At 41.0% G+C, this 66,688-nt stretch overlaps 1 protein-coding gene across 3 annotated transcripts; it reads right to left on the bottom strand.

Annotated features, from left to right (window-relative positions):
• Positions 1 to 7,456: 7,456 nt before the first annotated feature.
• Positions 7,457 to 66,045, bottom strand: RASGRP3 (RAS guanyl releasing protein 3). 3 transcript variants are annotated; one of them, XM_030946417.1, is made up of 17 exons: positions 65,877 to 66,045; positions 35,965 to 36,157; positions 34,325 to 34,427; positions 33,618 to 33,680; positions 32,323 to 32,454; positions 31,341 to 31,488; positions 29,622 to 29,795; positions 29,120 to 29,236; positions 28,539 to 28,814; positions 22,941 to 23,018; positions 18,910 to 19,026; positions 16,555 to 16,670; positions 15,635 to 15,782; positions 12,158 to 12,194; positions 9,556 to 9,681; positions 8,681 to 9,045; positions 7,457 to 8,170 (listed from the first exon to the last, which is right to left on the bottom strand). In XM_030946417.1, the coding sequence occupies exons 2-17, from the start codon at positions 36,032 to 36,034 to the stop codon at positions 8,162 to 8,164; spliced, it is 2,079 nt and encodes a 692-aa protein (XP_030802277.1). In that variant the 5' UTR covers positions 36,035 to 36,157; positions 65,877 to 66,045; the 3' UTR covers positions 7,457 to 8,161. The 3 variants fall into 3 exon arrangements, with proteins under 3 accessions (XP_030802277.1, XP_030802279.1, XP_030802278.1); XM_030946419.1 differs by having other exon boundaries at positions 18,910 to 19,023; XM_030946418.1 differs by lacking the exon at positions 65,877 to 66,045 and adding an exon at positions 53,110 to 53,167.
• Between the last annotated feature and the right edge of the window lie 643 nt (positions 66,046 to 66,688).

Here is a 66,688-nt window from a genome sequence, read left to right as displayed (position 1 = left end):
CTGACTTTTGTTCTGTTCCTCCCTCTGACCTGGTGTAGCAGCTCGTAGTACTCTCTTACTGTGTAAAGTTATTCTTAGGCTCTGTGAGCACGTGTCTTATGCTTCTGCATGCCATGTGAACTTGGTATGCTGCTTCCTGATGCTCTCCAGCCTTGTGGAAATGCAGGTTCTTGCTACCATGCTCAGATCACAGTAGCAGAGGCTGTGATGATGGCAGAGTCTACCTGTTTTGTCCTCGGGGGTAAATCCAGATTGATGCAGGCAGGAGGAGTTCCTTGGCTAACAGTAATACATGAGTATCTGAGAGAATCTCTCTAACACTGGTGTTGCTGTAATTCAAGGTAGTCATGTAACTAAGCTAAAAAAACACCATTTAGAACTGATTTGCCTGTATTTCATGCCACAGTCAACCTGAAAATGTTTGGTTTATTGCAGCCACTAGATGCTGCTAGTGATTCACGGGTTTGGAAGCAAAGGTCCTTGAGAAAGGCACTTGGGAATCTGACTTCATGCTTTTCTCCTTTAGTGTTTCAAACAAATCGAACAAGCCTGATAAGGGAAAAGCTTTCTGTATTGAATCCAGGTCTTTGAGAATCACTGATACAGATCTATCTGTGCCCAGCACCGTTCAAATTATCAGCATCTAAAACTGAATGTTGCTGCTTCACAAAGGTTTATTGATGATTTCTTACAGCAGCAGTCTCCAGAGAAGGTGTCTCCCATGTAATACTTTGTCGTGAGCATTAGCTGCATTCCTGCAAAAATAAGTAGTGGGTTTTTTTTAAGAATTAGGGTTCCTACATAGGGGTCAGTCCTGGACGAGCAAATGCAAAGAGATTGACAAATTAAAAGAGCCTTTTGCTGGGAATGTAATCTCTTCAAGCTGACAGCTTCTGCTCTTCTTCACACTCCTCAGTGTAAAGAGGATGGTGCTTTCTGTCAGTGCAGTGAGAGTGCTGTAAACTTGTTCCTAGCAAGAGGGAACTCAGGAGGCTCTGCTGGAGTTACATCAGTGCCTTCAGAGCTTGCTTTCTGTGCCAGAACTGCCAGTTCCTCTGCAAGACTAGAGCTGTTGCTGCAGTGCAGAGTCTCACCTTTGCACACTGTGACATGGTGAATTGATGCTGGGGTGGGATAGGAGCTTCACCTTCCTCCTCCCAGATAGCTTTTTCTCATCAAAATATGTTGCTTCTCCTCCTTCCTCTTCCAGGACTTAGGGTAAAGCCAAGTCCCAGTTTATTCCTGTTTGAGGGGGAAAGTTAAAAAAAATCAGAAGTCAAAACCAGGAGGCTTTACTCTTCCAACAGGAAAGAAAACACTTTGCTTCTGCCAGCTGTTGTTGTTGTTCCTTACTCTATTGTTTCCTCCTAGTGTGCTGTGACTTCTTTGTTCCCCAGAGAAAACAAGCTTTGTGTATGTGGAGAGAGCAGCTTTGATTAATGAAAGCAAACAGCCACTGCTTTGTTATTCTCTGTATGATGCTCTGATATTTACAGTTTTCCAAACATGAGTTCTACACTGCTGCACTGGGAGGGATCTCTTAAATAGAAGCTGGGAGAAGTGAGATGGGTTGTGGATGTTATTAGACTGTGGTGGATTGGATATACATGTTTGATTTCATTGTGCATCATGATCAAAAGCAGAACTCCAGCAGATTAAAAAGGCAAATAAGCAAGCCAGAGGAACAGTGTTCTTCCTCTTGGCATTCCTGTTCCTTGCCACTCTTCTCCCACAAGCTGTAGGCATCTTGTTCTGTTTTTTCCATCTGCCTTTTTTTTTCTCTAGCAGCTTTTGTTTCCTAAAGGCTTCACTTGCATTGCCTTTCCATCCCGTGTGTTAGGATCACTGTCTCTCAAGCATTGTCACTGTGCAGTAACATAACTGGGAGAGAGGCACACTTGCTTCCCACATCAGGTGCATTGCTACCTGACTTGGAATACTGTGATCCATATGCACTGTAGTCATAGTTGAGTTTTCCTTGCAGGTCTGAGGAAGAGATAAAAATTTATTTCTTACTGTGAGTAAAGGAGTACCACAACCAGGGAAAGTGGGTCAAACTGAGCTTGCATTGTACATAACTCACCCCAGAGAGCCTTTTGGCTTGTAGCTGTTCCCTGAGAAGTTTTCTCTTTAGCTGGCTGGTAATCGCTCTCTTGATGAGATTCCTCTACTTCAGCAGCCAAAATCCTGAAATGTGTAGCTCTGTGGTGATGTGCTGTGATGGCTGATGGTCCCAGAGGGGCTCCTCAAGCTATGGATTAGACTTCTCAGCTAAACCCTGTGGGTGACCTGCCTTAAGACTGTCTGTCTCCAGGAAACTGTTACTTGCATCTGAATTTAGGAAAGTGGCAAGTGCCTCAACCAACCTCAGGCTCAATTGGAACCTGGAGGCTTACCCGTCAACTAAGATAGAACTGCGGAGAAGGGAAGCAAGATCCATGGTAGTAGATAGTTACGAGAAGTGGTTGGACCTTGAAAAGTCCTGTGGTGGAGGAATATTCCCTGTGACAGATTATGCACCTAGAAAATGAAAACTAAACTGCTGAAGTGGAAAGAATGCAGTGGGGAATAAGGATTATCACTGGGATCTGATGGCTTTTGAGTGTCCAAAAGGCTTGTGTCAATTCTTGTGGTACTGGAAGTAAATTCAGCTCCCTGTGAGGTTAATGAAGACCTGCAAACAAAAGCTGTCAAATACCTTTTTATTGCACATAATTTAGTCTTAGTTCTGCCACATTTAGACTGCAGTAGAGAGTCCAAGTGTTGTTGACTGTTAGGCTTGTAATTCTGCTCTCTCTGAACTTCTGATTTCCCTGGACAAGAGGAATGGTATGGATGTAGCAATGCATTTTTAAGGTGTTGAGCATGATTTAGCAGTCGCAAATAAGCCAGCTTATGCTGAACTCTGAGTTTGCTTTATCAAACCCCAAGTTTGCTTTTCTAGCAAACCCTTAAGTTGAAGTCACAGCAGTGTTGGATTGGAGAGCAGTATGCCAAGGTGTTTCCCCTGTGTAGGCTCTCGGCATACTCATGTCCTTGCTTGGTTCAGGTTATGACTTTTCAAGAGGACACAGTCTGAAAAGCAAGTGCTGTTACCAGCTGTAAACATTGCCTTCTCCCCTCCTTGGCTGAAAATAAGTCACAGCTCTAATGGCTTGACAAACAAGGGTAGAAGGGAAAAAATATTTTTCCTTTGTGTTTACTTGGTGCTTTTTATAGCTCTGACTGCTGTCAGTGTCATTGTTTCCCCTTTATTGTCCAGTAATTTCCTCTCTTGTCCACGTGGGTCTTTCCCACAACAGAGGAGAGAAAAACAAGTACAAAAAGTAGGAAAACACTATTGTAAAACCAAAGAAAGAGGGAGTCTGCCTATGCTGTGGGCAGGTGGAAGGTCATAACTCGTTTTCACACATGGAGCAGAGATGAAGATGATAAGGCCTCTTTAAACTTTCCGGCATTAGCTCCACTCATGGAAAAAGCAGACTTTTTGGCTAAATTTCATACTGCTCCAGCAGTAGCCTTTTGCTGATGGCTTTTCTCTCTCCCAGGACCAGATTGTCCACAGCTGTAAACAGCACTTTAAAGTGCAGTGCACAGATTTTCCAATGAGTTTACCCTGTTGGCTGCAATGCTTATTTTGAAAATCACTGCTGATAACTCAAAAACTTTTTCCAAAGTTGCATCCATTTCTGCAATGACCCTGCCAGCTCTTTTGTCAAGGCTTTCTTGAGAAGTACTTGGAACTATTTTTTGTGCTGTATGGATATTTTCATCAGTTAGTAGGCTGATGTTGAATGAAGCAAACCTTGATTAGATTTTCTTTGCGCTATAATAGTCACAAAACAAACAAACCCTTGTTTCTCCTGCCTCTACAAAACCAACCTTCCTTCCTTCCTTCCTTCCTTCCTTCCTTCCTTCCTTCCTTCCTTCCTTCCTTCCTTCCTTCCTTCCTTCCTTCCTTCCTTCCTTCCTTCCTTCCTTCCTTCCTTCCTTCCTTCCTTCCTTCCTTCCTTCCTTCCTTCCTTCCTTCCTTCCTTCCTTCCTTCCTTCCTTCCTTCCTTCCTTCCTTCCTTCCTTCCTTCCTTCCTTCCTTCCTTCCTTCCTTCCTTCCTTCCCTCCCTCCCTCCCTCCCTCCCTCCCTCCCTCCCTCTCTCCTTCCTTCTCTCCCTCCCTCCCTCCATTGGGATCCCCTTCCCTTCTTGGTGTCACCAAGAGATAGAGGTCTCTTAGTGTGCTTCTTCCTGCATTTATTTTTTTTCTGTCTTGTTATTTGTTCTCAGTTTTTGGTGGGGTTTGTTTTGTTTGGGGGTTTTTGGGTTGGTTGTTTTTGTGGGGTTTGTTTTGTTTTGTTGTTTATTTCCAGCCTCTGTCCAGTATACTTCTCATGTAGCTTTCTTTCATGTGAAATCTGTATTTCCCATACAGCTGCCTAAAGCTTCTAGAACTAGTGTCCAAGGCTGCAAGGATCCTCCTGTGGCTGCTCAGCCAAAGGCTTCAAGGCTTCTGGGCTTCCCATGAGGAATACCTTGGGGGGGGAGGGGGGGAAGCACGTAGGGCATGCTTTCACTTTAACTTCTGTAGAGGAGTCCTTGAGCAACAGTTCACAGAGCTGACAGGCTGTTTAATTTTGGAAAAATGTAAAATTTTAGGCAATGGCTGCCCCTAAACTTGCTCTGCAGGTCAGCTCATCTGCTGTACTGAAATGAAAATGGCTCACCTTTCCCAACTGGGGAAAATCCATGTTTCAGATTAGTTCTGGTCAGCAAGCATATCCTCCCTGCCCCTGCCCTCCCTTCACCTGCCTGAGGAAGGTGCCTCTGAGAAGATGACTTCTGGCTAGGAAGAGGTTTCTTTGTAAAGCTGGGTTTATTATTTTAAAGCCTAAAAGCTGAGTAGGACTGGGGGTGGGGGGCAGAAGAAGGGAAGACTCTGGGGAGGTTTAGAGCAGAGGAGAGAGCTGGGGTTCAAACCTGACCTTGCATTTCTCTCTGAGAGAGCCAGATGTACCCCTGACTCCTTGAGAAGCACTCAAGCACTTTACTCCATCAAGTTGGAAGCAAAGCTGAAGCTCCTTTATGTGCAACATGAGGCTTTGCAGAGGTTTTAAACAAGCACAGAGAGTCCTAGTGGGTTTGGCTCAAACAGCCAAATAATCTCTTACAGGGTCTATCCAAGCACTTGCATTTTTCACCTACTCTTATTGCTTGTATTCTTTGGCATTTGCAGACCATGCTGTAAATAAGGTTTGACATAATCGTCCTTCTTTCCACTGTGTGGTGTTTTGCAGAGTTTGTTTTTTAAACAATCCCTCAGTCTGCCCCCATGTTTTTTAAAAGATCCTGAGACAGGAGGGAATGAATGGGGTAGAAGTATCCAGCATTATTTGGGATTGTATCTGCCTTTAGCTACTTCATTAATCCAGTGTTCTTGTCATTATGACACACTTTCTCCTGGACACTCTCCTGGAATTGCTGTACTTCTAGCAGGCAGAATTTCACCAAGAGCAGTAAAGACACATAGATCAGGCAGGAACTCTGATGGCTGATGCTTTCTGCATTTTGTTAAGTTAGAGAGAGCAAACAAGAAACTCTTTGTTCCTTTGCCTAGATTGGGTAACTAAAATTGTTTTTGTGAAGAAAAGTCTTTCCCCTGTTCAGAAAAATATGTCCACTTGAGATAAGAAAAGAAAAAGATTTTCTAAATTTCCTATATTCAGGCCTCCCCACAGGGAAAAAAAAAGCTCATAGCAACTTCTTAAAATGTTTGTTCAAGGCCTGTGAGCTCTCCCTACTCAGATTCTTGTTATGGAACTAGGAGATCCACATTCTGTAAACAGCCTGTGAATGCTTTTTTAATAAATAATTACATTGTCTATGATAAATCTATTCCTTTTTGGGCAGTGAGAGGTTTGTGTGTGAGAAAAATGGCTGCATTTCTACCCAGTGTCTTGTTTTCAATGGCCATGATCACTTACTGCCAACAACAAACTCTCTGTTCCCCTTCCTTAAATGCCTGAAGCAAAGGGCTTCCAGCTGTAGCAGGTACTTGAAATTTTCACCTATTCCTTCTCAATTTTATGAAGAATTTCAGGAAGAACTTCTTCATGGTTGAGGTTGTTAAGCATTGGAATGGACTGCCCAGGGAGGTGGTGGAGTCACCATCCTTGGATGTGTTCAAGAAACAGCTGGATGTGGCATTTAGTGGAATGGTTTAGTTGACAAGGTGACTGCTCAAAGGCTGGACTTGCTGATCTTAGCAGTCTTTTCCAACCTTAATGATTTTGAGATTCTCCTCGGAGGCTGCAATATTTTGCTTAGCAGGATCAGTTGTGTGAGCCTGCAGACTATCCTTGATCTGCAACAGCTGCTGAGGTAAGCATATAATTGAGCGAAGCTTCCAGGCTTGCAAGAGATTTATTGATGAGTAAGTCAAGAGCTACAAATAACTTTTAAAAGCCTGCAAGAAATGAGCTTAGGTCTACAGACTAAATGCTGGTCAAAACTACGTGATGTTAAGAATGAAGTTGCTCTGAACATTTCATTTATAGAGCATTAAGAGGCTTATCTCAACTGCTCCATCAACAGCCTGGATGGTAACCAAATTTCTCTATTCAAATTCTGCAGCAGAGCATTTTCACTGTGAGCAAGCTGGGCACTGTAACGGCAGCAGTGGCTGTGACCCGTCAGATGACCCACCACAGGAAATCAACACCATGGGTTTGCTAATGCTTGCTCTTTGCCCACAGCAGTATAAGAATGAAGTGTGCTTCTGGCCCTCATCCTAGTTTGGAAACCAGTGCTTATTTCTGTTGAGTTTACAACAGTAAAGAGAATGGTTTTTAAAATTTTTTTTATCTCCACATATTTACTATTTACCGTTGCTACTGGTTTTGCTGGAAAACAAACCTGCAGGATGCAAACCTGGGCAGGTATCATGTAGTCCCAGTGCACTTTACAGTCAAATTACCACAGAGGAGTGCAGCTGTCAGCTTTGTGTTAGGGAAGTCTATGAAAATACTCTCGTCAAGGCTTATAACATGTTGAAGGGTGCAATAACTTGGATTTTGTAGGACATCTTATAACTGGGTTTTAAATCAGAGTGTGTGCTACATATGCACGCTCCCCACCCCTGTTGTTGTGGGGAGATGGGATAAGAAGACTAACACGTGTGCCAGTTTTTCAGGTTTGAGCTTTGTGGTGTTTTGTTTTTCTCTCTTTTTCCAGATGAGCGCTGTCCTCTTTCAACAACTTAATGGTTTTGGGAAATGCAACTTCAAACCAGACCATTATAATTCAGGTGCTAGATCCTACTTTAGCAATCTGTTGATTTGGAAATTGCTCTTCAGAACATTTAGTCTTAACATGTACAGCTTTCTAACCAGAGAAAAGTACCAAACCCACATACATACACAGACACAAATACACACACACATAAAACTAAAGTGTTTATTGCATGCTAATGTTACCATAATCAGCGCTGGCAAAAATGACCCTTCTCTATTGTGGTGTAACCAGAAAAACACATAGTGTCTTGGAATTCCTTCAGTCTCAGCCAGCTGCTGCCTCTTTGAAGGATCCCCAGTCTGGGAACCGATACCACTGTGCTGAACACCAATATCTTCACTGCAGCAATGTAAACATGGCCAAAATTCAAAACCCCAGGTGCGTGAAGAATTTCAGTATAGAGTATTTTGTGAGAGATTTTTGTTTGAGATTTAATCAACACACACACCCCTACTTCTTTCCTTAAATGATTATGACAAGCCTCGGGAAAGGAGTGTTATTGAGCAAACTTGGATGCTTGGCTTCTGTCCTCACCCTTGCTGTTGCTGGCAGACATACTGAAATGATGCAGTGCCTTTAAAGAAGGCTGAATATATCCTCACTGGCACAGAGAGGAAGTTTCCACAGAAGTCACACAAGAGAAAACACTGAGCACAGAGATCCATTCTGCTGTGGCTCTGCAATGTTCATCGAAATGGCTTACTCGTGAGGAAATAAATAGTGCCTTATAACACCTTTCAGCTAAGAAAACAGGGCAATGGTTGGCTTTAAAAGGATGAGGTACGGGAACACTCCTTATGGCCAAATGTGGTCTGTGACAGTCCATCAACACTTGCTGTAGTTGTCATCTTTAGCTTTCTGTGCTTCAGGATGAGGAATCAGCTATCCTGCAAGCAGAAGAAAATAAGCATTTACATGCTGGCAGAGATGGTCAATAAAAGCATGAGGCTTTGGAAGCATAAACTTTATGGATGATAGCAACAGATACCAGATCAATTCCCTGCCCTGGCCTGGATTCCTGTATTTGTCAGAATGGTAATTGTTGTGAGTGTTGCCCTCTCATGGAGCCCTGAATTGTGCAATGCAAGGATACAACAGGACAGAAGGTGGCCAAATATCCACCAGGCTACTTTAATGGTTTTCAAAATGAGAAGTACCAACTACTAAAAAGACACACTGACACCAGGACCCAAACTGCCAGTTACAGTGTCATAGCACATGTGTAGTGCAGTGTAGAAACAGGAATCTATGGATGATTTACCATTCTTCTGAAAGTGACTCTTGTGCAAGAAGCAATGACAAATTTGAATGAAAAAGCACCCTGAAATCCATCAAATAACCTTATGAGACTTCAGACTAGAAGATTTTAAACTGTCTTGGCTTTTTCTGGAACTCACCTCGGATTCTTGTGTTTCTGGGAGAGTTTCTATTCCATTGTGATCCTGTATATCTTGTGGGGCCTCGGCTTCTAGCTCTACATCAGCCTCCATGCTGGGCTTTTCATTCTCCCACTTTGCAAAGCCTTTGTTCTTCCCAGCTTTTCCATAGAATTTGGACTTCATTTTGGGGAAAGTGTGGGAACCTGAATCATTCCAACCTGGCTCATGCCAGAGTGGTTCTGTCTGTGTTGCTTGGCTGGTGGTCACCCGCTGCAGCCGCACAGAAATTTTCCGTGAAGAGCCAGTGACAAGGGTGATAGCTCTGCCATCAAGGTCCTGGTGCTCTGCAGCAACACTGGGAAATTCAAATACTTCATCTTGGACTGAAAGAGAGGGTGGAATTGTTTTGTTTAAGTCTTCAAGGTCTTTACAAAAAGTTAACAAGCATGGGGGAGGGTGGGGAGGCAACCCCTTGTATGAAGCAGTGCTATAATTATCAATATCCATATGCTGTTTGGAAACTGTTTCTGACACTGTGTGCACAGATTTTATTGTCTTACTATCTGCATGCTCAGGGCATAAGGCAATTCTAGAATTGTGCCCTACGTCTCCTTGCTCCTAAGTGATAAAACAGGAGAAACACCATTTCATTTCTTTTCAGCTGGGATGGGGTGCCAGTAAGGAGGATAGTAAGCCTTAGACAGGACAGTAAAGCCATCACTGGAGAAAAGGATGTTGTAATCTGAGGACTGAACACAAGCCATAGTGCAGCAAAAAGGACAGCTGCTGCTTTGTGTGTTGATATAAAGGAAAAATTAAAAATGGCAACAAGGACACTGGCCATTAGAGAGGATTCCAGAAATGGTTTAAAACAGGAGGAAAACTGTTCTCACCTGGAGGCAGAGATGGACTGTTAGGAAGAGACCCATGGTTGCTGCCTACTGAAGTTCCTCTGGAAAATTTCCTGCATGCCAGCACAAGCAGGTCTCTGCATTGCTTGTGACAGTTGGCACCGCAATCTGTAAAAAAATTAATTGTCAAGTCATCAAATGGAAAGCCGCAACTATCTGGTAAACCCTCAGGGCTGTTAGCAGGCAGATACCAAGAAAGGACTTTGAAGGAACAAAAGTTTGACAGAAGTTGTGAAGGGTGTTACAGAAATGGATCATTTGGTGTGAAAGGCATCACAAAAAAAAAAAAAAGGATAATTTCCATGACAGCCATTAGTAGAAAAATGGCAGCAGAAGAGAAGAGGGAAGATGATATTTTAATCATAAAATAGTCTCAAAGAAGAGATGTGGAATGATATGGTCCTGTGTATGCCCTACATAAAACTTCTGCTCTACTGCATGAGTCCCCCCATGAGGGGGGTGGGTTATTATTTGGCTGGCTTTTATTTGTCCCAGCAGGGCCCATTATAGTAAACAGGTTTGGTTAGAAGACACCAGAACATCCATACCCTGAGCATCTGGAAGGACTGCTGGAGGTCAGTGCAGACTACTGTAGGTTAAAACTAGTCTAAGTAGTTCAGTAAGCAACATTAGCACATGAATGAGCCCTGTGGAAGTGTATCATCCACTCAGAAAAGACTTTTTGAGTCTTTTCTGCACTTCAAGCCTCTGCTGGGATTTAAATCACTGGATTCATCATGACTAGGTACATTTATCTGAAGTGCGGCTGGAGTATGGATCTTATATGCAAGAGAGGGCTGAAGGGTGGAGGATGTGCCCCAAACACAATCTCGCTCTCCTCTGTATCCTTTTCCATTGTTTAAAAATTCCCATCTCCCTTATTTCTCTTCTGCTGCTCCGCAGCCCAACATTTTGTTCTAGGTGAGCATTGTCAAGGTTTATTTAATTTATTTAAATATCAACCATTTATAGCTGTGCTGTAGGAACCACTCTGCTCAGGGCAGCAGCACTGGCATGATGGGTGAGAGTTCTGCTTTCTGCCAACACCTTGTTCATATGACTAATGCAACAGCCCATGCCCAGCTCTGGCCTTCTCTGCCTCAAATGTAACACACTACCTCAGATACACTAAAGATCTCTCTTGAAGTGCAAGATCTCCTTCTATCACTGGCAGACCATGCAGTCTAGCCCTTATCTCATTACTCACAGTGCTGGGGTAAGCAGCAGACCTGGGAGAAGGAACTCCCTCCCCAGCCTGCTGTGTTCAAACAGAGGATGGCAGCTCTGTGCTGAAGGCAGAGTTCATCCCTAATGGGTGTCACACTGCAGTGATGCTGGAACACAGAGCAGATGTGCAACAAAAGGCACCCTCACATTTGTTGACCACTGCAGGATCTGAGCAAGCAGCTCTGCTCTCCTACTTTCACGCTTCATTGCCTGTAACTTTGACTTTACAGAACCTCTTTTGCTCAGTCTCCTCTGGGCCATTGCTACAGGCAGTGATGCAGGACAGAAGCTCAACTTTCAGATCTCAGATTGAGTTTACAGGTTGGTGTGACAAAATTTTACCTTCCTTTCCTCATCCTACCAATAAAACTATAGACTGCAACCAGCCCTTTCAAAGCTTCGAAGATGATAGATAAGTAATCAGGAATATCTGAATTACATATGTTGATTTAGCCATGGACATTTTTCCCATCCACTCTGAGGAAGAGAGGTTTGTGGCTGGAGAGAGAGAGACAGGAGTATGGTGTATCCTAAAAAAAATCACTGTGGATTCTTTATCCTTCTCCTTGGAGTCTGTATAAGACTAAGTGAAAAGAGTACAAATGTGAATCTTCCCCTTTGAATAACTGAGAGGCAGCTACAGCTATGAAAATCAACAGTGCCCTTCAGCCAGAGTTGGGCTGCTTAAGAAATAAACAGGTCCAGGATTTAAAAGCCAATGAGGACCACTATAATGCCCTTTTTGGTCTGGCCTGATTAATATGGTACAAGTACTACATAAGAAATTAAATATTTTATGAAGGCAAAGGAGAGGGATGTAAGAGCTCTAGCATTTTTTATGAGTTGAATGTCTGAAGAAGATCTTGCAATGAGACCTGCTGGGCAGTCTAGGAATTAAATATTTCTCTATTTCTTGCTCAGCCACTATTGAATTGCATGTAGGCTTCGCTACAGGCACATGGATGTACATGGTTGTACATGGATGTACATACAAACTGTTGCCAGCAGACTTTTTCCTGACCCGAGTCTCAGGGGATATATTTCAGGATCTCTCCGTGTTAGGATAAGAACAATTCGTTTTCCAATTTACAAGGTCTTTACTGGTAGAAAGTTACAGCTCATGGAGTCAGGGGCTGCTTTGGACCTTTATCTCACAGAATCTGTGCATTCCTACTGCATTCCAATGTAATAATGTGCGTTCTAATGCAGTGAAACTTCGTAGTGCTCATGGACAATACCAAATGTAGATGCAAGGTGTGTTTGAGCACATGCCATTTCAGTTAAAGGTATGGTTGACTAACTTGTACTACAACCCACCACCCATAGCTTGAAAAAAATCCTTGTAGTATTTATTTACCTTTACATTTGTAGCCTTGTTTGATTATACCCCAGAGCTGCAAAGAAAGACAAAAGACCGTCAAGGAATCAGAAAAGAAATCTGGAAGGAAAACAAGGTCACAATGAGGAAGTACCAATGGCTACAAAAGCACAAACAGGATACAACTGCTCTTAACACCCTTCCTGTCAGGCAGACCTCCCCCTTAGTTGTGATAAGACTGTGTGGCTTCTCCCTCCTGCTACTTGTAGTAATGGGACTACCAGAGAAGGAGAGACACAGATGACTTTTGCTTCCAGGAATGGGTTAAAATCATATCAGGCTTAGTGAAAACAGCAGAGCACATTCTGCTTCTAGGCTCCCTTAATGTTATCTGCAGGAGAATTTCCTGTGTACATCCGTTCTCCAGATACATCACTGACCCAAAACATTCAAACAGAGCAGAAGAAAAGACCACTGGGGATAAAAACTAGGTTCTTGGTTCCCATACTGGCTCCCAGCACACCTAGCCACAGCAATCTGATTTGTGCGCCTGCCTTTTCCAACTTAAAAAAACCCCAACTCAAACAGATGAAGAACGAAACAGGCAGAAAACACACTAAATTCCATCATTGCCTTCCCTCAAAGCTGTTCTTGTCAACATACACTTGCAACTACCAAATGCTAAACATCCAAGGGCCAGTGTGTGTGGTCCCACTTTTGGGAAGCTTTCACTGCCACATGAGCAGGAGTGCTTGGAAACAGGGAACCTCCCTAGTAAATTGTTTTCTGTGTACTCAGCAGCACTGTATCTACAGCCACAGCATTATAAAAACAAGCATTTCCACTCTTGAGAGGCAGTGAGAGGAAGGGCCAGGTTTTCTAATTCTATCATAAAAGGAAAAAACTGGGGACTCTGGTGTTTATTTTTCCTGAACTCATTCACCAGAGAGGGTGAGCATATCCAGGCAACTGAAATTGTGTGTGGCTCATCATCAGATTTATAAGTACCCATGCACAGAGAGCAGGGGGTGAATATGGTCATTAAAGAAAGGTTCAAAAGGAAGAGATGAAGATCATTCTGAATACAAAGGAAAGAGTAAAATAAACACAAAGGAAAGATTCTGGGTGGAAAAAAACCCCACCCCACAAAAGAAATAGCAAGCAGAAATGGGGCTCTGGAGAGAGCAGAAATAGATTAGACAAGGCAGAAGAATGGTGAACAAAAGAACAGAAAGGACAACAGTGGAAGCTGGGTCCACAGAAGGCCTGTGGCTTATTCTTTTCTTGCTAATGCCATATATGTGCACAGTGAATACAGCTGCTGTGCTCAGGCAGCAACAGGGGCGCGCCCTAGTCCCTCTTGAAAGAGCAGAGATGACCTATATTCCCAGATTTCTTTTACAGGATCCCTGTAAGAGACATGGATTGTTACTTATTTCATTTAAGCTCTAATCTGTTCCTGCTGAAGGCCTCTCTACTCATTCCTCACCTTATCTCTGTACCCTCCTCCCACTCAAATTTGGCACCAATGTTGTGGTTACATGCTGCAAGGGAAGCTTAGCTGAAGTGTCATGTCATGAATTCTGATCTAAAGCTTTGAATGTGTCTGACATAGCTTTGCTGCCAAGGTAAGAGGATCTGTGCAAATTCAGATTATAAAGCTGAGCAGGACGGCCGGTCACCCACCCTGCCACGTGGTGCAACTCAAGCTTTGGGATGGAACTGCGACTGGCCATGGGCATATCAACTTCGTGCTGCTTAATGACATTAGGTCTTAGCTTGACCTTCAGCATTTGTAGTGTTCTAATAACTGTGCATTGCACTGTCATGTCAATTCATCCTGCTGCATGGTCAGTGCACATTATTTTGACTGTGAATCAGTGCATCAGTTTGAAATTAGGTTTCCACCCGTGGATGAGTAGCACTGAAATGCAGAACAAATATGCAGCAGATTCTGTTGTTGGTTCCTGTCCTATCAGTCCAACTCATCCACAGAACAATGCCAATGACTTCAATGAGCTGACAGGAAAAATGACCTTATTTCCATTTCCTGTACAACCCCTTACTCGTTTGCATTCCTGCACTGGATGTAATCAGGGAGATGTGAAAAATCTAACAATGGCCAATTAAAAAATTGATGTAGGAGAAAAATATCTGCAGGAGAGGACGTTTCAGGGCGGTCCTTGGGCCTTGCTTTGCTGTGGAAGCCTTCCAAACGCACTGAGCGTCACGAACGCAATGACGTCTTCCCAAGGCAGCCTGGAACAACAGGCTCAGGCCAGTGGCTGCCCCTGCCCCATGGGTCTGCTGGAGCTGTCAGCCTGAGAGCCACCAGCACACCCCTACGTCAGCACTGACCATGTCACCAGAAGCCAGGGCTTCTGCAGCTTCAGCGGAAATAGGCGGAATTCCTTCTTGCCCGCGGCATTAATCAGCGGCAGCGGCTGCGATAGGGGCTTCAGGCACCCGAACAGAACTGACGCGTCACAAAAGAAGTGAGTGGAAAATGGGAGCATGGGCTAGAGCAGGAATGCCAGGGCAGGGCTGAAAGGAGGCACATTTTTGCACTCTGCAGTGCTGCTGTTGGTACTTTGAACCATGAAGAAATATTGCTTAGTGACAAAGATCACGGAATAAAGTTCTCTGTTCTGGAGAGCAGGGACAGGGCCTGATTTTACAGCCTGTTGTGAGCCACACACAAGAAGAGGACATGGCCCTCTGCCCTTACTGCTTTAGCTGTCTAAATGTGGACATCTGATTTCAGCCAAGTGTGCCCATTAAAGTAACTTCTATATCATAGTAATTCTTTACTACATTTGGTTTGAAGTGGAAAACTTAGAGAAGGTTTACAAGCAACACAAATGTCCACAAAACCAATCCTTTCCCAGATATGTAGACAGCACTCTAATAAGTGACATCTGGTAAGTTATGGCTGAGAGAAAAGGCAAATTAAAAAAAAAACTCCAACTAATAAATTCTAAAAATTCTTATTGTACAGAACTGCTGGAAGCACTTTTGATTTCTTTACCAAATTAGAAGATCTGTTAATTCAATAGAGAGGAAATTAGGGCTGTTACAGCCATTCAGAGAATTATGAACATATCTAGGTTGCCATGTGCAATTTCCTGAGAAAGAACAGCTTTTGCCTCATCTACATCCTCTGCTCCAGACATCTATTTTCCCTTGAGCATGTTTACATGGGAAATCAAGCCCAATTAAAGAACTTAAGATAAACCAAGCAAGACCATTCATATATAGTCTCCAACATCCTTTAGCTAACATAATTGTCCCTTCCCCCACCCCCAACAGATATTCCTACAAACAGCAGTTTTAAGAAACCACTAAATCAAAACTGGATAGCACAGCTACAACATGAGTAAATGTTTTGTGCTTCTGAATGCCATGAGATATTATTTGGCCAAGACACTTCAGCAATGTATGGAGCCAGTTCCACCTTATATAGATTAAAGGCTAAAAGTTGTTTTTAAGATATGCTATTATTACAATCATACTTACAAATCCTGCACAGTGCTCGCAGAAAGTTGGTTTAAGATAGGTCATTTCCTGAAAGTTATGAATAAACCCTGGCCCCATTTTACACTGAAACTGTGATTTTGCTCTCAGAAAGTAAGCCATCATTTCTTCTTTGCTTATAAGACCATCTCTGTAAGGGAAATAAAAAGTAGAGTAGATCTGTCACTGCTCATGGCACTGAAATATTTGAGGTTTTCTCATTGCAGAAAGCATGCAGCACACAAAGCACATCCTTTGAAAGAGCTGCAAGAGTCCTGGAAGGAAAAAACACTTACAGCCTTTGTAGTTCTTATCTTTCTTTAGACAGTAACACTGAACCTTGTTATTTCACCTGTTAGTGGTATGAGAGCACAGACCAGGCCACTAAATGGAGGAACTTGACTTACTACTCTCACAGAACAAGTGGTTATGCCTCTGGCTGGCCACCAGCCCTCACGGTCAAAGAGATTCTGGATAACAAGAATAACCAAGCCCAACTGGCTAGGAAATGGATGTTATATATGCCTTATAGAGTATTTGTTACCCCCTCTCTGTTACATGCACTCCTTTCCCATGTGCTGTACAGAACTTATTTGTTTCATCAGTCTGATGCCTGGTCTGGACAGAGTATCTCCACTGTAATTTCACAGCACTCTAGGGTTTTGACTGAGCCCCAGCAGGAATTTGTCATTAAGCTATTACATAAATGATTTTTAAATTACCAGGTAAAGCAGGACTCCAACCTAGGTCTTAAAGGACTGACTGGAGTATAAGAACTTAAATGATAACAGAATTTGGTTTTTAGTAATCTTGTCAGACACAAGAAATTTGGGAGCCGCTGTTTCTCCAATATATGTATTTTCTAAATTTTCAAATTGAGGAAAAGGGGGAAAAAAGCACCACAAAGAGATCTCCAAGCTTACTGGTCTTTGTCCAGCACACAGAAAGAGTCCAAGAAGGGGAAGTTGGCAGCTATACTCTCAAAGTCTTCCTGAGATATATAACCATCATGGTCGTGATCGTAGTTCCTAAAGACAGACTAGGGGGGAAAAGAAGATATTATTGTACTATTATCTAGTTTATCCTGAGTCTATACCAGCCTCTTCAACAATATAATTACATGTAAACTAATGTTTTATTCAGCTATTCAGATGCTCTCTTGCAACTGTTTTATTCCTTTTATTTTCCTTAGTATTTCAATATGCATGTTATTGGACTCTATGGAAAAAATGGCTGATTTTTAAAGGAAACTTGACATCAGCATTTATCTAGTGATGATCCTCCACATGTCTTCACACGTAATTATTCTTGCTTTACTTTTTCTTCTTTGATGGAAATGTCACTAAAATTCTGCCCCAGGTGATGGCATATTCCCTTTGTTTCATTAAGTATACTTTTTAATAGTAAAAAAAAAAAAGGCAATAAAACAAAAACAACAGCAACTTTCCCATGAGTACTTCAGATGGCTTTGGCTTCATTTTTCTCTTAGGTGGTCACCTCTACTCTACCACAGTACTGTTTCAATCTATTTTGTTTACTAACATTTTGACACCCCAATCATGAGCAATTTGTGCCTAACAACCATTCTCTTCCATCAACCCACCCCAGCCCACCACTAAGCAAAAACAAACATGGGATCAGATTCAAATGTCACATACAGTGACGGGTGCCCTCCTTAGCTGCTAAGGAGTCACTGTATTCTGTCTTCCTGTTTGCAGAGATGTGCAAACATCTGTGGTGTTAAAGCCATGTGCGATGCTGATGGGAAAAACATGAGTGTCAAAATCAACATGGCTATCTGAGAGGCACACAGTACAGGCTCCTTCATTAGACGAAAATGTTGTTGATAAAGACATTACATCAATATACCGAGACCCATGAAAGGCATCTGTAGTGTCCCTGTTTTAACAAGAACCTTATGAAACTGATTTCTATGAAATTACTGTAACCAATGACGGGCAGACCTCAAAAAAACATCATAAAGAAGGAACTAAAACACAAACCCAAGTAGTATTCAACACTTTTTGTAATAAAAACAATGGCTAAAAGCACGACTCAAAGCAGCAAGTAAACAACAAATACTGGCAAAGTGAAAACAGTTGTATAGTGGTGTGAGCCTTTTAGTAAGCTGTATCCATAAAAGCCCCAAACCATGTTTTAATCCTGTCAAACTCAAATCACATGTCCTAAACCAGGCCAAAATTGTGGAACAGGGAACCGCAACTCCCTCAACTATAGGAACAAACATAAACTCCCACACGGCACATTCTGGAAAGATTAAGGGATTGTGGCAGACTTCCTATTTAACAAGATATCAAAGAGAGGTTTGGATGTGGAGTCATTTTTATCAACACATATGGCACTGACAAAAGCAATTCAGGAACAGCATGTGCATTTCTGGCATCCCACATTAGAAGAAAAATTAAACTTCTTTTAAAAAAGGGCACGTACAAAAATTAAACAACAAGTTATATTTGAAATCTGGGTAAGACAACTGAAGAGTTTGTTTAGGTTATCTTAACAACATAACCCCAATTAGTGATCTGTAACACAAACAAAATCAGAATTTAATAGTTCCTCCCAGAGATACTTATTAATTTGTAAAAAGGAGAAAGAAGAGTTCAGTCTCTCCAAAGGAATCTGGAGGTGTTTAGCTTTGTTTATATTACCTAGCACAACACATCACCTTCTAAACTGGAGCTAGAAGATCTCAGCTCTAATTCTGTGTGCCCTTGTGTCCACATTTTTAAAGTGACACCCAGACAATGCTATCTTTACCATACATAACATGTTCTGAACAGTAAACTAACAGCAAGTTGAAAACCAGAAATAGAGTTTCCAGAAAAGTTCATTGGACCTATTAATGTGTGAGATTTTTTTTCTGATTTGCTTTCTTTTCAGCTGTGGCTATGTGGCTAGAGCTGCAGAAACTAAACTTTGCATTCTGAATTTATATTTATAGGTATATATATATTTATATTTATATTTTAATAGGTTTGTCTATATTTATATAGACAAACCTATTAAACAGCAGCCAGGTTTTGGATGCTTCTGAAAGTCTGCTCCTCTCCACCCAGAAACCTGTTTGCTAGTCCCATTGGTGATTGCAGGAATAAAATAAATATTTCTGAAGGTATCAGTAACAGCTCAAATTTGTTATGGCATGTCTGAAATTCACCCAACCATATCAATGTTATTATAAGCTTGAAATTAATTATAATGATGCAAATATCAAATCTACCATTCTCTTAGACCTGTGTAATGTTCCAAATACTTACATCCACCAGTTTCCGGATGTGCTTGTTGATGACTGTGGGGTCAGGTTTAGGTACCACTCCAGATGCCCACTCCAGTGGCACTACTGGCTTGTTGGGGGTGGTGGGGGAGGTAGGCTGCTGAGAGATGGATCAGAACACAAGGAATTTCAAATCTGAATTAAGAAGTTGAATTTCCCAGTAAAAGCAGCTCAAAATGTCAGAGCTACAATGGCAAACTGCTGGAGTGCTCGTGCTGTAAAAATGTGCTTAGCAAAGCATCAGGCAAGGTTTTAAAGGGCTTCACTAACAGCTTCAGTCAGGATCAGTGCTCCCCCTCACAGCTTCACTGCCACCACCCAGGGAGCTCAGAAGCAAACCCAAGCAGTCTTTCCTCACTGACGTCTCCAGAGGGTTCAACAGCAATGAGACTTGAAGGAAGGGGGAAAGAAGGAAGGAGGGTCTGTAGGATTTGTGAACACAGTGGGCACCAGAAATAGGTAAGCCCAGAAACCTGCTTTGCTCCTCTGTAAAACCTCTGAGATCACCACAGTCTGCCCCCAACTCCCTGCTGGAGGGACCCATGCCCAGAAGCCACACAAGGGACTGCCTCAACCAGAATAAGCTCATGCTCCTGCTCTGTGTGCCACCAGCAGGACAGCAGGATGCAGAAGCAGGGCAGAATTGTGCTCAGCAATCTTGCTGGCTTCCAGCTGAGATGTGTCAGGATGCACAACTTGATTCATCTAGGCAGCTTGAGTAGAAAGGCTCTAACCTTTGACTTGTTCTGCAGATAACACCAGCCAGACTATTTTATTTCAAAAACATCTTGGTCTTGACAGAACCGTAGCTGATAGCTCACTGGATGCACAGACTTCACAACCTGACTCTTTCCACACCACTACAGTGCTTTTGGAATAGCTCTGGAATGCAGCTCAGATTCTTCAAGTAGGAAATATAGGACAAACCTGAACACATTTTCAGGTAAGGATTCAAAAAAACCCAGTTACAACGCTTGGACAACACTGCAAGACAAACTGGCCTTTCCCTGCATCTGCCACTGGACATCTAGCAGGTGAAGCTGTGTCAAGCAGAAAAAATTCAGTGTTTTGGGTCAGAAGGGAGAGGGTCCACAGTCTCAGAAGGCCCCTGTGTTAGCTGATGAGCAAAGAATCTGGGTCTCATTTGTCTTGCTCTGAATTGGTGTGACTTGAATGGGAGACAATTAAGACATGTAAAGATGTTACACATCTCATTGTGTATAGCAATGGTATTGTAGCCTTTGACATCCAGATGAGAAATGGTCACAGGTTCATATTTTACTGTGTTTGGTTGGAAAAGAAAAAAAGGATTTGTTAGTGGGTTGCTTTATTAATTTGGTTTTTCCTTTTTCAAGTGTTAGAACAGCTTCTATCAACACCTTGATAGATTTTGACCCATACAAATGTGCACAAGTAAGTTTGGGAGGAAAACACCCCTCTATCAACGAAATTCAATTTTCATAAGAAGTAGAGGGAACTTGAACATCCAGCTCTATCTGCCAAAAGCATGGACTCAAAGCATCCAAATTAAAAGTGTCAGTGTGGTGCTAGACTACCAAGACCTCACAAAGAGCTTTTAACATCTCCTGGTCTGAGTGAGCAGTGGCAGAAAGAGACTGAATTCACTGGAGCCTTCCTCTTATTTCTAGGCTATTTCATTTGAAGTCTCATTCAATTTTTATGTTTTTTTTGACAAGTTGCAATGAAATCCTCATGTTACTGACCGCTAACCAAAGAGAATTATTTGTTCTTCTATTGCACTTATAGACTCAAATGAACAATGGTAATTTTATTTATGTATTTGAAATGCATCCTATGAGGAAAGGTGCTAACTGGCTGTCCAGAGACTTCCAAGCTGAATTTATTAAATCTTCCAGAACACTGTGTCTGGTCATGCAGTTTGTGATTCACACTGTGTCTCCCATTTACTTCACCAGGGCAGGGACCATGGTATTGTAGACCGAGAAAGCATTTTCAGATGTTTGCAAACATCCATGTATTTTGGCATTGAAGTGAATTCTGCTGAAAACATAAAAAATTTACCTAAGTGCATCATCAGTGCTATAATTGCAACAGGCAGAGTTGTCCTCTAGATAATAGCTGTATTAGTGAAAACTCCTAACAAGAAGATCATTAATGGGTGTGAAAAAGCAGGACACTGTGACAAGGAGGTGCTATACTACAGCTGCTGGTCATTCCTCAGGGTTTTTTTAAGGCTGCTATACTGACTGAAGGCTCTCCTCCCAGTTTCAGCAGAAGAAAGTCTAGCTCAACTCCCTGTTCACAGCAGACTGATATGCTAACAGACCAGCTCCACTTTTGCCTCGAAAATGATTGCAGCAGCATGAGGCATTTCCTCCAGAGTGCACCTGCGTGGGAGTGGTACCCACATAACAATAAATCAAGGAGCAGTTAGAATGACATAACCGTGCTGTCACGTTGCCTTTGACAAATTTTTCCACATACAAAAGCCCTACAGATCCTTTCCCCTGTAACAGAGCCTGTGTGCTTTGGCACTCCATCAAAGAGAAGAACGCTCCAAACAGTCCGGCTGCTGTCGATTCAGCTGCAGCTTTTTACCCATCAGGGTGCTGCCATAGCTCAATGTCACTGGCTGTTCATTGATCCTTGTGCAGAAATCTCCCACAACTGCTGGGCACTGTTAAAGTTCACAGCATTGTTTATATTGCTTTTGTCCTGCTTAAAGCTCAGGCTGGAGATCAAAGCAGCAATGTGATAATTTTCTTCATTTACGGTAGCAGTCCGTCAGTCCTTCCACAGCACAGGGCTGTGACATTTCAACTTGGCTGGCAGTAATGAGAGCATGAGGGACCCAGAAGGACTGAAATAACTGTTGTGGTCAAATCATACCCAACAAGGACTGGAGACTCAGTAATGAAATTTCAAATATTCAAGCTGAGCTAGTATTGACTGTAGAAATATTCGTTAGTTTCCTTATCACTGCTCATAATACATCATAACACAGCATTGGGAGCACACACACAGTCCTCAAACTGGTCTCCAAGAGTGATTAACAATTTTAAACCCCAGAGAAGCCTTATGCTTGGAAATTCAAGGCTTCTGCTTCCTTGCTTGCTTTTAAGAATGCTTCAAAACCTTTAAAAGCTCTGGAATGTATAATCTCAGACTCCTGGACCCTGCTCTCACCCCCTGTGAAGCATTTCCAGCCACTCTCAGCTACTGCTGCTGTCAGACTTGAGAGGGCTCAGCCTGAGAGCATCACAGGCTGGATATGAAAGGTAATAAGAATGTTGATACACCGAAGAAATGCTCAGAGGAAAGTGGAGTCCCTAGCCTTTGACAGCAGAAGAAAGGGAATAATTAATACTTGAAGTGGAACTCAATTATTAATTATGAGTAAAAATATTGAGTAATAACTCAACTATTAATTATGAGGTTTATCTGTATCCTTTGACTTTCAAAAAGAAAGAAAAATGCATGAATGCAGCATTATCTTTAGTTGCACATAACGAAATAAAGATTAATATCTATTCTCATCTATTTAAACATTGCTTGAGAGCCCAAGATGCAGCCAATTATACCTAAGCAAACAGTTCTAAAATACTACAGTAATTATTTGCCTTACCTTAAACAAACCTTTTAACTCAGTGTTGTTTTATGTAACTGCACCAGCATCCAGAAAATCAGCTAAGAGTCACATAATAAATAATTTATGTAAACTTATAAATGATTATATATCTAAAGCAGAACTTTGTTTTCCAGGACTTGCAGAAATTTTGTTGAAAAATAATTAACAGTGACATCTGGCATGTTCCACTATTTTTTTCTCCCAATATGCACTAAAATAAAAGTGCATATTGGGAGAAATAAATAAAACCTATAAATAGTTCCTGTGTTTTCTACACAAATATAACACTAAAAAGCTTTATATACATATGAATAAGGAAACACATTAACTGTCATTTAAAAATTAAATTAATTGCATGCAGACAAAATAAGCAATATGCCAAAATGCAGTAAAAGATGACATACAGATTTGGAGTTCCTTGGCTCTAGCACCAGTGAGAGCTTGTAGATATCATCCTCAGTGTGGTAGAGGTCCAGGGACAGCTATATGTAAGAAAGAATGGAAAAGAGTAATATTTACTAGACTGGGTTGGATATGACAGGCTTTTAAGCTGAGTTATACCTCGCACTGAAGGTAAACACAACATTTTGCTACTCTGAGTTCAGGAGACACTCCAAAGCCTCGTGTAGCTGCTGGGGAAGTGGATTTGCCCAAAGTGAACACAAGCCAGGCTGGTGAAGAACACGCTGCTGCTCATGTCACTGCACTTCAGGGCTGGAGCAACACTCATCCTGACCCCAGGGGAGAGAGGGGCTGCACAAGAGGGACATGGGCTCCAAAGACCCCCCCTACACAAACCTCTTTCTTCTGGCAGCTCAGTGCTCATGAGAGTTCTCAGAGAAACAGCCTGGTGAATACAAAAACTTGAGGACAGTAGTTGTAGAGGGGCTAGGATGGAAGGATTTCAGGTTATATTCTGGTCAAATTTTGTTCATCAAGAAGGGTCATAGTAGTGCAGCTCTTGTATAAAGATCAGCCCATGCAGCAAAGGCCTCTTTGGAAAGCCCTGGGCAGACAGAGGCCTGGGAGAGGCAGGCTGGGTTTGCCACTGCTGGTGATGCAGAAAAGCGCTCCATTGAGAGCAGTCCCAGTTTAGCCCAGCTTGTCCTGCTCCTTGTCACCTCTCAGCAACTCAGGAAAATTGCCTTCCAGCTGTTTCTAGATAAATGAAAGATTTGTCTATCATGTTCTCATTCTTTTCCCTGGAGGATTTATTGAGGAATAAAAGAAGGTACATAAATATATTTGAAGTAGGATGAATCTGTTTTTACTTTGGCAGCTGGGGTCTGCGCTGATCAATGTCTGCAGTGAACTCCTCCTCCTTTGTAGTGATGAAGGAGAAAGGCAATCAGCACTGTAGCTAATGTTTGACAATGAGAGGAAACAAACATTGCATGTTTCCTGTGGTCATGTTCCTGCATTAACTGGCTTTGAAGGATTGACACGATTTGAAGTTATCATCCACCATGCAAATCCCCAGTTAAGCTAAGATTGAGTTAAAAGGATTTTTTGCTGTGCCCGAGCAGACAGATAGAATTACTACTGACTAAATGGCTGTGACAGAAGGTTATTTTTAGAGAATCTGAAGTGCCAAGTAAGTAGCAAGCAGGACCAGTGACACCTACTGCAAAACCCCCTCTAGGAATCACCCTCTTTCAGGCACAACTTTGCGTGATGAGTAAGACACAAGTTGTGTCCTTTCCCAAGATAGGTTCCCAAAGCAAACACATGGCTTTAAAGAAGTCTGGACATCACATTATTCATTTTGTCCAGCTGAAACATTGCTAATTTTTGCACTTTGTAATTAAGGGCACAGTGAAAGCTGTGCATCCTGCAGGTTCCTTTACCCAGCCAGCATGCTGCTGTCACAGGCTTAGGTAAGGGCCTGTCCTAAAGACAGAATTGAACCAGTAGGTGCTGTAATAAATGTTGTTAATGTTCAGTGACTGTATTCTGAGGTTCCTTGGTGGCATAACATGGGCAGCACTCAGGTGGAATGCATGATGCTATCAGCTCAGACTGGGAGATCAGAAATGGTACTCCACAAGGTGTTGTCTGCTTCCTGTGAAAGAGCACACTTTTCTCAGCAGGCCAGGTGAGCTGGGTGTGGATTTGGGAGTGGAAATGTATTAGTATCTATTGAGCAAGCTTGTATCTCTCCCTCCCTGAATTATATGACCCTATCTTAAGCAGCGGATATAACTTCATTAGGCACAATGTGCAAGCATGCAGTGGACAAGGTATTGTCTAGGTCAGAAGTTTCATACATTAGCACAAAAATTACAAGCATGATGATTATGTTAAGTAACCAGTTATGTAAGCATTCATTTTATATTTTATTTTCAGTTTTGCTATGACAAATAAAGTATAATAAGAATTTTCCTAGAATAAGCTTTACAGTGAGCGGCAGTTTCTATTCTAATTTGACAATCATCGCTGTCCTATTTTTTTTCTGAGCAATTTGGAGGGGCATTGAGAAACGCAGGGGAGTGATCAGAAACACATGTCTTTTTTTCTTTTTTTTTTTGAAGTGGAACTTACTGAACACAAGTTAGGGAGGGTGACTTTCAGTTTGATTGTTTAGGTAGTTCTCATTCTCTTCACCAGATTGTACAAATGCCTGGGGCTTTCCAGTCATTTGCATATAGTCTCAGAACAGGTTAGATAAATAGATACTGAGAGATAAATATAGCAAGGGAAAAAGGTGGCACCGAATAAGTTTTAACACAGTTCATACAAATACGCTGTGGTCTAGCTCAGAAACTGAGATCCACTTCCATTCCACAGAAAGTGATGAAACATGTACCCGCAGGTTTTTATTCACATTGTGAAAAAAACCCCAAACCAGAGCACAGCAGGTAAGGTTACCAAATATAAGTTTTCTAAAGGCAAAACTGTCATTAAAGCTGTTTTTCCTCTCTGCTGCACTGCCAAGCTTGTGTTTAGATCCTCTTTCACTACATCTTAGCTCCACATGGTACAGAACCAGGTGCAAGGGTGGCTGAAGGTGGAGCAAGCGTGGCCAGTAAGTCAGGAAAAGAGGAATAATCACAGACTAAGAGCAATCACGCACTAAGAACTGTGTCCATCTTCCTGTAATGTACTCTGGCTCACTGGCAGCTGAATTGTAACCATTTACTTTGCTTGCCCATGTAACTCAGACTCATTTACTCAGCCCAAGGCAAGAGTTGCATCCCCCTCAGCTTTTGTAGTCTCCTGTGGCAGTAAACCTGGCGTGTGTTCCTGGTGTCCATACACCAAAACTTTCCCTTTGTGGCATGCTAACTTCCATGCAAAATGCTGGCTTCTTTCAGCTGCTTGCTCAAAGCTAAAATTCTGTGAGCTAGAAGCTGACTTTTTATGCTTACAAAAAGATGAGGTGGGGTAGAGGGGTGTGGGGGTGGGTGAGAGCAGACTCTAAGTTTGTGTGCAGACATTTAAGGCATGAGAAGACCAACTTTCCAAACTGTTGACCATTCAGCAGCTACCACTGAAACCAAGAGTCCTCTTGTCCCCATGAACCCTTTTGGTCCAGACTCAAAATAACATCTTTAAAATGCCTGTAAGCCCCTTGAGGAATTGGCCCGAAGTTTACTACCCACATCTCACCCAAGCATTTAACCCAAGTTTTTACTTCATAGCTCTAATCAAAGTCTCCCCAGACATCACCATTTCCAAGCCACTGGAAAGGTATCTTCTCCCTTAGAGCAAATAGGACTCTATTTGAGGAAGGGAAAAACCAGGCCAAATTCCCACATGGCCATGAAATGCCCATTTCATCTTTCTGTGCAAGTTGTTGGACTAGCAAACCAGTACCCAGTGACTGACTTGTGAAGCAAGCACAGGCCAGGCATTTGCTAAGTGTGGCGTAAAAGGCAGCACTGCAAGGGAGGGAGGCCAGGCAAGAGATTTACACATTGCTTATCAGGACAAGAGACCAAGTGAAAGCTTGCCCGGATAAAAGCTGCTCAATGGCAAAACAGCAGAAGGGAAGAAACAGTTGGGTCAGCCAATCCACACACAACTGGAAATCATTCTACACATTTATATTCCTTTACTAGATTTGAAAGGGAGTTTCTCTAAATAAGGTAAAGATGGAAAAAATTTTTACAGTTGACATTAGAGAGATAAGACCTAGCAATAAAAGGAATTGTTAATTCTTCACGCTCTGAAAACTGAAGATGATGTAGGCAGCAGGGGAGGCTAAATCTGCTAATAGACCATTTGCACATAGCAAGGTCAACTGGTTTTAGTTGTCAGCTCTTGTCAGCTTTGGGTTGCAACCCTTTTCTTGTCCTCTTTCTCTGAACCCAGCCTATGATTTAAAACTTTCTTTTCAACAAAAAGATAGACAGGAACATTTAATCTACAATATAAATCCATTATTTCTATTTAAGAGACTAGCATTAAAAAAAAAAGTATTGTATTAATATACACTGATAAGGACAAAATCTACATACAGTAAGAAAAATGAGAATATTCACATTATGGTATGTATCAAAATTCTGGTCCAGGAACTTTTGACAGAAATTTGTTGGTTTTTCCCTTTCCAGAACCCACCATTTAAAATCAATACTCCCACACAAACCTACCTGATCCACAACCACACTTCCAGTGACTGATGTGAAGACAGAATTACCCTGGAAAGGTTTTAGGTTTCCCACACCTGTCTACCTTATTTATAAGCCTTAATCAGGTCTGAAATCAACATTGCAGAATGCAACTTTGCTTTTTTGCTATCAGGTTGGCTCAACTGTAACAAAGTCAGCAGAGCTATATTATGAATTAATGCATTGGAGTATCACAAGTGAGAAAATACCCATCACGTACTCCATTACTTCTCCTTGTAAAGAAATACAAAAATACAAATAAAATCCCTGACATTTTGCTGAAAACAAAGAAAACAAGGAAAAAAAATTAAAAATTGGAAAACAGATATGCTATGTGAGTGCAGGGTGATACAATAATGAATATATGAAGACCTGCAAGGTCTTAAAAAAATCTTTAGCTTTCTGCTTCTTTTGGAAAACAGGCTGTCACCAAGAAGAGAGAACAGCTAATGAAAGTGGTAGCAGCAGTTCAGCTTCCATCTCTCACTTCACATTGTCTAATTTCTATCCTTTTGGACTCACTTTTTTATTACTCAGTTCCCCAAAGCCTGAGGTTCCACTTCCCCCTATTCAAAGCCAAGCTTGTAAGAAATGACCAGGAAGGGAAAGAGTGTCACAAGAAAGCAGCTCTCAGTCATTACAAAAACAAAACAGGACAATAAATATCTACCTTTATAGTTCAAAATTTAAGTTAAAGGACTGTTGCAGGGTTCAACATCTGGTGCCTGCTCTTTCCTGTCCCACTAATCAGGATTAAGACTTGTTCCCAGGTTGCTTCAAACAAGGCACAACTGAAGGAGGTTTTCCAGTTTCCCCAAACTTTCCCAGCCCTCATTACAATGAAGCCATAGGTATATCCACACCAGCTTGGTTGCTCCAAGATCAGGCTCCTATTTGTCAGCTTCCTTAGTGCAAAGCTCTGTACCTGATCAGTCGAGTCCAAATCCATCACATTTTTATTTACTGGACAGGAAGGGTACTGTGTCACAAGGAAAGCACAGGGGAGCAAATTGGAATGATGCTCAGGCAGGAATTTCTCTCATGTGTTGATGCCAGCATGTCTTCCAGTTGTTCCAGAGGAGACATAAACCTCCATTCTAAGTAGTCAGAACTGAGTTTTACTTCTTCTAACATAAATACAGCCCTCCATCTGTCATTCTTAAAAGAGGTAATTTATAACAATTCTGTTGCTGCTTCCAGCGGCCATATGACTGTACTAAAACTCTTTGACTTTCTTAACACCTCATGTGAACCTGTTTCTGTTTTGTGTTTTTCCCTCTTCTTTTTCAAAATGGAGATTAAACTATGCACTTAACTTTATAGATATGAGTATTCCCACTGACACTCAACATTTGAATCGCAGCAGTGAATTGAAACATTTTCAATACTTACAGTTAGCAGGTTAATTAAATCCAAATTAGGCTCTAAATGATGAGAAGCGGTTTGCAGGGAAACCAGTTCGCTCAAGGTGATGGAAAGCTGCTGCATTTTCACTATGTTAACTTTGTTCTCATCTATCCAATCAGGAAAAATGACATGGACAGCAATCAAGTCTTTCAAATGGACTCCCAAGATAGGAATTTTGAAGCCAACACAGTCAGCAAAAGTCTTGCGGTAGTTGCAGTAGTTTCCATTGGAAGAGACCAGCTCTGTCATTTCGTTCCAGTCCTACAAATAGCCAGAGAAGCAAGTCCCTGTGAAAGCATTCATTGCATTTCCTTAATCTGTTTTAAATGAACACAACTCTTGTCAGGATGATGACAGTGTTAATTTCCTCTCTGGCACAGGCAATCAGCCAGGGGATCTCTGTGAGCTTATCCCACTCCACTGAGAGGAATGCAACCCAGTGCCTTTCAGGATGCTCTGCCATGATCCAAATATTGTGCTGGTGGGACACCTGCACTGCAGAACCCATCAGACCTCAAAGAGGTCATGTTCCCCTCAATATGTCTGTATTCTGGAGTCCATCATACCTTTGTGACTTCTGAGGACAGGTGAGAGTGAGTCTCTTTCAGGCGAGAAATAGAGCTGTGGCTTAGACCTCCCACCACTGCCATCAGTGTGTTGAAGTTCTGGAGGTGAAGGAGCTTCTGCAGGAGAGATTAATCATGCATAATTGAAAATCAGCAAAATTCAAGCAGCAGCTACTCAATGTCACACACAGCAAATTAGAGGAGACAACCCATCATGGCTAAAGCACAAACGAATAAACCAGGGCACATAACAGAATGGTTCAGAGAAACACACAATAGTGACAGTTGCCAAGTGGAATAAAATAAAGAAAAATTATTATAAAGTTATGTCTGCTAGTTAAAAAATGCAGGCACGCCACACCTGAACAAATAACTTCAGTGATATTGAACAGGCTGTTCACTGAGGAAATCACACAAAGAGCATCAGCTGATTTGTTAACTGGAATCACCATTTATATTCCTGCTTTGTACTGGAAGAAAACGACTCATCTGCAAGACTTACCTGTGCAACATTGATAAACTTTGTGATTACTTCTGCTCTTTGCTGGGGTGTTGGTTTGCTGAGAACCATGAGCTGGACCCATTTAGAGATACCATTAAATAAAGCAATTGATCTCTCCAAAGTAGGATTGTTTTCCAAGCAGCCATGGATCACATAGCTTTGGTAATCTGTGAACTAACAGAGAAAAGACACTTGCAGTAAAACAGTGGACAAACTGGAGAATCAAACTGAAACTTTGAAACTTTTCTTTCTAAAGCTCCTCTTGTTTAGAAAGTGACCATGATTCAGGGTCAGCACACCCTGCTGCACATCTCCTCCTTAAAGTCTTTTTGCTGTTGTTTTGGTGTGGCTTTTCCTTAAATGTCAATTTACAACTTGTTTGTGTGTCAGGAAATACAGAAGCCTGCAAAATGAGTGTGATGGCTACTTCCATCTTTCCCATAATTTGCTCAACACATTGTATTCTGTGTAGTTATATTTGATACCTTCAGCCATGGTACTCTATAGGATCCCAAAAAATTAAATTTCCCTGAATGTTTGAAACAGTTTTCAGCTGTCCCTTAAAAGGAGATTTTCAGTAATTTAGGACATCATTTTAGCTTGTGTAGGGAGTTGCTAGCAATGCCAGACAAGATGGGTCAAAACCAGCTGATCAAAACCAGCCTGCTAGCAAAACAGGAGGGCATATATTCTAACACAACAGATGCTTGTCTCCTAGCTGCAGATAGACAGTAGTTCAGTGTTCAGATAACTTAATTTTTTTTTGTTATTGTTAACGCTGCCCTTCCTTCTGCCCCATTTTTTCAAACAGGTAAAACCAAACACAGGATTCAGACTAATCATATTCTGCAATTACGTATCTTTGAGAGAACAAGTGGTACAAGATCAATTAACTCTTGCTGGTTGCAGAGAATCATCTGGGACAGCAAAATTCAAGCTAGAAGAATTAACAGAGAAGCTAGAAAGAGCAGGGGAAAAAAAGAAAATTCATTGTAGATTTGCGTTTTCTTCCTGGAATCCCCAAAGGAATTCAAATGCATCTTAAATCTAATTAGAAATCCATGCCTTTTTTCTTGTCCTTCCCTCCTTATTTGAGGTCAGCATTGCATGGATCACAGTAGGGTGTTTTCCTATGATTTGAAGTCTAGAGTCATTAACCTTTGAACATTATTAAGTGACATCAAAAGTGATTCTATTTAGACTGGGCTCAGCTCCTCATTGATCTCTTTTTCCTTCCTCCCTTGAAACAAACAAAAAAACTCATGCATTTTTCTTAGTTTGGGAGTTGGATTTCTCTCATGCTTCTGAACACTAAAAAAAGTCTCATTTGTCATCTTGAGAAGTTACTGCTTCCATTTGCCACCTGATCCAGTAATATCATGTGACCCTTTCATGTGGATATTTGCTAGCAGAAATCAGCATTTCTTTTGGAATTTGTCTTATTTGTTTTATTTTAGCTTCAACTTCAGTTTTTGTCCACTTTTGCCTCTTGCCCTTGTACAATCCTCCGTGAAAAGAAGAAACTGTGCCTGAATTTCCCTCAGTGTCAAAAATCATCAAGTGCAAAAAGGTCCAGGAAGTGCACGGCTATGTATATGGAGAGAGTATAAAGATTCACTACACTGAAATGTTGATAAAAAAGTCATAAATGTGAAACCATGTGAACACTCTTTAAAGACAGGCTCCTAATTGCAAGTGACAAAGTTGTGGGCTTCTTACAGAAATTCTCCTAAAAGATTTATGCTCCAGGAAAGTGAGATGTTCAGCTAGCTCAATGGGCTCCAAATGGTCAAACAGCAGGCAGGCTTTTCCTTTCTTGGAAATCTTCTTCCTCTGTGTAACTCTTCTCATCCAGTCATAGGAAGGACTGCAAAGGAATAGGAACAAGTCTCAGTTTTGTTTGGGTGTATGTCAGTGCAGCCCACAGCTGGAATGTGTTGTGTAAAACTGATCACAGAAGGACCACGAGATTTCTGCCCTGTGACATCCAGCACATTACAAACAGAGTGAGACCTGTTCAAGAGTGTAACAGAAGCTGGGAGCTTTGCATGCGCTACTCCAAGTGATTTTTCCTCTGTAAGTCCACAGGTCCCTGAAGTAATGGAACAACAGAGACAGCCAAATACTGTGAATGTGTCATATTTTAAAAGAAAATCTACAATATCAGATGAGATGCAAAAGTATGTCTGGTGATGTTTAAAAGGTAACTTTCATTCCAGCTTGTCAAGGAAATAGTAGTTGTAATAATTTTGATGTAATGCAACTACATATGTGAATGTTAAAAATTCTCCAGTTAAATAATAGAAAACATTGCAAAAACCAAAGAGATTATGGGTGAGAAGACAAAAAGCATCCCTGAGAAGATCTAAGATTTACACAGCGTGCCAGTCACTACATTGCTTGCTATTTTGTACGAAAACTTGTAGAAGAAAAGTAATCCTAATCACTTAATTGGCACGTGCTGTGTCAGAAAAATAATTTATTTCCTGTTTATATGAAAAATTTACATACAGATAGGAATCTTCTCTTTACTGCGTAACTATAACTTCAAATTTTTAGTAGCTTCAAATTTGAAGACAATTTTGCAAGTGCTTTTTTTGCTCTCTCAAGATCAAGATGGGCCTTAATATTTTTGTACTTTGTACAGAACTAGAATTCTGCTGTTCCAGACACAAAGATGTCCTTGACATGACATCCTTACATGCTGGAGATATCAATGAGATGGATGTGATCCTCATATCCAAGCTGGCTGGCTACTTCTTGAAACTCTTCAGTCAAACGAATCAGCCCAAGATCCAAGTTAAACTCTGCAGGAAATTCCAAAATCCAGTATCTGAAATCCACAGACAGCAGTTAAGAGATGCCCAGAGACTCAGGTATAACATTCAGTGGCCGCATATATTTTACACACATTTTTTTTCATAGGACTTATTTCAGGTCCACTGTTTAGACAGAGAGAGGCAACTCAGCCTTCTTCTGTAATTATTTGTGACGCTGAAGTGGCAAAAGGCACTTTATCTTTTTTTTTTTTTTTTTTCTTAACTCACAGCAGCACAACAAAGCAGCATTCCATTGAAATGCAAAATTAAAGTGGTGTCTCAGGTGACACCCACAGAAGGCACACACGGTGTCCTGCCTCAGGCTGCCAGGACACCCAGATAACACTTGCACTTAGCCCCTGCCCAAGTGAGACAACTTGGTCTGCTCAGAAAAGATTTTCCAATGAAAATACAAACGTGCGTTTGAGTGGCAGTTCCACCAGGATAACTGTGTAAATCAGGTGTAAGCCACATAAACTTACATGTAAAACATGCAAGCCCCTCCTCTATGTAAGGGGGAGTAGAAAACGCTTTATCAGACCCCCTCATTTTCTTCTCAGTGATGTAACTTCACCCAGGAGGAAGGAGGAAAAAGCATTTGTTTGAGTAAAGCAATTGATATCATGATTACTTAAAAATTCATCCTTTCTCTTTTACAGAGAAATGTTCCTACATGAGAACAGCACAATATATGAAAGCTTTCCCATGGAAACAAGGTCAGAGCAGTGTTGCAAGGTTTGGAACACACCCAGCGTGTAACAACTTCAGCATCACTAACACACTCTTGTCACCATAAATTATGTAGGGGTTGCCAGGGATTGCACGAACTGAAGTCTACAACCCAGAGACAATTTCCTTCTCCCACACTAAGTTCCAGCTGGGAGCAAAATGTGTCTCCCCTCTGTGTGGCACTGAACTTGTCACTCTCTGAGAGGCTGATAAACCATAAAACTCACGAGCCAGATAAATGAGAACAAAAGTTTTCTGTCAGCTTTTTAGCTAGATGCAGTTAAGTGTCTTAAAAGCTGGATGGCTCAACTTAATTGTTTTAAACACACAGAAATTGCCTCTTCACTACAGAATGGAGACCAAGTAAAAAACCCAAACAAACAAAATTACATAGATAGTATTAACAGAATATAAAACCAAAATGCTAGAGGACCAGAAGTGCATTTACCTCATGAAGTAGCAGATTTTCAATCTGAATTCATTGCAGTTCTCCCCGTCAGCATCTCTATAAGTATGTCAGCTAAAGAAAGCTTTGTGTGCCTTGACTCAGCAATGTTGTTTTTATTCACTGGAGGCTGATACTAGAACAGCTGAATTTATCAAAAAGTATCAAACTTTCCTTCTAGAGATAACCACATTATGCCTCTGGTATTTCATTCACTTTCACAACGTCATAGGGGACAGAGACTATTTCCTGGCTGCCCCTTTTTTTTCCCTATCAAAAATGCCTCTATTCTACAATTCTGAATATTCTGCTTAAAGGCTTCTTGCCAGCTCTGGCTAACCAAACATGAAAATAGTTATGATAACTGAGTTAAGAGGTATAAATGACACGTAGGTAGTTCGATATCACTGAAAATTCATAGTACTCAAAGGTCAACCTGCTGTGATACACTTGAAAAATTATCTTGGCCTCATATTTACAGTTATTCAGGGTTGATGCAGAGTTAGTATTCTTGTACATATGTAGAAAACCTACAAAGTCTTTATGTATGAGCATAAAGAAGCTCACAAACTCCCACCTTTTAGGTTGAAGAAAAATTCACCACTGAACCTTGTTTGCGTTAATTAATTGGCACATTTTTACAAGCAGTCAGGAAAACAATCTGCTTTTGATACTGCAATGCCAATTTGCAGCACTTTGTGAAAGGATATGTGGACAGAAGCTTGCCAGCCAGCTCTGTGGAAGGCAGATACCACCGGTGCATTAAAAGAAAGGTTCTTGGCAAATGGCTGGAGCAGGGGTTTCCTTTGTCATCTGCAAAACAGAAACAGTGAGTTAACCCCACCATAAAAGGGAGGAGCTTTTACTCTTCAAGCACAGTCAGACAGAAAGGATCAAAAGTGGAAATGCTGGCTCTTTATCTAACAAAAAGGTAGGAAAGAACACCAGAGCACAAAAATGCCCCTTGAAGAGCAACTTGCTAGAATGCAGTGAGTGTTATTTAAACAGAGGAAAAAACCCAAACCAGTTCAGATAACAGGCCACAGCTAAAAAAAATAGGGCATGGGCAGCACTGTGCTAAACTTTATATAAAGACAGTGCCAGTAATCTAAGGGACAAATCCAAAATTAGTCCACCAAGAGGGGGGAAGATGATTTATGTACAACTCAATTCAATACTTATTAAAATAAATATTGCAGCTTTATAGCTTTAAGTTAGCAGTTAAATTATTTTGAAAAATGGATCTGCTTCAAGGAATTCAATGTTAAAGCAGCACCTAGCACCTCACATCTGTGCCCGAGGTCACATCTCCAGCTGCTGAACAGAGACTGTTGTGTCTTTGCAGTGTAGCCACAGAAACTACACAGAGTTATTCCCTGTCAGACTGGCTGACCATCAGTCTTCCCCAGCATCTGCAATGTTGGATTATTCTGTCTGTCACTTTTTTTGAAGACGTAGATGATGTGATGTATGAAAAGAAGAGCCACACATGGAGTGTGCTTGTCAAGAGAGTGTGTACACAAGAGGGACACTATTTCCAACAGACAGCAAGTGCATGGGCTCTGCTAATACTTAAATGAAGTTCTAGAGCAACCAGTTTGATGGTGGCCTACAGAAATGGATGTATGGGATTCACTGCAACTGGTAGCAAGGTCTATCCATCCATCAATTGTTCAATCTCTCTTGCCTTTAGATACTTGTTTCTCTTCACATGGCATACAAAATTAGTACTTCCTTCCAATCAAAATCTGTCCTGCGTCTCCAGGGAATCTAAATGTAGCTTTGTGAATCAAAGCCCTGTTTGAAAATACTTAAGCCCATCCATGAACTCATTTGTCTGTAATGTGATAGATGTCATGATTAATGGTGTTATGGATCAAGGTCTTTTTCATCACTTCTTTCCCTCAGACCTGGTACATCACATTTTAATAAAAGTAAAAAGATTGAATGAGCCTTAGGTCATATTCTTACCAATTATGGTATGATGATTTGGAAAACCTTTAAAAAAATGACTGGTCAAAACCACAGCTGTGTAACCACTCAAGACAAAGATCACTGCCAGAAATAACTCCTTGGATAATACATCTAAACATTTCTCTTGGTAAAGGCCAGCATTGTAGAAACCACCATACCCACAATTGTGCATTAGCTGTATTAAGAAAATTTAATACAGTATGCATGTGATTAAAATTCTGGCTTGCATGATTCTGAGCCAAATTGAAACATGGAAAATTTTACAGAACAGAAATGTTCTTAGCCAAGAGAAAGACTGGCTAAACCAGAGAACAGCAGGATTTATATTAAAAGATTAATTTCAATAACAACAAAATAAAATATTGAAAGAGCATACCAAACATTTCAATACAAGTGTTCAAAAGCTCATCTAATGTTGCAGCCTTTCCAAGAGTGTTTGACCCCATTGTCTTTTAATCGTTGTCAAAATATAAGAGACATTTTCACCAAGTAGAAGGATGCTTCTTCAAATGCCCAGCTTTTTCACTTTATTTTGTTGGTTGCATTCTTAGCTGGACTTCAATGAAAATCTGAAGAAAGTAAAAGAAATCATAATTATATGACTATATGGATGAATTCTCAGGATGCAATGCTTACAGTTCAACTCATCTTTTCTATAAACTGCTTTTTCCCCCACATGATAGAGAGCATGTGAAAGCTTGCCATAAGTTTTCCTTACATTCCATCTTGTGTTTCTAAGCATTGTCCAATTGTTTGTCCACTAGCACAAAATAAATCCATAGCTAGGGTCATAAAACAGACACCAGATGGCAAATGAGGGCCTGCATGTACAATGACGCACGTTTTGTTCAAGTCATTCTATTTACACTTGATAAGTCACTTTTTGTTAATAACCCTGCTTTTATGTTTTTAAGCATAACCACTTTTCCCCCTGAGGTTACTGGTTCATGATAATGCTAATGGTCTTAATTGGCACAGACCACATAAAGTGTTTAATGAAGTTCATAAGATCAGCTTTTTAAAATAAAATAAATCTTCCCACAGTAGCTGAGCAGTCACAGAGACCTAAACACATACAGAAACTTCTAAATTTTATTATACATCTACTATGCATTTAAATATCAAATATCCTTTAACTTGAAGATGCACAGAATACTCTAAGTTTTCAGGAGTAATTTTACAAATTATATTTAAAGAACAAATCAGTACTTCATTATCTATCTGCGACTAAGCCCCACTACTGCCAGATCACACCAAGTGTTTGAAATGTGATAAACAAGTACATCCAGCAACTTATCCGGAAAACAAAAAGCCGAGAGTAGAACTAAAACAGTCCTTGAAGTGAAACTACAGGAATTTGGGAAATTCATTTTCAGAAGTCATTGCCCATAACATCAACTTTTTAAAGCTGGTCATGCAAAGCACTGATGAACTATATACCTGCTTTAATTTACCCACAAATACCAAGTTTTCCAAAGCCACTCTATCACAGACCTCACACAGCAAAGCCTGCAGTCCTGGTAGGACTGCCATTCCTCACCCTTTTTACAAAACCACCCTGACCCCCTTGCCACTGGCCAGTGTCACAATGAGCACAGAGTGACACAGTGAGCTGTCTCTGCTTGCAGCCCTGCAAATGTCACTGTGATCCGGCCACCCAAGGGACACCAGGCAGTGGCAGCTTTACCGTCCCTGCTGGTGCCACTCCAGCCAGGCAGCTCACACCCACAGCACAGGCAGGTGTGCTCCTTCTCCAGCAAAAGCAGGGCCAACACATCTTGACACAACTCCCAGCTCCCAGGAAGAGGAGAAACCCCTTCTCATTCAGGATAGGTCTGCACTGCTGAGCTGATCATGCCCAGACTAGCCTACAGCTCCATCAGTGAAGTGTCTCAAGCTCCCAAGCAGACTTGGCATATGTGAGCTGCTCATTGCTGGCCTGTGCTGGCTGCCTCCTGCCCCTCATCTCCATTTAGGACACCACTGACTGGCCAGAGGTGCCCTGGCAGCACAGTGTACTGCATCCCACCACCTGGAAAGTGTCCTGCACTGGACACTGCTTGATAGTCCTGCAATGCTGAGCCTGTTTGAAGCATGCAGCAGTGTTTTGCTTGGAAGAACTTCAAAATATTCAGCCAAAGATGTTCCTATGAGGAGCAGCTGAGAGAGCTGGCATTGTTTAGTCTGAAAAAAGGTAGACTGAGGGGAGACCTTATCACTTTCTAGAACTGTCTGCAAGGAGCTGGTAACAGCTGGGGGTCTGCCTCTTCTCCCAGGGAACAAGCACCAGAATGAGAGGAAATGGTCTCAAGTTCCACCAGGGGAGAAATTTAGATTAGATATTAGGGAAAACTTCTTCACTGGAAGGCTGGCCAAGCACAGGCTGCCCAGGGAAGTGGCTGAGCCACCATCCCTGAAAGCATGTGAAGGTTGTGCAGATGTGGCACTTAGGGACGTGGTTTGGTGATGGACTTGGCAGTGTTTTGTTAATGGTTGGATTTGATGATCTTACAGTCGTCTTTTCCAACCTAAACAATCTTATGATTCTGTAGTATTATTTTTAGATGTGTTCCTACAGCCAGGTTCTTTCTGGTCCCATCCAGCAATGGGTTTAGACATGACGCTCTCTTCCTTGAAGCTGAGAGGATCCTGGAGGATGTAAGCACAGCTCATGGAACAAGGAGTTTCTACCAGGCAGTGCACACACAATGCCTCAGCCCAAGCCAGCTAACAAGAAACTTAATGAGAGAGGTGCAAGCATTAGATCCTGCCCCTTCCTCCTACGTGGAAGGAAGCACTCGCCTCTGAATTTGGTGGTGCAGAACACCCTCTTGAAAGAACATGCCTGTTTTTCTAGGAATCATACACAGATGCTACTTGCAATGAGCTGAGGAGAAACTAAACTAATCCTTTCACACAACAGCAGACAGAGAAAAAGGGGGGAGGTGAGTACACAGTGGTCCTTGGCTTCAAGCCTGTGTAGCAGGTGGTGTCCAACAGGTTGGCTCTGGGGCTGGACTGGGCAGCCTCAACCCCTCCTGCTACAGCTGGGCTAACACTGAAACCCAAAGTTGTGTGACGTGAGCAGGAGAATGCAGAGAGATGTGTGACTCGCTAACCTGCTGGTCAGGCCACAAGAGCTATGGTTACCCTAGGGTTAGTCTTTCTTCCCAAGACTTTTTATGTCTTTAAAATGAAAAAATAAAGAAGTAAGCAGAGCATTTCTTTGGTTTGCTTTCAGAGTTAACCAGCAGCTGTGCAGTGTTTTTCAAGATCACAACCTTGTTCACTTAACTTTTGCTAGAATCCCACTTAGGGCATGTTTTCCCTTTTTGACCATACCCAAGTCCTTCTCTAAGTGCTTAAATAACTGATGTAATTTCCACAAAGGCACTATCTAGCTCTTCCAGATTTATCTGACTTAAGCTTTCTTTCAAGAGGAGAAAAATAAAATAATTTGCCATTTCAAAATATTTTTAGTCAGTACTTCAAAAAATTAAATGAGGAAAAAATATTGTACTTTCTGTCTAAGCCTAGAAAATTGTTGAGCATGAAATATAGGAGTGGAAAATATGAAATATTTGAGCATGAAATATAGGAGATTTGATCTGTCTTTTAAATTTTGTTGGTATTCCCATCATCTGTAAAATGTAGCACAGGAGAGCATAATCTGTCTTCCACTGACAACATAAAGGCAGCCATATGGTAATTAAAAAGTAATGCCCTTGGTAAAATTGAAGGTTTGGTGTTTTTCTTCAATTTTACAACAACTACTTAAGTAGCAGACACCTAGATCCTGACAGAGCTGTCCTCCCAAACAGCCTGACTTCTAAAGGTCAGAGCATTACTACAATAATGCTTCTTAAAGAAGAATAAAGCATTTCCACCAAATGAAGAACTGGCTGACTGGGTCTGCGTCAAAACCTAATATCACATCTCTTGACTGCAGACTCCAAAACCCACAACAATTACATCATTACTTGTGTGATCAAGCACTGCTGTTCTGCTAAAATAATAAAGGCATTGTCTATAACCATGCCACAATGGTTTCCAACCACACACCAGCACCTGTGGAGATGGATGAGTTAAATACAACTCTAAATTTCATCTATATAAATTAAATAAGCTATATTCTGTCAACAGTTCAGTATAAGAAAGACACAAAGTTAAAATAAAATAGAATCATCACAAAGTATTTCTACAAATAAAAATTTTAAAACGTTTCAAATATGTGGCAATTATTAGAAAATTGATTGCCAAAAGTGCAGATGGACTTTCAAACAAAGGTAACTTTGAGAATCTCTGCCCTCAGCTGCTTTGCAGCATAACACTGAAATATCTTATTGCCATCCAGCTGTTTCAGGGAATAATTGCCCACAAGAATGAAACAAATAAATGCCTTATAATGGAATTATAAATCTGATTTGGTTTACTGTGGTTGACATGGGCTGTTAAGGACACAAGAGGCGCACAGTCCTCCACAGCCACCCATTCTCATTTTTTTATCAGGCCACTTAGAATGGCAATATCCCCTGCAAGTCTTGCTGGTAACCCACCACATGCTAGGAAGGGATAATCAGGAATAGGTGAAGACTGCAGCAGCAGCAATGCCACCAACATAGACCTTAGCACTCACCCAAAGCCAACAGCTTGTTCTCCTTCATTTAGGCAATAGAAACAGCCACAATACCCCTATGAACCAAGTCATGGTGTCAGGCATGTCATGCTTTATTTTATGCAATATTTCTATCATGGGATGTGCACTTCCTCCCTAGGGGGAAAGCAGAAACAACTGCAGTGATGTGCTCAGAGGTTAGGAGCTTGCCATGGACTGAACTACAAAACAGAAAGTTCCTTCCAAGTCCTGCCATCACCCCAAGTGCTGCATGCACATGGTTCATCTAAGCAGATGGGTTTCCTTAGTAATTTTGGGCAGTGTAATTGCATTTTGTGTTCAACATTTTGGAAGTCTTGAGATGGTGCTATTGTGGACTGTCCTGACAGATTACTTGAAACAAGTATGGAGGCTGTGAGCTCTTGAGACAGATGTGGTCAGGTGCAATACATTAGTTTTTAGAAGAAAAAGGATATCCTGGCAGCAAACTTGTAATCTTATGCAAAAGCACCAAGTGATGTAAACAGGGTGGGCAGCATGAAGCCAAGGTTTCAATTAGTAAAACCAAAAGACTTCACTTCTGCTGCTGGAGGCTACTAAGGTGGGGGTCCACACCCACAACCTACAGCAGTTTAAATAATATTAAAATGTCAAGCCTGTACAAATCCATGTGTGGGCACTCCATGTGTGGATTTCAGGCAAATTGTATCGGTTACAGGTGCAAGCTAAATCAATAAGTCAGTTTTAAATAGGCTTAAATTTGAGATACCGGCCAATATTTATTCAGCTAAATTAAATTCAAGCAGCTTTTTAGTCAGGCCAAATTAAATGTATGTGTAGTATTTCCCCCATTTATTAAAAGTGGGCTATTTTCCTTCTACTTAAAGACTTCTAATAAATAGAGGCACATGCAAAGACTCCCACATTGATACAGAGGCACCTCTATGGTTTATCCATAAACTTTCCAGATGCCTGCACACATAAGACTTGTATTCTTTACAAGATTAGGACATTCTTGGGGCTTTAAATAAGCCAGACCTCCCCTCCTCCAAGCCTACACAACACACCAGTGAGTGCTTGCATTAAACAGCTTCCACCTAGCAGCTGGAGGACTGCTAAGCGGGAGCAGCCCAACAGGGAAATCCAATCAGTAGCAGTATGCAGAAAAAGAAGTTGAGAAGAAATCATGAGTCTCATGAGAAAGTTTAAGGGTACCTTCCCTTGCTACACCTCTTTCTATTAGTCTGTCTTAATCACATCCAGGGCAAGCTCTTGAGGACAGAGGTCACCTGCTACCCTGTAGATGTAATGGAGGCTCTCACAGTAGGACCCTTTCCTGTTGTTAGTCTCCACAAATATCAGTGTAATTACCATAATAAGAATCCCAGCTGGGGCTGCGCCTTTGCCTACACAGATGCAAGCAAGACATCTGTTTGGGCTCAAGTCAGCACAGACCTTAGGTTGCCTACTGTGTGGCTCCTGGAGTTCGTTCTGTCCCAGCAGTTATGTAATTCTTGTAGCTGGGCAGGACCAGTTTATTTATTACAGTGCACACAGCTCTAATTCTAGAAAACTCCGAGCAAGTGGCACAGGGGGTCAGGTTTCTCCAGAGTGTGACGCAGGACAGGGCAGAGATGCTGTGCTGTCAGGCAGCCCAATGCCACTGCCTGTGCCCAGCCCATGACCTCAGCACCACGTGCAGCTGGCTGCAGGACGGCACATCTGGCTTACCAGTGACCTTTGTTGTATGGAGCAGGGACACAGAACAAGGGACACATTGTGGCGCTGCTCCATGAATGCAAGATACAAGTCTTGCTGTGGGCAGGAGAGGAATGAAAATAGAATATGGGAGTCCTGGGCTCATCTGACTTCCCAGGACTTGTTCACCTTTGTTGTGCACCTTCAGATTGTAGTTACACAATAAACCACAGCAACTGTCTGCAGCCTGTTGCTTTGATTCACATTGGTTTTTTTTGTTTTTGGATCAAAGGAGAACTTCAAAAGACACTGAACAACAGAGTGGGATGTCTGTGATTGAAAAGAAGGTAGGACAGGTACTCTGCTGGTGGCTAGCTGGAGCCAATCCTTTGGTGAGACAGCCAGCAGTGCACGAGGTCAGGGTCTGTACTCAGCAGCGTCTTTCCACTGCTGCTCCCTTCTCACTCTGGTCCTATGCTCCAGCACGGGTTCTCTGTGGGCCACAGTCCCTTCAGAAGTGCACTTGCCCTTCCATGAACTTATCAATGGGCCAGAGGCTCTTCAGGGAAGTAAGTACCTGTCCTGCCACAGAGCACCTCCCTGTCCTCTGACCTTATTATTCCCTCTCTTTTCCCCTCCTCCTGTCCATTCCTTTGTTTTCTCAGTGTTTCCCCCTCCTCAGAATTTTCTGCCTTTTCTTAAATATGTTTTTCCAGAGGTGCCATGAGCTTGGCTGATGGTCTCAGCTGCATGGGGTCCCTTGCAAAGACAGCTGAAGTGGCTGTGTCTGACACAGGGCAGCCCTTGGCCTTCTCCCACAGAGGCCGTTCCTGCAGAATATATGCTTTCACAAGTCACCCAATGGACACAGAAGGGTATTATAAGCCATTTCAAGCCCTAGACATCTAGTCTTCTATGGAAACAGAGGTTGAGTTAATAGGGCCACAGGTAAGAGACCAAGTGGCTATATGGATCCACTCCCATGGACTACCCAGGTGTTAGTTCAGACTCATGATAAGACCATGGTGTCTGGTACAAGTTGATAAATTAGCATATGTAGTACAATGTGTGCTGACCTAAGATAAAAAAGAAGCTTACAGAAATCATGTGGAATGCCAATGCACAGTCACATGACCAAAAACTTTCAGTAATCAGAAAGTCACTTGATTAAGGCTTGAGCTGCTTAGATAGCATTTTGTTTAGCATTCTTCCTGTGAAACATAACCAAGAGGATTTCAGAGACAGCAGAACACCTCTACCACCACCAACCCCAGGTTTTCTCCATTATAATTCACCTAAAATAATAGCTTAATAACTGGATTTGTAAAAACAACAAAGGTTATATTCCCAATTGCAATACTAGCATTTTATGGAATTGGTTATCTACCATACTTTAGGTTTGTCCCATCCACTTCTATATTCATTTCCTGCATTAACTTTGTTGGTATTTGACTCTGTAATTTAACTCCAGCTAATAAATGGCAGGAAAATCTGAGCAGATATCCTTGGTTTGTTCCAATACTATGCTGATGACATTTTCCACTTTCCATGGGTCAAGGTAGCAGAGTTGCCCAGAATGCATCAGGTTAAAAGGGAAAGCTAAGGAAGGCTCCCAGCCATATTTCTCAGTAGATTTGTCATGAAAATGATTTTGCTACTCCCAATAAAGTCAAATTACCAATATCAGACATTTGATTAACATATGTGACACCGGGGATGCAGCTCTTCTGAGACTCTTTGTGCTTCAGACACATTAGAGATCTCCAGCACTGAGGGAGAGGACAGCAGCAGCAGTAAGAGTTTCACACACTCTAACTTGATCTTTTTTCAGAAGCCAAGCAGGATACCATCAATACCTCCTACAAGTTACTGCCTGTAAGCCTTCTGAGAAACTCTTGGCAATTTCTTTTGCTATTCACAAACTTGCATGGAGCATCCTTCAAGAGTAAGTCTGCTTTGTTATCCTAGTCAAGTCAGGGTTAAAATACGTCTTATCAGCATAGAGTCACAACTCCATACACTGTTACATGCTTATAACGAGGCTAGTCCAGCCCAAGTCAAAAGCAATTGTTTCAGCTATTTAAAAAAACATCTGGGGAAGTAATCAACCCTTCAGTTCTGAAAGACAAACGCCCAGAATATTTATTACCATATATCTGTTACAAAATATTTAATATTCTATTATTGTTTACCTTAAACAACTCTGTTCTCTTCAAGACAAGCCAGAAAAATCACATTTATTGTTTAGATTACTAAGAAATCCTAGGCCTTATCTGCCCAGACTTTCTTGTATGTTCAGCCTGAAAATCTACCACAACACTCGCTATGTCTTATTTTTAACTAAGCCAAAATTTTTCAGTAGCAGCGTAGTCCCTGGGTAGTGACTTCTTTCAAGCTGTGAAATATTCCAAGAGTTAGGACAGTTTTAGAAATCAGCACTGCTTTATTTTCACACAACTTTTCAATGAATTTTAAGGCAAAGAGGAGTCATAAGAGCATGTAATTCATATTAAAATTCAGTTAAGTTATCAAGGTATTTATTAGACAAGGTTCTTGTCTAATAAACCCATAGCTTCTCAATAATTTTTCCCTTAGGAAAAGCTTTTTTCACTCCATATCATTCTGTAATTTCCAGTTGTTTCCCACTATAGACTAATTACTCATGGAACAGTATTTTCTGGACCCCGCAGTGGGAGACAGCCACCCTGCAAGCATTGGTGCCACCCTTTGTGATGATGCCACAGGAATTGCTGACACATATGGAGTTTCTCAAGCCCACCAAGCGCTACAGGCTTCTGCTGGCCACCCAAACAGTAGAGATTATAGCTAAGTGTCCCAAAAAGTAAAATTTTAAAACACTCTCCCTCTTCCACTGGCCATCTCTGCAGCTATGTTGTATGAAGGTAAGAGAAAATCTTTCTCTGCAGTCACAGATACCACTAGAGAGAATTCAACACCTCCTACTTACCTGCTATCATTTTCAGCAATGATGATCATATTTGATTTCTCCCTCTTTCTGGTTTCTTGCCTTTCCCAAACTGAAGAACAACTACAGTTACTGTACATCCACTAAAAGCAAGGGTATCACCTTGTGAAAAGGGGAGCTTAAGTACATGTTCCATTTTTTCTTCTTCAGTCCTGTTAACCCCTACATTCCCTCACATCTCTCCCAAAGAATTCACGATCTATACCTACCCTAGTGTGAGGAGTGGCCTCCCTGTGTAGTGAGAGCAGTTTTGCTGCTGACCTTTCCTCCTGTGACTGCAATCAAAACCTAGATTGGCTTCAGAAATGTCTCGACCGCTTATTTACAGCCTGGGAAGTACTTATCAGCGCAGTAAATTGAAGGCAGCAACTGGTAAAACAATAAAGGCAGGAAGAGGCTTTCAGAGACTTAAGTAATGGGAAACTGGATGTCTGAGATGGAGCAAGACAGAGGTAAAAGGACACAGGATAGGACAGAGCTTTGGCTGCTTTCACTCGTTTGGCTGTTACTGTGCATTTGTAATGGGATAATCCTTTGTTTCCCCTTTGATGATAGTAGAAAGTTGTTCGCATGGAACTGCTATTTCCCACAGACCTGTTAACAGGTCCCACACTAGGAGTGTGGCTGGGCCAGCTGCTAATGGCCAGCAACCCTTCTCAGTCCCTGGTGGCAGCTGCCATCCATTGGGAGCGCAGCTCTTTAGGGAGAGAATGCCAATGAAAACAGCACTAGGGAGAGGTGACAGACAGGCATGGGACACACAGACGTGCTGTGTGACCCTTGGAGCCCATGCAAATTGCTCTCTCCTGCACACTCACACAGAGCAGGGTGCCTGGCTTGGGTGGTTTTGCAGCTGCAGAAGTCCCCAGTGCCTCGCGACTCACAGGCAAGAAGCTGTAGGCTGAAACCACAGCCCTGAGATCAGGAGAGATCCAGTATCTTTCTTTTTGGAATTCTGTCAGCAGATGCTGAGCATCAAAATATGTAAGCAGCTTCTCACCTCTAGTTATTATTTTTGAGTTTCCCTTGGGAAGATGGGTGGAACAACGGCAGCTTCAGATTTCTTAATGGTGCAAAGAGGGCATTTTAAACACAGGCATACAGTGCTTCTTGGGCCACTTCAGAGTTTTTCTAAATACTAAACCTCCAATAGAGAAGAGCAGCAAAGAGATTATTACCTGTTTTCAGAGTGTCTTACTAGATTTTGTACTCTTTTTTCAGAGGCAACAAAGCAACCATCAGTGAGCTGACAAATCTTTGTTTCCTCACAAAGCAATCTACTAAGAAACATGCACTGGTTAGTACAAACATGAAGAAACAGCAAACCTCTAAAGCTGTTTATGATACAAGAAGTCTACAGAGTACAGGATATGAGAACAGTGTCACTACAGTACAGGATATGAGAACAGTGTCACCTATATTCCTATATCCAAGCTCTTGGGCCAGAGTGAGTTTTATTAATAACCACATACCTTCCTAACAATAAGACAGCTTGCAGCCAACAAGTTAAATGCCTTCTTTAAAAAGAGTAACATGAGAATGTACTGTACATAAAAATACACAGAACAGCAAGACAACTTGAAAAAGGGGAAGGAGCAGTGTGAAAATAAAATCTCACAGAAAAAAGAGGAAAAGCGTCTTACAGTTCCTGCTTTAATAAGTAATACTTCAAACAAGCAACTTTGATATTTATTTTGCTAATACTATTTTGGCAGTTATATGTTTATTGTATGAAAGAATATCTATCACAGGATTGCAGCTACACAAATATCCCACTTCCAGAGCCACAGAACACACTACTACCATAGGACTTCAGAAAAACAAACCTTATCAAAACCTCTTAGTCAAGTTTGCAAGGTCATGTCTTAAGATACAACATTGTGATTCTTTAAAGCTCATGTATGCTAAGGATTCACCATTATTTGAAAAGCAGCAAGAGCAGGTGCTGTTGCTGTAACAGCTGAGAATCACATACTGCACCCAGTACAATTTGGTGTGGTAGATTAAACGCTGCCAGTTAATTGGCAGTATAACAGCTTTGCAGTGGCCAGTTCAGACCATCCCAAGCAACTTGAAAGACTCTTATTGAATTAATCCAAACATGCTTGTTTTGAATTCATACAGGACACCCATAACTCTTTACTCCTTAGCATATAACCATCAAATTTAAGGACCTTATCAGAATTTCCTTACAGATCTGTTAAACTCCAATAATTCTAAAAAAAAAAATCCTGTGTGTATGTAGTAAAGCTAATATCAAGTGAAAAATGTGGTGAAGTAAGGGGAAGAAATTAAAGGATGATGGAGTTGGTAAGATATTGACTTAAAAGCTGATTTAGAAGCTTAGGGACTTGTTTTTCTTCCCCCAGTATTTAGCATTGAAAGACTGGCTGCTGTTGCAGTCAAGTTTTCAAAACACCTTGGTCTTTTTCAAGCTTAATTACAGGAGCAAACTATAATTCTATAAGCACTAGTATACCAGGTAACCATGCTCAAGTCAAATTCTCCACCAATTTCTAATTCAATATCATTAAATCAGTTTGAGTATTCAAAAAGGAGATGGTTTTGAAACACAGACATGAGGCAAACTTAAGATACATTAATCTGAAAACCACATCTCTTATTTTAGTTCTGCAATATGAGCTGAGAACTAGATCCAAAAGAAGGGTTAAGAGCCCAAATCCTGGCTCCCTTTTACTTCTACAGCCTGACTCCAGGGGTTTGTTTCTCAGCCTGGCCTCTCACTTCTCACCTCCTCATCCCAGAAGGTGACTGTCTAGAGCTTGTAACCACTCTCTGCACTTTTGGTATTACAGTCTGAGTCAGTAACATCAAGAAGCTCCCTACTTAGGTCACTCCTAAATCCTTTTGGATCTGTACACATGAAAGTCCTCTGCCTTGTCTGTTTTAAGCATCCTTTAGTCACACCTAACATGTCAATCCCACGCTACATAGGTGCCATTATGATGCCCAGATTCCTTTTCCAAGAGCTCTGAAGACTCCTTAAAGCTATGAGAGGTACAGGATCAACTCTTCCAGTTAATGGAAGGATTCCAGACCTCACCCTATCTTGGCTGGGACTACAGAGGAGATTTATCATCCTCAGAACCTCAGTGTAGCTCCATATTACTTGAAATAATGAAGTTTCTTTGGTCTGCAGGGAGCAAGCAAGCAAGAGCATGACTGTGTAATTTAAGAGGATGAGCATTCACTCAAGAGGAGGGGAAAAGGTGAATTCTAGTTCCTGCCCCAATTCCCACTTAAGATAAAAATATACAGACAGTCATTAGGGCAGGGCCTGGAAACCAAGAGTTTTAGGAAGGGTGGCAGCTGTTCAAGGAAGTATGTGTTCATGAATTCAGCAAAGTAGAACATGAGTAACCAAGCTAAAGCAGGCAAGACATCTTTAGCAGAGGAGATTGTTAGTCTTTTAAGGAAGCTATTTCATGAACAGTGTGATAAGGCTGAAATGTCATGGCTATTCTGATTTGGAGGACAAAAATCACTATATATCCAGATAGTGAGTTGACTCAAGCCCTAATTCAGCAAACATTTTCTGATGTAATTTTCCCCACTGCAGTCAATTATGTATTTGCACAAGCTGGGTTTTTTTTACTTCCCACTAGCAACACCAGAAATCTCCAAACAAGCTCTGGGCTTGAACAATGAGTTGCTGTGAAATAACCAATTTACCAACGTGTGCCACATGAACCAGTACCAAGATCATGGATTAGGTGAATCTAAGTGAATTATGGATTATGAATAGAAGCCTTTCTGTAATAATGCTACTTCAGATTAGGGAAATTCAGAGTTTAAACTGGAGAAATGTTCATCTTTCTAAAAAACATGTACAAGAACACAGCATTATGACAAAGAATATATGAACCTTTGATCATGTGTCAAAGGCAGCCTTATCAACATGTTTAGCAAGCATGCAAATACCCCCCATACAAGCCATGTTCAGTCTATTTGACCATATCGTGTATGGCTTAAATTCCAGTCTCTAAGACTGATTTCTATGTTGAAAATCTTCAACCTGTTTCAGGCATGAGGAGTAAAATATACTTCAGAAATAATGGAGAGTACTTGTTCATCTTCCTGCACACACTTGCACACCAGACCCCCTTGCACATGCCCATCACTGCTCTGAGAGGAACAGGTTTCCAAAGAAGGGGTTGAAAAGAGAGGCAGTTTTAACAGGAGTGGAAGGAGTTGTATATGGAAATGTATTGATGTATATAACATGGAATATCAATACATGTATATATCAGCCACTGTATATTAAGCTTGGTATGACTTTTGTGGTAGTCCAAAGCAGACATACTCCTGAATCATTAATATTAAATTTGTGTTAATTTAAGGTGATACAGTTATTTTCTCTTTGCAGGAACTAAATATATGAGGTATCTGAACAAGAATAGCTCAGGTCTCACTAATTTTGCACGAATTATTATGCCTGGCAGGTTCTCAAGATGCTGAGGCCCACTCCCCTTGCCTGAGAAACTCCAGATCATTAGTAAGGAGCATGTACATAAATCACAGGTGGGAGAGTACTCTGTAGAGAGAGTCAAACCATTTCACTCATTTGAATGTGGTCAAGGGGAGCTGTTATTCAGAGAAGTGAGACAGCAGATGGCCACCAAAACAACCAGAGTAGTTCTCAGGGGTAATTGTATTTTCTGCTGAGCTGTAAACATCAGCCCTGTGGGTATTTCCACACACCCACATGTTGATCCTGACCTCATACACACTTAGGGGTTAGCTGAGCTTTCTGATGGGATCTCTCATGAATTCAGCCCGGCAAATACCTATGTATTTGCTGGATTAGTCTTCGTAGCTGAACTGGACTCACCAAATCTGTTTTGTTGATGTTGCTGGCACTTGTAGCTGTCAATCTTTTACATTCATTACAAGAGAAAAGTTCCCCCCCTGTTACAACACCTCTATTCTGGTGGTCAGGTGGTTTTTAGATATGTTATACCGATAAGAAAACCAGTTAATGAAAAAGTACTACTTCACTGGCTATTCACATTGAATAGAAAAAGCACAGAGAAAAGCAATGAAGAGCTAAAACCAGAAGACCTAAGAATTTGTTTCAGGCTTCTGATTCAAACTCTTGGGTGTAGAACCTTGCTATTTCTGACTTGTAAGGAAGGGCCAACTTGAAAACATATCTATCAAATTTAGCAGTGAAAAGTGAATATGCCATAAATATGTTAAAAGAAAACACTCAGTGCAAGTTGTTCAGAGTACCTGTACAAATGTATTGTAGCCAGGCCTGGGTAGCTTAGGAAAAAAGAACATGACACCAGTGCCCTTACAGTATTTTTAAAAGTAGTTTCCTCTCTTTATTCAGGAATATCCTGGGAGTGGCTCCTTGGTACAATGGCATTTTCAACTAGAGAGAGGGGCTAGCACAACTGCATCTGCCTCTCAGCTGTATGTTTTGCTCTAGAGCAGAAATATACCCATTCAGAGACCTGCCAGGCTGCCCTCATCATGTCCTCAGAGTACAGGGAAAAGATTTAACAGGAACCTTACAATGCTCTCAGCGACAAGGGTCAGCACTGAGCTTCTGCACAGGGACAGCAGTGTCCCCACTGTTACCCAATCTCCTGTACAAGGTAATAAAAAACAATCCAGGGTGAACTTTCAGTTTTATATTGGGCTTTCTAGAGACCCATCAAGGGGCAATCCAAGGCTAGAGCAAAGAATGCTGAAATTTAATTACTGTGCTTCATGCTTATGCAGACTTGCCTGACTTACATGAACATAATGGGGGTGTATATTCAAGAAGCTGAGCATTGTTTTTTATGAGACCAGGAAATTATAAAATAATGTAAAAAGGTGGTGGTACAGAGGCTGTGTTTTCTGCTCAAGTGCAAAATCAGCGTGTGCCCCAGTGGTTTTCCATGTCTGGTGTTGCAGTGACAGATATTGCAGGTAGAATTCATGAGAAAAGCCAAAAATTGAGGAGAACCTGATGACTGCACTTATTTCTCAATGCACACTGACTGTGTTTAACTGTAAATATTCACATTAAAATGAGTTAGTGATAAGGATTGAAACAGTTACACTCTTGAGAATCTTGTGATGATTGGGTTTTCTTCATCTTGTGGACAGAGAATTTAAAAGTCTCATCATGAGTCCTGAATTTACATTACTGCATCAGAATCAGATACAGTAATGACAGCTGGAAGCTGTAAATAGAGCAGGGTTTTTTTTGTCTTAAACTTTGCAGATCCAGGTGATGAGTTATTCTCCTTGATTGCAAATTACCTTTATAACCAACAGTAAAGAGGCACAAAACTGAGCTCTCCCATCACATTTCTTTGAGACGGTTCAGTTACACTGTAAGGAGATGTTTTCAGACATTATTACCTGAAGGCAAGCTGAGTAGTGCAGTTATCTAATGTTTACTTTGCAATCATGATTTTGTCTCTTTTATATTACACTCAAGTCCCAGCTCTGCAGGAGAAATAATCAGCTGCACAAGAGGCACACATAGCTGGCTCCCAGTCCAGCTGGTACAGAGCCATATCATGGCTTTACATCAGCCTGCTGCACCAACCCTGGCACAGTGGTTCTGGAGAAGCAGGGAGGAAGAAGTTACAGCAGGTATGGAGTGAGCTCATATCTGTTTTCTGGTGGATTTGGGGTTTAACTTAGGTTTGCAACGAGTCCTAGACAGTTTGCTTAACACAGAGCACTCCTTACAAACACAAAATACAGTGTCTGGAAACAAGAACACCATGGCATAATCTTACTCAGAATCAGAATTCCTACAGTTCTGAAGAAAAATAAACTTATTCTGATATCAGTAATAAACAGTGACAGGAAACCAGTTATTCTCCCTGCCCCAGATGGAATGGAGATGTGGACATGCTGGAGAGGCCCCATTGCAGCCAAGGTGCCCAGGACACCACGGGCTCCTGACACAACACCAGGCACCTCAGGACCTGTGGGTCTGCTCTGTTAATGGTGTTCCACAGTATCCCTGTGGGAGGGCTGAAGTGTGCTGAGAGTACTTCAGCTCTTGGTTCAAAGGCAAACTACCCTTGGAGACACAAACAGGCAGGAAGCCACACAGTCTTCTGGTTTTGCGAAGAATTGAAACCAATTGACATTTTCCCATAAAATTACCAATTAACTGTCAAAATCATAAAAACTATGGTTTAAAAGAAAAGTAAAAGTCTTCAAAAAGAAGTAATGTTTCACTTTCTTATAAAAGAAATATTTGAAAAGCCTTTTCTCCCCACATTTAAAGAGAGACTGCATGCAACCTGTCAGTGTTTCCTCTTAGACCTTCCTCAGCAGGACCCCACTGCTCTGTCTGCCCCTCTTTAACCTTCCCCAGAGCAACTTAGTCTTATCACAGATCAAGATCCATCACTCATTCACCTGTTCCCATTCCTCCTAAGTCTTCCTCCAAAGAAACCTGATTCATCTCTATGTAAATAATTGATCAAAAGTTCCTTTTTATGTATCCTACACTCTGGTTTTGAAAGAAAACTTCTGACTGTAAGAGTCAAAAATTATCAGACAGGGACATCAATCATTCATGAAGCAAAACCACAAAACATGCAAGTACCCAAAAATAAGTTGAATTAAGAACTTGGAGAAATTTAGGAGACTCCTTCCCCGGTTTTTGCAATTTTTCAATCTTCACAGTCTAATTATATATTATTATTCAGAATGGCTCAATAGTATTTTAATCAGTACATCTTCAGTCTTCCAGCATTTCTCTGCTTGTACCTTTTCCTTTAAAAAAATCTCTCCATTCACCCTCAGAAAGTAACCACTCACAAGCAATTTTGCTCAGATTGATTGCGCTGTTTGGAGGGAGTACCTCTGTCAATTCCTTACGCTAGTACTTTTAAGCCAAACACTGAAATTTCTCTATACTCAAGTTGCATCCCTACCTATTGACTAGCTCTACAGAGAAAGGAAAACACAATCATCATAAACAGCCTCCTCACTCCATCATCAGTCCCTTCCTGGCTAGCACGAGGGTGAAACACCGTACCTGCCTTGTCCCAAAAACAATGCTGTTAATCACAGGTCAGAAAAATGCAGGCAATCTGAGCATGAATGACTGCTTATCAATGAAATTTCAAAAACATGCTTCACTCTTTCAAGTATTTTTGTGAAAAGTCTAGGATGAAAATGGGAAAGCAGTGACAGTTTAGAAAAAAAAATCAAAAACAGGGAAAATCACTTACTGTACTTGGTTCTGCAGAGGTATTCAACACAAACATCACCCTTCCTTGTCCAGCTGCCAAGTGCTAAAGCATGAAATGAGCAGCTGTTTCCTTCAAGCTGGGGCTGTGTGTCTTAACTAGTCACATGCCCCTCCTGATAAATCTCACTGCCGTGCCAGGAGGTTAGAATCTGAAGATCATTATTCCCCCTATTAGAAAATCCTTTTCATAATAGCAGCCTTTGCTGGAGCATTTGACTGGAACACAGCGCTGTGTGCTCCATAACTTCTGGTTTTTGGTGGTAGGGTTTTTTTAAATGACTAACACCGAACAGTAGATAAGCCTTAATCGACAGCAGGGGCAGCACGAGTGGAAAGTTAAACACATCCCTGTTGATTGCTTCAGGTTTTTTCTGACTTCAGACTTTGCTATGTTTTAATACAGGAATATAAACAGGAACAGTAAAATTTAAAATACTGTTGCATTCCTAGCGTCTTTAACACCAGGCCACTCCAGTGATCATGCAAAATATATGAACAATCCCACTTTTGGGGATTACTTGTTCTTAAGGGTAACATTACAATCTTTTAGGTTTGGACAGTAGAGTGATGAGTATTAATACTTTAATTTTGGCATCTGGCATTTTTACATCATGGCTTTTGTGGCTGCATTTTGCCAGACATTGTATAGTCAGTCTGAGACAGACTCTTTGAGGTGAGGACTATCAGTCTAAAGAGAGAGAGCAAAAAGAGCATCCTTATCCCCACGTTCCCAGATGTAGGACAAATGAAGGAGAAATGCTGAAGTCAAGAAAGGAACAGGTTTTGATGGAATTTCCCAGGGTGATATGTAGTCACACATTACTGAAATTCAATGGAGACTTTACACTTAACTCCCTTTAGCTTGGTCACACATTTAAAGATATTTAGGTATTTAAGGACAAAGGCGTACAGTCAGTGGTATTTCAAGGGTGAGGTGCAAAAGATCGTTTTCTGAATTTCTGAAATTCCCACCCCACATATAGGATACACTGTGCTGGAGCCCTGGCAGTACTGCAAACTGGCAAGATTGAAGGTACACAGGCAATTGTCCATCAGTATAGGATGTGCTAATGGTGTTTTGATGTTTGGTAAGCAATCCAGGTCCTGCAGACAGCACGGTCTCATTGGATTACAAAGGGCATTCATTATAGGGCATTTTTCTGAAATACAAACTGCACCAATAGATAGTGCTGTAACAGAGATTTGGGCAAATTAAGGGAATTTCTCAGAGCCAGGTGCCTGTTTGTAAAATTGTTAAAAGAGAATAGCATATCTAGCTGGCACATTTGTCAGAATCCAATGCAAGCCAGCAAATCCCTGAAGATGAAGTCTGCAGTGACAAAGGGTAACTCGGGTCGCTTCCTTTGACCTTACCCAGCGCTTCATATTATATAAACCAGCACATGGTTACAAAACCACTCAGCCAGCAGTGCTGCCAGCATAGCCTGGAGCAGGGAAGAAGCCCTTGTGCTAATTACCCATGCCTGCCTCTGTGAGCTTCTCCTGTTTCTCCAGGGAAACAAGTTTCCAGAGAACAACCTCCTGCCCTGAAGGAGCTCTCTGGACCCGGCCAGGCATGGGTGTATCCAGCTGTGGGGAGGCTCCGGTCCCAGCCTGGGGGGTGAAGGAGCTGTGGGGTTGGGGGCTTTCAGCTTTTCATGAGACCTGGCCTCCTCTTGGCCTGAGTGAGGTCAGTGCAGAGGGAGGAGGGAGGCCTGGGAAACAAGGAATGTTTGCTGCAGGTGTGTCCTGAGGTGCAGTCAGGCTGGGCAACACCTCAGCAAGTTCATCCTCATGTTGTCCTGGGAGACTCCAAGAGACTGTCCCAGGGCATGGGGCTCTGTGACCCAGCACAGCTGCTGAGGAGCCTCTAAAAAAGGAGGCTGTAAAAACTATGAATTTAAAAATGAAAAACAAACCCACGAGGAATGAGTTCATTTAAATTTAGGCCACCGGAGGAATGGCAATTTCCAAAAGGGAGCGGGAGCTGCCCTGGCAGAACCGAGTTGGAAGTTCACGCAGACCCTGGGCATGGATCACAGAACTGGATATAAACACCTGACCTCGCTCAGAGAAAGGAGAAGGCACTCACTGTGCTTTAAGGCACAGCCCATTGACCAAATCAGTTACCCTTGATAAATGCCATTTCATTTCCCCTAAAATGCACTGAGATCAGGGGGAACAGAACTTTACATGCAACTTTAAAATTAAATTAAATCCTAAATTTCTTTAGAACTTTGAGAAAAAATACTCCTTGTTGATACAGGAGAAAACATGACTGAAATATGTTCCAAAATAATCTATTTGTCCACAAATACCATTTTTATTACTTTTCCCATTTCTCTGATTATGCAGTATCAGCTGCACTCTTTTACATTTATCAGCAACCAGTCACATAATTGATTAAATACTGGTGGTACCTGGGCCATTTGGAATAGCACAGAGCACAATGTCATCACTCTGCACTGAATGGCTCTCTCTATTTGGTAGCCATGAGCCATGATCCACATGGGAACATAATTTGATGATAATGACTGAATGGCAATATTCCACAAACAACTTGGGATACACTGCCTAAAAATAAAAGTAGCCTTTGTACTTTCTGAAATGAATAGACAAATAAATTAATTTTTGTGGCTCTGTAAATACTGCTGTAAACTGCAGTTTATGTGGGAAAATCTGTATCTATCCTCATGCTAGACAGACAGCTTTAAGTCATTGTGAAACAGAACAGGGAAATAATTCCTGAAAATAAAAGTCTTTAAAATTTTGTGGGGGTTTTCCTTTTTTTTCTATTCTTTCCTAGGTTTTAAAAGAAATACCGACATACAAAAGAAGATCAGGTAGTTAATGCAGCTACAAAAAATTAAGTGTTGTGTTCTTACATCTATCAGATAGCATCTTAAATATGACAAAAGCTTTGTTGTGTGGAATACAGCAGTATTCTGCCTTCTCTTTCTGCTGAGAAAACAAATGAGGACTGGATTGAAAAGGGTACATTTCTTTCTCCATGGAAATTCATTTGCAAGTAGGACACGATGATCCTTGTGGGTTCTTTACAACCCAAAAGATTCTATGATTAATGCCTCAAATAAAAATTGAGAGATGAACACAGATTTCTCAGTCATGCTAAAATGAGACATGAGAAATACAGAAAAGGAGCAAGAAAAAATAAGTACAGTCAGTACTGAATTGTAATAGGGATGTATAAGGTAAAATTTTTAATGTCACAAGTATGGATAGCGTTTAGAATAGCCTTAAGGAACTAAAGAACAGAACAGTTGTCCATTTTGGTTTGGGTCGAGATCAGGAAGATTTTTGCTTTTACTGATGCTGGATAAATGGGTCCAGAGCCTCTCCTTATGGTACTAGAGGCTTTATTTCTTGGCTTTTTTTAGACTGTTGTTTCTCTCTCTTTTTCTTTTTTTTTTTTAATGCACTTGGCTATGTCTTGCTTATGTGTCATTTAATTTACTGTAGGTGTTTTAATTTAGAAATTGATCTCTGATAGAGAGCTTATCTCAACATCAGTGCTTTGATACTGTGCAGAATTTTGAACTATAGAGTCATTTTCTGCATATGGCAGTTATGGACCTCTGTTATGTGGGTTGCCTGAAAATGTCTCTTTTCTGTTAACATGATCTTCTGGAATTTATGGAACAGGTGTAAGACTCTCAGTGGACATAAATGTCAGGTTATACTAACTGCAAGTCTGTGTTGCTAGGTTTGTTTCCTAAATGGCTGCACTCTGTATTCGACTTCAGCCTTTTGGAACATATAGAACTCAAACCTAACAGAGAAACTGCCTGGTTTGCTGGTCTGCCTCCCTGTCCCAGACAATATATAGCCTTCACTATCAGCTGAAGTGAATGAATGCAGACCATGGAAGCCTTCACCAGACAGGATGCTTTATAAATACCTAAGTCTGATTAAAGGGGCTGCTATAAATAGTGCAACAGCTCTTACACACAGCTTCCAGCTAAAGGACACATGAGGGGCAGATCAAATAAGAAATTTTGCTGAAAATACTGCATATAAGGCTCTCAACCTTACATTACATTAAATCAATTTTAAACATTTTTGGGCTATATTACATCTCTAGCATTCTAAGCCAGTTCCAGGCTCTTCAATGCAATGCTCTAGGGGGCACAGGAGTACTGCAAATACCCAGTGTACCTCCCCTTTTGTGCCAAGGGTGCACCCAGTACTCACATCACCTCTAAGAGAGTGAGAGTTGACAGGATAAGTTATCAAATTAGAGCATCCTTGGATATGATCCTTGATACCAGTCCTTCCTTTATATCATCAATTAAATGTCATAATGGAGCCTAGACAATGCTCAGAGTCAAGGCTGCTGGTTGCTTTTCATTGGAAAACAGTGTCCTTCAGTGATTTAAGTATATGAGAAAATAGTAGTTTAAATGGAAGTTTGATATGCTGTGTACCCATCTGAAATTCAGAGTTTGTGAATTAAGCTAAAATATCCAATAATTCTATTGTCAGAAATTATGGATGGAAAAAATTGTCGTGCTCTATTAAACATTTCTTTCAAGTTGAAAACTGTTCATAGTTCTAGTCTGTGAAGTACAGACCTGCTTTTTGACAGCTCAGCTGCACCATGGCAGGCAGTGGGGGATTTTTCTGTTGACCTAGTAAACATTCAGCCCAGCTACAAGCCTCTGACCAAGGTTTTCACTTGTTACTGTGACTCCTGAATTCTCTGGGAATTAAGCCACTCTGCCAGTAGTCTGTGCCCTGAGTGCTTCTCATGCCATGTTCCAGAGGGGCTCTGCCTTGTCCTCTAGGCTGCCTTTCCACCACCTTTGGATGGCTCTTAGTTTTCTCCTGAGCCCTGGGTCTGCTTAGTGGAAAACCCAGAAGCATATGCCTGGGATGGAAGGGATAGGAGAGAATAGAATAGAAATAGAAATAGAAATAGAAATAGAAATAGAAATAGAAATAGAATAGAATAGAATAGAATAGAATAGAATAGAATAGAATAGAATAGAATAGAATAGAATAGAATAGAATAGAATAGAATAGAATATCTCAGTCTGAAGGGACTTGTGAGGATCATCTCTTTGGATGAACATCATCCAAACACGAAGCACAGACCCATAAGAGTAAAGGAGAGAGGATCCAGGAGGTAGAGATGGAAGGTGGAAGGATGAAGCCTAAAGATAAAGGTGGAAGGCAGCCTTCTCTCTCATGTACATTACTGGTGGGACCGCCCTCCTTTTCCTTCTTTCCTCCTGTCGATGTCCACCTTGGAATCTGTACACTGGTTTGTGGCAATGCTGTGCACTCACAGCTGCAGGTTAATGGGAATTACATCTTAACTTATGTGATATTTTCTTTAAAGAAATATAGGCAGATACTAGACTTTAGGGATTACAAATTCGGCATGAAAGATAGGGGAGGGTCTTATTTTTTCTCTATCTTTGGTTCTCAGATTTAGAAAGAGGATGACAATGACTGATGGGATGAATGAAAATCTCAAACCTACTCAAACAAAAATACCCCCATCCACAAGACAACCCTTATCACACTTATTCCTGCCTTTCCAAAGCCCACAGTATTCACAGAGAAGCTGGAAATTTATAGTTTCTTCCTTATATAGACATGTGTAAGAAATTTTAATTATTAAAATTGTTACCACTATTGTAAGAGCACTGCTCTTTATTTCCAGTTTGCTTTACTTGATTTAGTTTCACCTTGAAGTACAGAGGTGGTATGAAAAATAAAAGTTGTTCTGCACTCTGAATGCTAAAGCAGGCTGGCATCTCCCTTGCTAAGAGATAGGGCGAAATTGCGACATGCAGTGATAGCAGGCACTAAGAACAGCTTCTGTAGCTGTTACAATAGACCCATGATTACAAAAAAACCCCAAAAAAACCAAAGCAACAAAAGCTCTTCATTGTCTGTTACCAATTACATTGAACACTTATATTCCACAGGGTGGATATACTCATTTCAGAAACAGAGCTTGAAGAGTGTGTCCCAGTAATTCTAGACTTAGATACACTAGCACAAAAGCACATCTGTCATAAAGGTTTTTTTTCCAATACTGTCTAGATTGAAGATTTCTAAACAGAGTTGTGTATTTGGAAGAGATTTGTTCTCTAGGTGTCTTCAGCCATCCTCATCGTGAGTGATGTGCTGAACAAAGATGGGACATTGCTGTAATGTTTAATGTACAGCAGCTCCCAGTTTTTGTTGTCTTTTCTGCATCTGGTAAGTTTTAGCTAACCAGTACTTCCTTTACCATTTAAAAATCTCCAGTAAGTACGTGGGGTTTTTTTCCACACTTGTTGCAAACGGATACAAGAGTCCAAGAGTATGACATCAGGGCTTTTCTCTGAGTTTTTCATGACATCTTCTCTCAGACTTTAAATGAAATCATAGTTGCACAGAAAGTTTTCAATTCTGTGAACAAATGTTTTGAAATGCACTTATTTCTGTTTTACTAAAAGTATCTAGCTTTCTGCATTTTACTTGTCTCTCCTATTGTAAGTTGCTGTCCACTTTGTCTTGTATAAATAATTTCTGAGAATTATTTTCGCCCAAATTTTACAACAGAGAGAATGTTATCTGCCAAATTTGTATTAGACATGAATAGCGAAAAACATGTTTTTCACTTTATTAATTTTGACAAACATGTTGTCACCACTGATGTCACAGTGGTTCTTGCTCTGGTAAGTCAGTTTTTCCCCAGTGACGCAGCTCAGGCTGGTACTGGGTAAGTATCAGCTTAGAGCACTACATGCCAAGTTGCAACATGACATAGTCCATTTGCATTGACATTGCAAGAGTGGAAACAATGGAGGTTAGTAACAGACCCAGAGAAGAGAAAAAAACCAGCCTATTTCCTTCCTCTCCCTAGAATAAAAACCTGACCTTTTTTAACAGTTTCTGTCAAAACACTAAAAATTAATGCACTGCTTGCTTATGAACAGTAGCATTTTTATGCATTGTATGTAAAATGAGGCATGGACCACAAATGCCTACCCTGATAGAGCTGTCAGGCAGGATCTCCACTTAGTCCAACACACAGCATGTTTATCAGCCAGACTGTTATCCAGCAGCCTGTCTGAAATCTGCTGTGAATGTCTCAGGGTTCATACTCCCAGCTTACTCTGAGATGAGTGAATTTGCATGCATCTGTGCCTTCCTACTATGCATGAAGTATTCAGTGCAAAGACAAGAGAGAGTCTATTGCTTCCATGCTCCTTAGTTGAGAGGAGATTTGCTTATTATAGTCACAACACTTAATATTTTGTATGACAGAGCCCCTTGGGGCCAAGGTCTCTATAAATAACTGCTGGATTTATTACACTTATTTTACTCTGGGCCCTTCTCTGCTGTTAGTTCCAGTTCAATTTCTTCTAGTGTTATAAAGACATTATCCTCCTCTTTTACATTTTGACTGCTTTTAGCTATTGCTTAAGACAGTTATTCCTAATAGAATATATCTGAGTGAATAGAAGGATATCAGAGTGATGTGCTGGGTCCAGAATTCCACACAGGCTGTGTTCCAGTGTGAAACCACAGCACTATATGAAGGCAGTATGAAAGTTCTTTTTTTTTAAGAGAGAAAGAAGAGACTACCCATGCTTGGGAAGGAGGTCAAGCAGCATGGAAAAATTCAGCATTAATCCACTTCTCTCTCTTGCCTGTTCCCATTTATGAAGTTATGAAGCATATTTTGTAGTTCAGTTGAGACTGAATTTGGTTTTCCTTTTCCCTTTAGTAATGACCTCATCTTTGAAGATTTATCTTTGTCTCCAGCCTTCCAAGACAATTGTGGTACGGTAATAATCCAAAATAACAATGGAACACTGTGCTGGAACACTAGGCTGGAAAAAAAGGTGTGTTAGAATATAAAGGATTCTAAGAATGCTGAGTTGTCTAAACAGAGATGTTGGTACACATTAATTTCTGTTCTTTCTAACTCAGGTGAATTACAGCTCTATAATGTAAACAGTCATTAACCAGTTAGTGAGACCATGCCAGACCTGTCAGCTTGACTTTAAATTCTTTTGTCCAGCCCCACCAATGGAGTTATTTGGTGCATGGCTGGACCATGTTGGCAGAGCAGATTGCACACAGCGCTCTGTGTCGCACCATAACTGCTCTGGCTGTTCACTGCATTTCTGCTGTCTTGACCAAGTGGCACATCTTCACTGCAATACTGGCAACAGGGTGGCCACCCTGCATTTTCATTTTCCTGGGGCTGTGTGGTGCTACACTATAGAACCATTAGAGCCGGGTTGTGTTTTGCACCATGCAGTTGTTTGAGTCCACAGAGTTTGTTGGGGACCATTGTGATAGATGGGTCTGCAACCATTACAAGGCAGGGGCTTGGGAAGGGACACTTCAGAGATTACATCCAGGTGAGAGAAAATTGCTGCAGGGAGTTTAGAGAACAGCAGAGGACTAAATCTACCTCTGCATAAGGTAGAGTGTTTGCTATTTCCCTCTGCTGCTGGACAAAAGCTGGGAAAACCTTTTCCTTCCCCTAGGGTACCCCTCTGCTTCCCAGGAAGTACTATACTAAGTAACAAAGAGATTACCAACCCTGAAACTCAGCTTACATAGGAAGAAGATAAAGAGAAAAATACTTCTCAAAGCCTTTTTTTTTTTTTTTGGTAACCTAAGACATGAAGATACCTGCGTGGTTATCGGGTTATTGACCAGGTGAAGTTGTACTCCAAGACAGTCTTTCTTGTTCCCCCTCTTATTTTTTGTTAATACCATATATTGTACATATCCTTCTACATCACTGTTGCTGCTGTGTGTTCGTGCAGAAACCCACTGCTACTAATCCTTGGAAAGGAGAGCCCAGGTCAAGCCTCCCACTTTTTCTCATCTGTTGTTCAGAAACTGCCTAGGTGTGACCAAGTAAGAGATTTGACAGATTCATTCTAGGTGTATTTTTCTATTTAGTTAATGTATCTATGTTTCATCTGTTCCCAAACAATGGCTCCTATTTTGTACCACAATTTGCTGGGATGAATGAGAGAACTTCAGGTAAAAAAACATATCTGCACTTTGGCATAAAGATTGGTTTTAAAGAAGCTTTTTCTAAAATCCTTCCTTATGCAACAGTACTTTTCTAGTCCACTAGAAGAATAGGAAAGCAACCCAAGTAAAGTTAATGGCTTTTTCTGATAGCACAGAGACTTCTGGGAGAAACAGGCCATCTTCCATACACACATTGACCTTCATCCCTGTGCAGTAAGTTGGTGCAAAGCCTGCACATTCAATTCCCATTTGAGCTAAAGGATTTATGTCAGCCTGAACAGTTCTCACTGTTGTGGGTCGCTACTCATGCGTGTAGAACATTGCAATCTTCCCCTTAAACTTTTATCCATACTCTTGTGTTGTAAGCAGGGAAGCTTTTGGGTTTTGGATAAGAGAAATGGTGAAATGTATTTGTAGTCAGACTAGATGATCTAATGACTCTGCCAGGCTTTAAATTTTATCAGTCTGTTGAAATAATTTTGCTTGGAATCAATGAGACTGCCCATATGCTATAATTTAAGCACCTGCATAAACATTTTCACGAGTCAGGATGTTATTCAGCACATAGTTATGAGCTAGGTGTTTTAGACATTATAAAAAAAAATATTTGTTAACACTAACATTTCTGTTGTGTTGGACAGCTGCATCTCTTTGTAAAACTATTTTGATGCTATTCAATACTGAATGTTGATTTCTTAATGTGTTTTAACTGGGTTTCTTTTTGTGTTCCCTCTTCCCCAGTTCTGTTTCTCGAGTGAGACTACTGTAGACTGCATGTGTTCTTGAAAAATCTTGCTTTGACTACTCCAAACACTTGTAACTCTCTGCTCTTTGTTTCTATAATGTTAGTGGGCCTGACTAAATGGTGACTTTGAGCACAAAGCTTCCTTGTAAGAGTTTCTGGTAGAGTGGAATAAGGGCTTAGAGAGAAATTAAGATACTTACACCGGAGCAATTGCATGAGGAATAATAAATCTTACTAAACCTGAGCTAGCTTTGCAGGAAAGCATGGCATGACTTGTCACCCAAAGTGCATTACTTTTTAAGTCATGTGATTTTTCTTCAAGTCAGTCAGATTTCCTGGAACCAGAAATCCATACTGCCCACACAGTAGTGACAGCTGACTGAGGTATTTATTTGACAACCCTAAACCTCTTTAATTACCTGGTAAAATAATGTCAGGGTAGGAAGCATGTGAACCTCAACTTCCTTTGGTATATCAAATTCTCATATTTAATTTTTAGCTTGGAGCTTTAATAATTGCAGCTCTGTTAGTACTTGTGAACACTCTAAAGTGTTTATGTAGAAAGAATCTCCTGCAGAGTACTTAGACCCTAGCAGGTGGTAAGATTTTATAAGGTGCTGGGGTGTAAATTTCATTCTAAGCCTTCTGAAATCACAGAATCCCAGAATAAACTAGGTTGGAAAAGACCTTTGAGACCATGGAGTCCCAGCCTGTGACCTATCATTACCTTATCAGCTAAACCATGGCACTGAGTGCCTCATCAAGTCTTTTTTTAAACACCTCCAGGGACAGTGACTCAACCACCTCCCTGGACAGCCCATTCCAGGACCCAATCATTCTTTCAGAGAAGTATTTTTTCCTCGTGATTCTATCTTCAGGACAAAACCCTGTGTTTGCAAACTTTGAACTCATGAATATGTGAACTCTTGCAGTTTAGAAACAAGTCTTTATATGTGTGTGTTTATCAAGAGTATTAATTAGGGAATTTTTCAGTACCATCTGTAGTACTTTTTCCAAAGGCAAATGTGAGAGTGCATCAGTAGATTTTTGATCACCTTTTCCTGTAAACTACAACGTAACTGGCTGGTTTGTAAATTATCTTCTTCTTAAGCTAAGGAAATGTTTCTGTTTTGCTACATTCACGCAGTGGTACCAAGCTTTAAAAAAATGTGGTGAGTGCTGCTGACCTGAATAAATAAATCTGAATGATACAGTGTGTACTGTTTAGTTGTATTGTAGTCATCACTGTGCCACTGGCATCTCAGGGAAATGATTGCCCTTATTCAACATAAGAAATTGGAATGTTTCCTAAATTTTTAAATTAAAACATTCTTTTTCTGTTTCTGCTTAGTTTTTGCACAGGGCAATCAGTTACTGAAATTGAAAACAAGGAATGCTACCTGCACAAGAGCATGCTATGATAGTTACTCAAATTGCACTCTAAAGAGCTTTCTCTTGCAAATATCTGCACAAGCTTCTAGTTTTACTGCCATTTTAGTCTTCACAAGACCAGCTTATAACCAGCTAGAACTGCTGTAAATTACCAAGAATCGCTGTAAATGCTGAGTACTTTGAAATCAGACAAAGAAAGGCCTGATCCTTTCCATGAGTGTTGGCTCACATCTGCTTCACTGGAGCTGCTGCTTGGCACCCCCTGGGTCAGGGTTTCAGCAGACTGCTGCTGTTTACAATTGTCCTATCGAGGCTTTTCACCTACATGGGTGACATCCTGCCTTGCTATCTTCACAATAGCAGACTCTAAACATAATAGCATCCTATGGGGATACAGTAGAATAACAACACATCATACTTCCTTTGTAGTCACCAGCAACATTTTACCATAAACCCCTAATCCTAGACAACATCTGCATAACAAATTAATCATCTGAGCATCACATGCTTAGAGGCAATGTGTTAACACAAATGAGACTAATACAAAGGTTATTCTCATAGATCCTTCAAAGAAAATAAAATTTGCATGATGAAAACCTGAGTCTGTTATTCTACAGCTTCTATTCTTCTGCCTGCAAATCACAACAGCATTTCCTTTGTTAGAAGCGCAAAGGACGTGGTGAGAATAAAAAAAAATCAAACACAACCTTAAAAAACTCAATTTTTCCATCTTAAAACTCTGTCTTGTTGATGGTAACTCAGTGAATTAATATGGTCTGTACACTGATCTTTCTTAAAATGGGGCTTTTTACACACTCAGTCATGATAGTGTGATAGTGTGTATAGCATCTGAAAATCAGCAGATTAGAAATTTCCACTCATATTCTACTGTCAGTTTAAATTAGAGCTCATAATGGCAGCCTGTAGTATTGCAATGCAAGCAACAATGAATAACAGATCTTGATTTGATATCTATATGTAGTATATTTTTGTATATATGCACACACACACACACACAAATTACTTGTCATAATAAATTCTAAAACTCTAGAAACTTTCAGGTATTTTAATTCAGGCTAAGTTCCTACCTTCAAGTCTACATAATAAGACTAAATTATCACAAAATTTGCATTACATACATTTTCATGTGTTTTTATATTCCATATTAACACATCTTGTATAAATATATATTTCATATCCTTCTCCCTCCCTCAGTCTTTTTCTAAATCTATATTTTTAAATGAATGCAGAGTTGACATCATATTTTCCTTTGGGACATATATTTACCATAACATTTCTCCAGTACTTAATCACAATCTGTAAGATGAACATGACACAAGTCAGGAAAACAGCAGTTATGTCATGGATTTATGGCAAAGGTTTCTTTTGCATAAGAAAAGTTCTGAGGAATCCATAAGTGAATTCAGATTTCTTTATCTAAAAATCAGACATCCTGCCAAACCTTTATCTAAAAGTCAGTTGCCATTCCTTCTCCAAAGCTCATTCTTTTTTGGTTTACCATCCTGGCCACACCTGAAAAGAAGTGGAGCATGCAGCAAGCATAAATGCCAGAAGGAGGCACTTACCTTAATTTGATAGGTAACTAACTTGCATCCCTCTCCTTTTTCAAAGAGTTCTTCTCAGGATATGGAGGTGCTGAGGTGATTTGCTCCCAGCAGTGTCCTGCCCATGGCTCTCCCACTCAGCAGCCCTGGCAGGGCCCTGTAGAGAGAAGCAGGATTGTGCTCTGTTCCCTCCCAGCAGCTTCACTGGGGCTGGGGCTCCTTTGAGCTCAATTAGTTGGAGATTGTTTGGCTAAATGGCAGCCACACTTCCTTCTATTCTTTCCCAACTTAGTTTTCCTGCCTCCAGTGGTGCTTTTTCCTTTCTTTGGACTATAAATAGGCCTGTCACAACACAGTCTATAGCAGTAAGGAAGGCAGGAAATGCATTTAAACAAAGGAAAGATCTTAGGGGGTTTTGCCCTCCCCTGCCAATATAAGTAAAAGAATTTGGTAGAGATTGGTCTGCAGACACAGTTCTCTTTGCATGAGGAAAACTTGTTCAAAACCATGCTAGGATGTCATCTTTTGTGCTCCACAAGAAAAAATATGAGGAGGCACAGCAGCAGTAGGCCTTAGTCTGTTGAGTAATTATTACTTCCTTAAAGGATTTCATTATATTTGAATTTCTTTGGGATTGGAGTGTTGGAAAAAGGAAATTTTTTTGGCTTAAAAAAGAGGATAAAATTGGCTAACAAGCTTTAAGAAGACAAGATATGTCTTACAGGATGTGCAAATCTTCCATGGTTAAGAATGACGTTTAAAGTCTATGAATCTTCATTTTGTCTGAGTACTCTCTTCCTCAGTGGAACTTATCCTGCAGACTAGAAGTGTTT

Source organism: Camarhynchus parvulus, chromosome 3 (assembly GCF_901933205.1).
Source record: "Camarhynchus parvulus chromosome 3, STF_HiC, whole genome shotgun sequence".
NCBI classification, from domain to species: Eukaryota; Metazoa; Chordata; class Aves; order Passeriformes; family Thraupidae; genus Camarhynchus; species Camarhynchus parvulus.
The sequence above is the reverse complement of the archived record's forward strand: the minus strand, read 5'-3'. Positions and strand labels throughout refer to the sequence as shown.

What these genes read in the sequence shown, in the direction of transcription:
- RASGRP3 (XM_030946417.1), bottom strand. Translation starts at nt 36,034, where the DNA reads ATGGGGTCAAACACTCTTGGAAAGGCTGCAACATTAGATGAGCTTTTG. An exon ending in AGCCAAGGAACTCCAAATCT is followed by an intron (nt 19,027 to 22,940) that starts GTATGTCATCTT and finishes TCCATCTCTCAG; the next exon opens with CAGCCTACCTCCCCCACCAC. An exon ending in ACAAGGCTACAAATGTAAAG is followed by an intron (nt 9,682 to 12,157) that starts GTAAATAAATAC and finishes ATTTTTTTACAG; the next exon opens with ATTGCGGTGCCAACTGTCAC.